The sequence below is a fragment of the Hyaena hyaena genome, unplaced genomic scaffold (genome assembly GCF_003009895.1).
Source record: "Hyaena hyaena isolate Hyena2069 unplaced genomic scaffold, ASM300989v1 scaffold_1155, whole genome shotgun sequence".
Taxonomy (NCBI): domain Eukaryota; kingdom Metazoa; phylum Chordata; class Mammalia; order Carnivora; family Hyaenidae; genus Hyaena; species Hyaena hyaena.
The window spans coordinates 224,614-296,702 of record NW_024081784.1 but is presented as its reverse complement, the minus strand read 5'-3'; the positions used below and the strand labels follow the sequence as shown (position 1 = coordinate 296,702).

The window sequence follows — 72,089 nt, the reverse complement described above, 5'->3', positions numbered from 1 at the left end:
ATACTATGGGAAATCAAAAGAAAGCCAGAGTAGCTATACTCACATCAGACAAACTAGACTTGAAATTAAAGACAATACCAAGAGACGAAGAAGGGCACTACTTAATAATTACAGGGTCCATTCATCATAAAGAACTAACATAAATGTCTATGCAGCAAATATGGATGCACCTAAATATCTAAAGCAATTAATCACAAACAAAACCAAGCTAATAGATAAGAATGTGCTAATAGCAGGGACGTCAGCTCCGCTTACAGTAATGGATAGGTCAACTAGACAGAAAATCACTAAGGAAATAATGGACTTGAAAGACACATTGGATCAGATGTATCTGACGGATATATTTAGAAGTCTACATCCTGAGGCCAGGGAATTTACTTTCTTGTCAAGTGCGCATGACACATTCTCCAAGATAGCTCACATACTGGGACATAAAGCAGCCCTCAATAAACATAAAAGAATTGAGATCATACCATGCATACTGCCAGATCATAATGCTTTGAAATTTGAAATCAATCACAGGAAGAAGAATGGAAAACGTCCAAATACATAGAAGTTAAAGGACACGACACTAAAGAATGAATGGGCCAATCAGATATCAGAGATGAAATTAAGAAATATATGGAACCAAATGAAAATGAAAACACAACAATCCAAAATCTATGGGATGCGGCAAAGGCAGTCCTAAGAGGAAGGTACATTGCTCTCCAGGTCTATTTCAAGAGATTAGAAAAAGCGCAGGTTCAAACTCTAACAGCTCGCCTAAAGGAACTAGAGGCAGAGCAACATGAACGCCCTAAATCCAGTAGAAGAAGAGAAATAGTATAAATTAGATCAGAAATAAACAACATAGAGACCAAAGAAACAATTGAACAGATCAGTGAAACCAAGAGTTGGTTTTTTGAAAAAAATAAAATTGATAAACCTCCAGCCAGGCTTCTCAAAAAGAAAAGAGACAGCACCCAAATAGAAAAAATCATGAATGTAAATGGACTTATTACAACCAACTCCTCAGAAATACAAGCAATTATAAGGGAACACTATGAAAAATTATATACCAACATATTGGATAACTTAGAAGAAATGGACAAATTCCTAAACACACACTCACTACCCATATTCACACGGGAAGAGATAGAAAATCTGAACAGACTCATAACTAGTGAAGAAATACAAGCAGTTATCAAAAATTTCCAAACAAATAAGAGCCTAGGACCTGATGGCTTCCCTGGGGGAATTCTACCAGACATTTAAAACAGAATTATTCCCAATTCTTCTCAAGCTATTCCAAAAAATAGAAATCGAAGGAAAACTCCCAGATTCATTTTATGAAGCCAGCTTCACTCTGATTCCCAAGCCAGACAGAGATCCAGCAAAAAAGGAGAACTACAGGCCAATATCCTTGATGAATACGGATGCAAAAATCTTCAACAAGATCCTTGAAAATCTAATCCAGCAGCACATAAAAAGAATCATCCACCAAGATCAAGTGGGATTCACTCCTGGGATAAAGGGCTGGTTCAACATTCGTAAATCAATCAATGTGATACATCACATCAACACAAGAAAAGATAAAAACCATATGATCCTGTCGATAGATGCAGAAAAAGCATTTGACAAAATAAAGCATCCCATCTTAATAAAGACCCTCGAGAAAGTTGGGATAGAAGGAACTTACTTAAACATCATAGAAGCCATCTATGTGGAAGCCTCCGATAACATCATGCTCAGCGGGGAAAAACTGAGAGCTTTCCCCTTGAGATCAAGAACACGGCAGGGATGTCCACTCTCACCACTATTGTTTAACATAGTGCGGGAAGTCCTAGCATCAGCCATCAGACAACAAAAGGAAATCAAAGGCATCAGAATTGGCACACAAGAAGTCAAACTCTCAGTTTTCGTAGATGACATGATACTCTAAATAGAAAACCTGACAGATTCCACCAGAAGCCTACTAGAACTGATCCAAGAATTCAGCAAAGTTGAAGGATACAAAATCAACGTACAGAAATTGGTTGCATTTTTATACACCAATAACGAAGCAACAGAAAAAGAAATCAAGAAACTGATCCCATTCACAATTGCACAAAAAAAAAAACAAACCAAAAATACATAGGAATAAACGTTACCAAGGGTACAAGAGATCTGTATGATGAAAACTATAGAAAACTTATGAAAGAAATTGAAGAAGACACAAAGAAATGGAAAAACATTCCATGCTCATGGATTGGAAGAATAAATGCAGTTAAAATGGCATTACTACCCCAAACAATCTACACATTCAATGCAATTCCAATCAAAATTGCACCAGCATAATTCTCAAAAGTAGAACAAACTATCCTCAATTTGTATGGAACCACAAAAGACCCCGAATAGCCAAAGTAATACTGAAAAATAAAACCAAAATGGGAGATATCACCATCCCAGACTTTAGCCTCTACTACAAAGCTGTCATCATCAAGACAGTATTGTATTGGCACTAAAATAGACACATAGAACAAAGGAACAGAACTGAGAACTCAGAGCTGGACCCAAAGTTATACAGCCAACTAATCTTTGACAAAGCAGGGAAGAACATCCAATGAAAAAAAGAGAGCCTTTTTAACAGGTGGTGTTGGGAGAACTGGACAGCAACATGCAGAAGAATGAAACTAGATCATTTCCTCACACCATACACAAAAATAAACTCAAAATGGATAAAGGACCTGAACGTGAGACAGGAAACTATCAACACCCTAGAGGACAAAGCAGGAAACAACCTCCTTGATCTCCACCGCAGCAACTTCTTACTTGACACATCCCCAAAAGCAAGGGAATCAAGAGGAAAAATAAACGAATGGGACGTCATCAAGATTAAAAGCTTCTGCACAACAAAGGAAACCACCAACAAAACTAATAGGCAACCAATGGAATGGGAAAAGATAGTTGCCAATGACATATCAGATAAAAGGTTAATATCCAAAATCTATAAGGAACTCACCAAACTCCACACCTGAAAAACAAACAACCCAGTTAAGAAATGGGCAGAATATATGAACAGACACTTCTCCAAAGAGGACATCCAGGTGGCCAATAGACACATGAAACGATGCTTAGCATTCCTCCTCATCAGGGAAATACAAATCAAAACCACACAGGGACGACCTCACACCAGTCAGAGTGGCTAAAATGAGCAAATAAGAGAACTATAGATGCTGACGAGGATGTGGAGAAATGGGCACCCTCAAACACTGTTGGTGGGAATGTAAAGTGGTGCAGCCCCTCTGGAATACAGTGTAGAGATTCCTCAGGAAACTAACAATAGAACTTCCCTAGGATCCAGCAATAGCACTGCTAGGAATTTACCCACGGGATACAGGAGTGCTGATGCATAGGAGCACATGGACCCCAGTGTTCATGGCAGCACTCTCCACAATAGCTAAAACATGGAAAGAGCATAAGTGTCCATCAACGGAAGAATGGATCAAGAAGATGTGGTTTATCTATACCATGGAATACTCCATGGCAATGAGAAAGAATGAAATCTGGCCATGTGTAGCAACATGGATGGACCTTGAGGGTATTATGCTGAGCGAAATAAGTCAGGCAGAGAAGGACAAATATCATATGTGTGCACATATTGGAGGATTGGGAGGAACTTACCAGAGGACCATGAGGGTGAAGAAGGGGAGAAATCGTGGGGGGAAATGAGAGAGGCAAACCATGAGAGACTCTTGAATGCTGAGAACAAACTGAGGACTCATGGGTGTGGGAGGGGAGGGGGAAGATAGGCATGGAGGAGGACACTTGTGGGGATGAGCACTGGGTGTTATATGGAAACCATCTTGACAGTAAACTATTTGTAAAAACAAAACAAAACAAAACAAAACAAAAATAAACAACAAGCTGGTATCTCCTTCTGCTACTACTGGCTAATGTTGGAAATGAGCCTGTGGGTATTGACCAGGCCTCACAATATTTCAAATCAGACCAAACAAACTCCTGATAAGGAAAAGCATATTCCTGTCTTTTCAAAAGAGATTTTAGATGAAAGATTGTGGACATTGTCAAAAGGCTCTTCCTATGGACCTTGAAGATCCAAGACTTAGATAATAAAGGCAGCTACGAACACAAGATTGAGCCTGGAGTACCGACCCACAAGACATTTGTTATCAGTATTCGGAATGACTTATTCTGGCCTTGAATATGCTGGTTGCAACCTGTGAAGGACCCTATTGAGGAACTTCTTTTGTAATTATGGGAGCAAACTTTGTGTTTCTTGAAAGACCTGTTTTTTCTTATTACTTCTCCTTAAACAAACAAGCTATTGACCCCTGCTCACAAAGAACTAAACTTCACCCCTTTTATGCTACAGACATTGTCTTGTATGCTAAAGATACCTTCCTTCCCTATAGGATAAACATATAAATCAACTACCTCAATCACTATTGATAAAAGTTATGCATGAGTCTTCTACAAATAAATCTATATTCCTAGAAATTCTTACAGGTCAAAGAAGTTTGTCATCAGAAATCATTGTCTAAAGCAAATGTCACTTCTGTGCTGTCCCCCAAACACTTATTTATAAAATAAAGTTGAGCCCCAGTCAGATCAGAGATGCCTGCCTGGTGATCAGGAAGAATTTCTCGTGGCTCTCTCACCCCTCCCTCGTCGACACCGTCCACCCTTCAGGGACCCCTGGACCCGGCCAGAGCTGGCCTCCGGCACACACTTCTCTGCTTCTTCATTTTCCTGTAAATCTGCATTGATTTTTATGAATTTAATTAAACAACGACTCCTGCAGTCTTTTTTTTTTAATTTTTAATGGTTTATTTGTTTCTGAGAGAAAGAGAGAGAGAGACAGAGTGAACAGGGAAGGGTCAGAGAGAGAGGGAGACACAGAATCCAAAACAGGCTCTAGGCTCTGAGCTAGCTGTCAGCACAGAGCCCGATGCGGGGCTCGAACCCACAAACTGTGAGATCATGGTCTGAGCCAAAGTCAGACGCTTAACCGACTGAGCCACCCAAACGCCCCAACCTCCTTCAGCCTTGAAGTAACCATGCCCAGGAGTGAAATTTAGTCATTTAAGCTCATCCTAGAGTTTTAAAAAATGTTTTATTTATTTATTTTGAGAGCACGAATGGGAGAGGGGGAGAGAGAGACAGAGACAGACAGAGAGAGAGAGAGAGAGAGTGAGAGAGAATGAGAATCCCAAGCAGGCTCCACGCTGCCAGGACAGAGCCTGATATGGTGCTCAAACCCATGAAGCCACGGGATCATAACATCAGCTGAAGCCAAGAGTCAGACACTTAACCAACTGAGCCACCCAGGTACCCCAAACTTCACCCTAGATCTTGACCTTCTCTCAATCCTTTATGATTTTCGAAGCATCCTATTTTGTTTTAGGTAGCTTTAGTGATTGAAGGTGTACCAAGAATTGTCAGGACCTGGGTTCAGACTGATTAGAAGCCAGATTCTCAGGCAGCAACTTTGAGGTATTAAAATATGTCTCCCTTAAGATGAAGACTGGAACATTGAAGATTCTGTCTGAACCCTGGAGTGATAGCTAGTAAAGATTTGTTTTGTTTTGGTTTTCTTTGCTATTTTTTTCTGTTAAAATCATGAACACGGACACACATACCTTCAGCAGGCCCTTTAGGAACTATTTCTCAACTTTCTTCAGCCTCATTGGCTTTCAAAGATGCATGTCTTGTAGGCTTGTATCTTAGATACAGGTGTAAATTATTGGGATGCCAGATGTGAGTTTCAAATCCTTTCTTCTAAGGGAGAATCTCAGGTTTTGTGTTCTCTCCTACATGGGGGTTTCTATACAAGGCTTGTGATAATTTTAAGATTGTGTAACCTCTCTTACCTACTTTGGCATGAGTTATCTTATTGACCTAACGTATAGGAGTTATTCAGTTTATTTTGTTTTTATTTTGTTTTTATTTTTTTATTTTTACAAATAGTTTATTGTCAAATTAGTTTCCACATAACACCCAGTGCTCATCCCCACAAGTGTCCTCCTCCATGCCCATCCCCCCTCCCCCCCACATCCATCAGTCCTCAGTTTTTGTCAGCATTCAAGAGTCTCTCATGGTTTGCCTCTCTCCCTTTCCCCCACCATTTCCGCCCTTCTTCTCCCCCTTGTTCCTCCGTCAAGTTCCTCCTAATCCTCCTATACGTGCAAACATATGATATTTGTCCTTCTCTGCCTGACTTATTTCGCTCAGCATAACACCCTCAAGGTCCATCCATGTTGCTACACATGGCCAGATTTCATTGTTTCTCATTGCCATGTAGTATTCCATGGTATAGATAAACCACATCTTCTTGATCCATTCATCTGTTGATGGACACTTAGGCTCTTTCCATGTTTTAGCTATTGTGGAGAGTGCTGCTATGAACATTGGGGTACATGTGCTCCTATGCCTCAGCATTTCTGTATCCCTTGGGTAAATTCCTAGCAGTGCTATTGCTGGGTCATAAGGGAGTTCTATTGTTAGTTTCCTGAGGAACCTCCACACTGTTTTCCAGAGGGGCTGTACCAGTTTACATTCCCACCAACAGTGTAGGAGGGTGCCCGTTTCTCCACATCCTCGCCAGCATCTAGAGTTCTCTGATTTGCTCATTTTAGCCACTCTGACTGGCGTGAGGTGGTATCTCAGTGTGGTTTTGATTTGTATTTCCCTGATGAGGAGGGATGCTGAGCATCGTTTCATGTGTCTGTTGGCCATCTGGATGTCCTCTTTGGAGAAGTGTCTGTTCATGTCTTCTGCCCATTTCTTCACTGGGTTGTTTGTTTTTCGGGCGTGTAGTTTGGTGAGTTCCTTATAGATTCTGGATATTAACCCTTTATCTGATATGTCATTTGCAACTATCTTTTCCCATTCCGTTGGTTGCCTATTAATTTTCTGGGTTGTTTCCTTGGCTGTGCAGAAGCTTTTAATCTTGATGAGGTCCCAACAGTTTATTTTTGCTCTTGATTCCCTTGCTTTTGGGGATGTGTCAAGTAAGAAGTTGCTGCGGTGGAGGTCAAGGAGGTTGTTTCCTGCTTTCTCCTCTAGGGTGTTGATAGTTTCCTGTCTCACGTTCAGGTCCTTTATCCATTTTGAGTTGATTTTTGTGCATGGTGTGAGAAAATGATCTAGTTTCATTCTTCTGCATGTTGCTGTCCAGTTCTCCCAACACCATCTGTTAAAAAGGCTGTCTTTTTTCCATTGGATATTCTTTCCTGCTTTGTCAAAGATCAGTTGGCTGTATACTTTTGGGTCCACTTCTGAGTTCTCAATTCTGTTCCATTGGTCTATGTGTCTGTTTTTGTGCCAATACCATACTGTCTTGATGATGACAGCTTTGTAGTAGAGGCTAAAGTCTGGGATGGTGATATCTCCCATTTTGGTTTTATTTTTCAGTATGACTTTGGCTATTCGGGGTCTTTTGCGGTTCCATACAAATTTTTGGATAGTTTGTTCTAGTTTTGAGACGTGTGCTGGTGCAATTTTGATTGGAATTGCATTGAATGTGTATTGTGCTTTAGGTAGTAATGACATCTTAACTATTATTTTGTTTTTATTTTTTAAGAGGAAGTGTTTTTATGTTTTTGTGTTTTTTAAGAGGAATATTTTATGTAGTTATAAAGTCATAGTGTCTGTGGGAAGAAGTGAGTTCAGGATCCTCCCATGTCACTGTCTTAAAACAGAACCCAGATACTTGTGTGTTTTTTGTTTGTTTTGCTTTGCTTTTTGTGTTTTCAATAAATATTTTGGCAAATATATTGTATCCCACAAAAGTCCGATTGGAATAGCTTTTATATTATTTTACCCCAATTGAAATATTTTTAAAGTACAGACACAGGCAATATATAGATAGAAAGAATAGATAATATCAATGGGGAAATATAAACCCTGGTAGAAACAAGAAATAAAAATATATAAAGAGATAACAAAAATAAAATAATGGAATATTTAAATAAAATTTGTGCATTGAATAAATCAAATGATTTCATGTAAATCAAATATGTCAAATTATTGCTAGTGTTTACTATCACGTTTTATTTATTTTTTATTTATATGCTAGTTTATTGTCAAGTTGGTTTCCATATGACACCTATTGCTCATCCCCACAAGTGCACTCCTTCATGCCCATCAACCCCCTTCCCCTCCCCTCACCCTCATCAGTCCTCAGTTTGTCCTCAACATTCAAGAGTCTCTCATGGTTTGCCTCACTCCCTATCACCCACTGTTTTTCTCATTCTCCACCCCCATGGTTCTCTGTTAAATTTCTCCTAATCCTCCTATACTTACAAACATATGGTATCTGTCTTTCTCTGCCTCTTCGCTCAGCATTACACCCTCAAGGTCCATCCATGTTGCTACACATGGACAGATTTCATTCTTTCTCATTGCCATGTGGTATTCCACTGTATAGATAAACCACATCTTCTTAATCCATTCATCGGTTTATGGACACTTAGGCTCTTTCCTGTGTTGGCTATTGTTGAGAGTGCTGCTATGAACATTGGGGTCCATGTGCCCTTATGCATCAGCACTCCAGTATCCCCTGGGTGAATTCCTAGCAGTGCTATTGCTGGGTCATAGGGGAGTTCTATTGTTAATTTTTTGAGGAAACTCCACACTGTTTTCCAGAAGGTCTGTACCAGTTTACAATCCCACCAAAAGTGTAGGAGGTTGCCCGTTTCTCCACATTCTCGCCAGCATCTAGAGTTCTCTGATTGCTCATTTTAGCCACTCTGACTAGCGTGAGTTGTTATCTCAGTGTGGTTTTGATTTGTATGTCCCTGATGAGGAGGGATGCTGAGCATCTTTTCATGTGTCTGTGGGCCATCTGGATGTCCTTTTTGGAGAAGTGTCGGTTCATGTCTTCTGCCCATCTTTTCACGGGAGTTTTTGGTTTTCGAGTGTGGAGTTTGGTGAGTTCCTTATAGATTATGGAAATTAACCCTTTATCTGATACGTCATTGGCAACTAGCTTTTCCCCTTCTGTCAGATGCCTAATAGTTTTATGGATTGTTTCCTTTGCCGTGCAGAAGCTTTTAATCTTGATGAGGTCCCAATAGTTCATTTTTGCTCTTGATTCCCTTGCTTTTGGGGATGTGTCAAAGAAGAAATTGAGGCGGTTGAGGTCAAGGAGGTTGTTTTCTCCTTTCTCCTCTAGGGTTTTGATGGTTTCCTGTCTCACATTAAGGTCCTTTATCCATTTTGAGTTGATTTTTGTGTATGGTGTGAGAAAATCATCTAGTTACAATCTTCTGCATATTGCTCTTCAGTTCTCTGAGCACATCTGTTAAAGAGGCTGTCTTTTTTCCATTGGATACTCTTTCTTGCTTTGTCAAAAATTAGTTGGCTGTACACTTTTGGGCCCAACTCTGTGTTCTCAATTCTATTCCATTGGTTTATGTGTCTGTTTTTGTGCCAATACCATACTGTCTTTATGATTAAAGCTTTGTAGTAGAGGCTAAAGTGTGGGATGGTGATGCCTCCCGTTTTGGTTTTCTTATTCAATATTTGGCTATTCGGGGTCTTTTGTGGTTTCATACAAATTTGAGGATAGTTTGTTCTAGTTTTGAGAAGTCTGCTGGTGCAATTTTGATTGGAATTGCATTGAATGTGCAGATTGCTTTGGATAGTAATGACATTTTAACTATATTTATTCTTCCAATCTATGAGTATGGAATGCTTTTCCATTTTTTTGTGTCTTCTTCAATTTCCTTCATAAGTTCTCTAAAGTTTTCAACATACAGAGCTCTTATCTCTTTGGTTAAGTTTGTTCCTAGGTATTTTACGGTTTTTTGTGCAAGTGTGAATGGGATCAGCTTCTGATTTCTGTTTCCGTTGCTTCATTGTTGGCATATAAAAATGCAACCGATTTCTGTACATTGATTTTGTACCCTTCAACTTTGCTGAATTCTTGGATCAGTTTTAGTAGGCTTCTGTTGGAATTTGCCAGGTTTTTTATGTCGAGTATCATGTTGTCTGCAAAAAGTAACAGTTGACTTTTTTTTTTGCCAATTCTGATGCCTTTGATTTCCTTTTGTTGTCTGATGGCTGAGGCTAGGACTTCCAGCACTATGTTTAACAACAGTGGTGAGAGTGGATACCCCTTTCGCGTTCCTGATCTCAGGGGGAAAGCTCTCAGTTTTTCGCCATTGAGGGTGATGTTAGCTGAGGGCTTCTCATATGTGGCTTTTTTCATGTTTAAGTAAGTTCCTTCTATCCCGACTTTCTTTAGTGTCTTTATTAAGAAGGGATGCTGTATTGTTTCAAACGTTTTTTCTGCATCTATTGACAGGATCATATGTTTTTTTTTCTTTTCTTTTTTTGATGTGATGTATCACATTGATTGATTTGTGAATACTGAACCAGTCCTGTAGCCCAGGAATGAATCCCACTTGATCTTGGTGGATAATTCTTTTTATGAGCTGTTGAATTCAATTTGCAAGAATCCTATTGAGGATTTTTGCATCCATATTCATCAAAGATATTGGTCTGTAGTTCGTTTTTTTTTTCCTCGGTCTCTTTCTGGCTTGGGAATCAAAGTGATACTGGCTTCATAAAATGAGTCCGGAATTTTTCCTTTGATTTCTATTTTTTGGAATAGTTAGAGAAGAATGGGTATTAATTCTGTTTTAAATGTCTGTTAGAATTTCCCAGAGAAACTATCTGGCCCAAGGATCTTTTTAGTTGGGAGATTTTTGATAACTGATTCAATTTCCTCACTTGTTATGGGTCTGTTCAGATTGTCTGTTTCTTCTCATGTGAATTTTGATTGTTTGTGTGTGTGTTTAGGATATTGTCCATTTCTTCTATGTTGTCCAGTTTGTTGGCATATAGTTTTTCATAGTATTCCCTGAAATTGGTTGTATTTCTGAGGGATTGGTTGTAATCAGTCCATTTTCATTCATGATGTTGTCTATTTGAGTGTTCTCTATTTTCTTTTTGAGAAGACTGGCTAGAGGTTTGCAATTTTGTTTATATTTTCAAAAGAAAACAATATTAGTTTCATTGATCTGTTCACCTGTTTCTTTGGTTACTATATCATTTATTTTTGTTCAGATTTTTATTATTTCTCTCTCCTACTGGGTTTGGTGTGCTCTTGTTACACTCCGTCTAGTTCTTTCGGTGAGCTGTTAGATTTTGCACGTGTACTTTTTCTAATTTCTTGAAATAGGCCTGAAGTGCAATGTACTTTCCTCTTAGGACTCCCTTTGTCACATCCCATAGAGTTAGGATTGTTGTATTTTCATTTTAATTTGTTTCCATATTTTTTAAAATTTCTTCTCCAATTGCCTGATTGGCCCATTTGTTCTTTAGTACAGTGTTCTTTAACATCCATGTTTTTGGAAGTTTTCCAGACTTCTTCATGTTATTGATTTCGAGTTTCATTGCATTATGATCTGAAAGTGTGCATGGTATGATCTCAATTCTTTTATATTTATTGAAGGCTGCTTTATGTCCTAGTATGTGATCTATCTTGGAGAATGTGCCATGCGCCCTTGAGAAGAAAGTGAATTCCATGTCCTCAAGATGTAGAGTTCTAAATATATCTGTCAGATCCATCTGGTCCAATATGTCATTTAAATCCCTTGTGGTTTTTTTTTTTAATTTTTTAATGTTTTATTTATTTCTACGAGAGAGAGAGACAGCGTGAGCAGGGGAGGGTCAGAGAGAGAGGGAGTCACAGACTGAAATAGGCTCCAGGCTCTGAGCTGGCAGTTAGCACAGAGCCCGACGCGGGGCCCGAACCCATGAACCGCAAGATCATGACCTAAGCGAAAGTTGTATGCTCAACCGACTAAGCCACCCAGGCGCCCCATATCCCTTGTGTTTTTATTAATTTTCTGTCTTGTTGATCTATCCATTGCTGCAAATGGAGTATTAAAGTCCCCTGCTATTAACACATTCTTATCGATAAGACTGTTTATGTTTGTGATTAATTTTTTATGTATTTAGGTGCTCCCATATTTGGTGCGTAGACATTTATAATTGTTAGCTCTTCCTGATCAATAAACGCTGTAATTATTATATAATGCCCTTCTTCATCCCTTATTATTGTCTTTCCTTTAAAGCCTAGTTTGTCTGATATAAATATAGCTACTCCAGGTTTCTTATGACTTCCAGTAGCATGATAGATATTTCTCCATCCCCTTACTTTTAATCTGAAGGTATCTTCCCGTATAAAATGAGTTTCTTGTAGACAATAAATAGATGGATTTTGTTTTTTTATCCATTCTGCTACCCTATGTCTTTTGATTGGAGCATTCAGCCCATTTACATTCAGTGTTATTATTGAAAAATATGGGTTTAGAGTCATCGTGTCCTTTGTGGGATTTATGCTTGTGGTGCTGTCTCTGGTGTCTTGTTTTCTTTGCAACATTTCCCTCAGAGATTCCCCCTCAGGATTACTTGTAGGGCTGGTTTAGTCGTGGCGAATTCTTTCAATTTTTGTTTATTTGGAAAGACTTTTATCTCTCCTTCTATTTTGAATGACAGGCTTGCTGAATAGAGTATCTTGGCTGCATATTTTTTTCTGTTCATCACATTGAAGATCTCCTGCCATTCCTTTCTGGTCTGACAAGTTTCATTAGATAAGTCTGTCACCACTCTGATAGGTTTCCTTTTGTATGTTAGGGCCCTTTTCTCCCTATCTGCTTTCAGAATTCTGTCTTTGTCCTTATATTTTGCCAGTTTCACTATGTTATGTCGTTTAGATGATCGATTCCAGTTATGTCTGAGGGGAGTTTTCTGTACTTCTTGAATTTCTATGTCTGATTCCTTCCCCTGATTGGGGAAGTTCTCTGCTATAATTTGTTCCAGGACTCCTTCAGCACCTTTCCCTCTCTCTTCCTCTTCTGTAATTCCTATGATATAGATATTATTCTCTTTCATTGTATCACTGAACTCTCATATTCTCCTTTGGTGTTCCTGAATCAGTTTATCTCTCTTTTTCTCAGCTCCTTCTTTTTCTATAATTGTGTCTTCTAAATCACTTATTTTACTTTCTGCGTCTTCAATCTGTACATTGGATCCCTTCATTTTATTTTGCATATCATTTATAACATTTTTAATTCACCACAACTATTTTTAATCTCCATAGTCTTTGTAGCAATAGTTTCTCTGATGTTTTCCATGTCTTTTTCAGGCCCAGCGATTAATTTTATGACTAGTATTTTAAAGTCTTGTTCAGTTATGTTGCTTATATCTGTTTTGAGCGGTTCTTTAGTTGTCAGTTATTCCTGGAATACCTTTGGAGATTTCTTTCTTTTTGTCATTTTGGTTAGCTTTCTGATTCTTGTTAGTTTTAAAATATTGTTATGCACTCTGCACCTGTGAGTGCTTCTGTACCAAAGAAGTCTCCTTGACTGTCCACGGCCTGTCCGTTCAGAAAGTGCTCTTTGAATGTAATCTCTTGGTCTCTCTTGTTGATACCTTGGTTATTTTACTTTCCTACTCTTAGTGGTATTTGGGACTCTCTATCATGTGTACTTTGGCTTGTTTCTTGAGGTAGCCCTGGAAAAGAAAACAGATAGACAAAGACACAGGGAACAAAGACACACAAACACACAGACAAATCCAACCAACATGCAAACGGAAAGGGAAAACAAAAAAGAAAAAAGAAAAGAGGAAGGAGGAAAGGCAAAAAATAAGAAAAAAAATACATAAAAAAGAAGTAAAGAAGAAAAGGAAAGGAAAAAAGAAGATACCCAATAGACAAAGGACAGTCTAAATCATATAACTGGATTTCCTAGCTACAAATAAATAGAGGGTGTATGCAGTGCTCGTGGAAGAGTATAGAGAAAGAGAGAAATGACAGGGTGGGGATGAAGCAAAATTGGAAATGAAATGAGCAGACAAAAGGTATAAGAAGCTTTTTTCAAGAGGAGAAAGAGTGGAATATGGTTGGAGAGGAGGCAAAAGAAATGATGATGATGCTACTCAGTGAAACTATATAGTCTGTTTACTCTAGAGAGAAAGAGATGAATAGGCAGTGGTGGAGATGTAGAATTTACATCTAGAGAATGAATTAAATGTGGCTGTTTAAGAAGCCAGTGGCCAGAATTAATCAAGACAGTGCTTCCATGTCGGTCTTGCCCTGGGTCCAGTAAAAAAATAAATAAATAAATAAATAAAATTTAAAAAATAAAATAAAAGAAGAGGGCAGCTTTCTAGCAGGGATGGGCATGGTTTTGTCTAGTGAGTCCCTCAGGAGTCCTACCTTGGTTGTTGTGGGGAGAAAAGTGGCGGTGCCCCAGTGTCTTCTTGAACCAAGCATTGCAACTCACTCTTTTGCGTGCCATCTCCCTGTGGTGGGGGCATAGCCAAGGGGGGCTGTGCTCTATATCCCAAGCCAGGCCTCATTTCCAGATCTCAGTCTGCATGCCCCATTGAAATTGCCCGAAGGATAAACTCGCAGTTGAGCCCCTCAGAGCAGTTTCAAGCCTCTCGCCTTCCCCCTGGGAATTGAGCCAGAAACCACTGCTCCCGTCTCTGCTCCTGACTCTTCCAGGTCGAGCTGGCGAGCGAGGAGCATTTTCACTCGGGGTCGCCTGGGACGTGTCTGTCCCACCTAGTGTCAGCTGGACAGCAGGGAACCAGGTCCCTCTGTGCCTCATCTCCCGAAATATAAACTCACGGGCGAGTCCCTCAGAGCAGTTTTAAGCCTCTCATCTCCCCCCTGGGGATCCAGCCGAGCCAGAAGCACAAAGGTGCAGTCACTGCGCATCCCCTCCAGGTGGGGCTGGCAAGCCAGGAGCAGCTTTCCCCGGGATCCCCTAGGAAGAGTGGGTCCCGCCTAGGGTCAGCTGGAGAGCAGGAAACTGGGTCCCTCTGTGTCCCAAGTGGAGGTTTTTCTCTTCTCCAGCGACAGGGACAGCGTCTTGAGCAGTTTTGGCCACTCTTTTTTCCTCTTAGATTCACTGCGGCTCCCCCCAGAGGTGGATCCTCCCCATCCCTCTGTGTCTCTGGTCCTGGCCTGATTTTATCTCCCCCAATTCGCACTCACGCTGTAAAGTTTTCTCAGTGGACTCTGTCTCCTTTTCCTTCCAAACTCCTGGATTCTGTAAGGGTTCCTATGGCTTCAGGCCTTCTCCGTTTGAGAGATGGGGGTGAGTGAAATATACGGAGATCCCTACTTCTCCGCCACTTTGTCTCCCCACATCCTACTCACGTTTTAAAAGACAGTGGTCAGTTGAATTCTGTATTTTAGACTGAATTTGCTCACAGTTTTTTTTAAACAACTGTACTTGATTTATTTCATCAATTGAATTAATTAATAGATAAAGATTGTTGATCACTGACACAGAAACATGGCAGATGTTGACAGATAAGGATCTCAACTATAATATTAAGACATTTTATTACCAAAAGCACGTTGGGGTAAGATGCAGATTGATATATAGAAAAACAATTATTTATCTGTGCCTAAAGCATATTCACCAAAGCTTTAACTAAATATTGGCATATCTGTTTCTATAGCCATATATATTTTATGCCATCCTTTCCAAAAGCAAGTATTAAATAAAGCAAAGTAGCACATGTTTTATTTAATATAGAATTATACTTAGACAATAATTTAATAAGGAGCCAGAATATTTAAGGGAAATATATAAAAAAGAATGTATAAAATGCACTATAAATGTGAAAAACTAGAGATATGAAAAGACAGGAGAGCATCATGGGAGAATTATAGAACCACAGAAGACTAAAGAAGAAACCCTACAATGTAACATTTAATCAAATAGAATCTAAAAATCTAAAAATACAGTCAGAATAGTTGAAAGTAGACAAGGAATAAAATTATGGTAAAATAGTAGAATGCCTAGTTTCTTAAAGATTGATTTTAAGATATGTATAAAAATATGTAATTATATTGGTTTAAATTGTTTAAAATGACAATCAAGATGGAAATATGGCATGGGATGAATGAATAGTGCATGTTTTTCCTTTATTTCCTCTTACATGTAAAACTATTATCATTTTCTAAAGGACACAGGTTCATTGTGCTCTGAATATGGTAAAAGTAAAAATATATAAATGCCAACATAGCATTATAACAAATAGGTGCAAAAAAGAGATACAAAAATACTTAGCGAAAGTGAGTACATATAAAACATATAAATAATACAATTTTTTAATTAATGGAGAGAAATTACTGTGAAAGGTATTTTTCAACTATTTCTCCCTCTCTCTTTCTCCTTCCCCGTCTTTCACACACACACACACACACACACACACGCACGCAGAAACACATACACACACTGATCAATGTATGCTGAATAATTGTATCCTTGATTCCTATGATCACACTTTTGAAAAAAAATGGCAAGTGTTTTATAAAGAATATAAATATGTCAGTTATGACAAAATTTCACTTTTTAGTCTTTCTGGCACATAGAAGCTTCAGTTCTTACAAGGTGTGTTTTTCATAGTGATTTATGATTCAGCCCTGATGGAGAATGGCTTCATTAGTATCATAATGTTCTTGGAGTAATGTCTCTACACACCCATGTATGGTTTATTTTTATTTAAATTCCAGTTTTAAAATAAAACTGTATTATTAGTTTCAGGTATAACATATAATAATAGTGATTCAATATTTCCATACAACATCTGGTGCTTACCACAAGCTGACTCCTTAATCCCCATCACCTATTTAAACAATCACCCCACTACCCTCCAGTAACTGTTCTCTACACTTAAGAGTCTGTTTCTTGTTTGTCTTTTTCTATATTTTATCCTTTTGATCATTTGTCTTATTTTTTAAATTCCACATATAACTAAAATCATATGATATTTGCATTTCTATGACTGATTTTGCTTAGCATAATACTGTCTAGTTCCATCCATACCATTGGAAATGGCAAGATTTCATTTTTTTTTATGGCTGAGTAACAGTCTATTGTATGTATATGTGTGCATGTGTTGTTTGTGTACATATACGCCTACCCCATCTTCTTTATCAGTGCATCAGTTGATGGACCCTTGGGTTGCTTCCATAATTTAGCTACAGGAAGTAATGCAGCTATTAACATTGGAGTGCATATGTCCTTTTGAATTAGTATTTCTGTATTCTTTGAGAAAATATCTAATAGTGAAATTGCTGGATAATAGAGTAGTTCCTTTTATTTTTTTGAGCAGGATGGACTTCTATATTGTTTTTCATAGTTACTGCACCAGATTACTGTCCGACCTGTGGGGAATAAACTTAGGATTCCCCCAGGCTTACATCAATGGGTTAACAAGGCATAAAGAAATACAAAGTCGTAGAATGCTCATACCAGAGTTTGGGTAAACAAAATTAGCACACAAGAATAGAGAGGTGCAAAAGCACCTCAAGAATAGGAAGGTGCAAAGGCATGCCAGGAATAGGAAGGAGGTGCAGAGCTCCCAAGATAGAGAGAAAGTGGCAAAGGCCTGCAGATAGGAACGGGTGCCAAGATTCACAATACATAGGTGTATGAGGTAAATAAGATTAGACATTCAGGGCAAAGCACCCTCCAATTTAATATTATAGCAGAAATCTGCCTTCACAGAAAGAAAGGACCAAATTAGATAAACAGGTAATTAGGGCTATAGACCACTGTACTGCACTGCTTCTGGTGATACTTCTCAGTATGGAGCTTATTTACAAAAGAAAATGTGCCTTGTGAACCTTGAAGTGTTTTACCTTACCTGTCATCCCCTAGGCTAGCTAAGATAAACGGACACAGTGTCTCCTTTCTGCCATTAACGACCATCTGCCCATCTGCCTGGTACCAGGATTTTGTTTTATTTATTTTTAAAATTAATTAATTAAAATTTTCTAATTAATTAAATTTTAATTAATAAATTAAATTAAATAAATTTTAATTAATTATTTTTTTAATTTTTAATGGTTTATTTATTTCTAGGAGAGAGAGAGACAGCTTGAGCAGGGGAGGGTCAGAGAGAGAGGGAGTCACAGACTGAAACAGGCTCCAGGCTCTGAGCTGGCAGTCAGCACAGAGCCCGACGCGGGGCTGGAACCCACGAACCGCGAGATCATGACCTAAGCGAAAGTCGGACGCTTAACCGGCTAAGCCACCCAGGCGCCCCTTTAATTAATTAATTTTTAAAAAATTGTTTATTATCGGAATTTACCCAAGGATACAGGAGTGCTGATGCATAGGGGCACATGTACCCCAATGTTCATAGCAGAACTCTCAACAATACCCAGGATTTTGTTTTAAATTGACCCAAACCCCAAACACTGTATATCTTCAACCCCACCTTCCTTCATGTTCATGAGTTTGATGTTCACAGCTTCTTTGTCTCATTGTGCACGCCCATCAAATTTGTAAGCCTTTTATCTTAATAAATAAGGGGGGAAAACCCTTATTCAGGGCTCTTGTCTTTTCCTGCCGTTAACCATCTCTCTCCTATTTTCATCCTGTGTCCACTCTCTTGCTGGCCGAGAGAACTTTAGACTCTGAGTCTACAACACTCACCAACAATGCAAGAGAGTTCCACTTTCTTCACACCCTTTCAACATCTGTTGTTTCTTGTGTTGTTAATTTTAGCCACTGTGACAGGTGTGAAGTGATATCTCACTGTAGTTTTGATTTACATTTCCTCAATGATCTATAATGTTGAGCATCTTTTCATTTTTCTGTTGGCTATCTGAATAACTACTTTGGAAAAATATCTATCAATAACTTCTGCCCAATATTTAATTAGATGATTAGTTTTCAATATTGAGTTACATGAGTTCTTTATATATTGTGGATATTAACTCTATATCAGATATGTTATTTGCAAATATCTTCTCCCATTTTGTAGTTTGCCTTTTAGTTTTGTTGATTGTTTCCTTGTGTGTGTGTGTCTGTGTGTGAAGTCCCAATGGTTTATTTTTGCTTTTGTTTCCCTTGTCTCATAAAACCTATCTAGTAAGAAGGAACTATGGTTGATGTCAAAGAGGCTACTGCCTGTATTCCTTTCTACAGTTTTTATGGTTTCACATCTCACACTTAAGTCTTTCATCAAGACTTGATGTTTCTTAGGTTTTTTTATTTTGTATGGTATAAGAAAGTGGCACAGTTTAATTCTTTTGCATGTTGATGTCCAATTTTACAAGCATAATTTGTTGAAGAGGCATTTTTTTACCTGTTGGATATTCTTTATTGCTTTGTCAAAGTTTAATTAACCATACAGTTGTGGGTCCATTTTTGGGTTTTTTATTCTGTTATTGATGTATCCGTCTATTTTTCAGCCAGTACCATACTGTTTTGATAACTACAGCTTTGTAATATAAGTTGAAGTTCAGAATTGTGATGTCTCCAGCTTTACTTTGCTTATTCAAAGATGCTTTGGGTATTAAGGATCTTTTCTTGTTCCATACATATTTTAGGATAGTTGCTCTGGCTCTGTGAAAAATGCATTTGGCATTTTTTTAGGGTATGCATTAAATGTGTAAATTATCTTGGATAATATAGACATTTCAACAATGTTTGTTCTTCCAGTATATTAGTATGGAATATCTTTCCATTCCTTTGTATGGTCTTCCATTTCTTTCCTCAGTGTTTTATAGTTTTCAGAGCACAGATCTTTTACCTCTTAGGTAAAAGTATCTTATTCCTAGTATCTTATGGTGCTTGGAACAATTGTAAAGGGATTGATTTCTTAATTTTGTCTTTCTCTTGCTTCATTATTGATATATATAATTACAACAGATATATGTTCTTTTTGTATTCTGGGACTTTACTAATTTGTGTGTCAGTTCTAGCCAATTTTGGTTAAGTTTCTCAGGTGTTCTATACAGTGTGTCGTGTCATCTGCAAATAGTGGAAGTTTGACATATTGCTTGCTGATTTGGATGCTTTTTATTTCTTTGTGCTCTCTTTGCTGTGGCTGGGACTTCCAGTACTATGTTAAACAACAGTGGTGAAAATGGACATCGCTCTTTTATTCCTGACTATAGAGGAATGGCTTTAAGTTTTCTCCACTGATGATGATGTTAGCTGTGGGGTGTTCATATATGGTCTTTATAATGTTAAAGGTGTGTTTCTTCTAAACTTACTTTGTTGAAAGTTTTTATCATGAATAGCAGTGTATTTTGTCAAATGCTTTTTCTGCATTTATTGAAATGATCATTTTGTTCTTTTTTAAAAATTTTTGTCTATTTATTTCTGAGAGAGAGAGAAAGAGAGAGACAAAGTGAGCAGGGGAGGGTAAGATAGAGAGAGAGATACAGAATCTGAAACAGCCTCCAGGCTCTGAGCTAGCTGTCAGCACAGAGCCTGATGTGGGGCTTGAAACCACACCCGTGAGATCATGACCTGAGCCAAAGTCGGATACCCAACCGACTGAGCCACCCAGGCACCACAGAAAATCTCTATTTAAAAATGTCATGCTAAGCTTTTGTGTTTTCCCTTTTAAGTTATTGTCTTCTTTTGTCTTGCTGTTTTTAAGATTTTTTTTATCACTATATTTTACCATGTTATTTAAATCTTGGTATGAGTCTGCTGCTATTGTTTTTGATGGGAGTTCTCTCTGCTTCCTGGATGTAGATTCTTGTTGTTCTTCCAGATTAAATATTTTTTTGTCTATTATTTCTTTAAGTAAATTATCAGCCCCATTTTCTCTTGCTCTTTTAGGACTGCAATAGTAAGAATCCTATTACATTTAATGGAGTCATTGAGTTCCCTGATTATATTCTCATTTTGTATAATTCATTTTTGTCTTTTTTTCAGCTTCATTACTTTACATTATTCTGTCTTACATGTCATTAATTCATTCCTCTGTTTTATCCAGCCTGCTGTTCATTCCATGAAGTGTGTACCAACTAATATACCACTACATATATTATTGACGTACATAATAAATGAATATATAAATACATGAAAACAAATGAAAATGAAAATACAATGATCCAAAACCGTTTGGATGCAGCAAAATAGGTCATAAGAGGTTCGTATATAGCAATACCAGCTTAACTGAAGAAACAAGAAATATTTCAAATAAACAACCTAACTCTAAAAAAAGAGAAAAAAGTCTAGCAGAATAAGAACAAAAACAAAGGCTAAAGTAGAAATAAATGATACAGAAACCAAGAAAATAATAGAATATAAAATTAAACTAGGAGCTGGTTCCTTAAAAAAATGTAAAATTTATAAACCTCTATCTAGACACATCAAAAAGCAAACAGAAAGTGTTAGACCTCCCTTTCCAAAGGAGAATCACTGAGAACAAAGCCCACAAAACACAAAAGGAGTTGGTTATTCAGGTTTATTTTAATCTCGCAGAGGACCCCTCCTGAGCACCCAAAAAGTCTTCAGAAGAGAGCCCCGTGGAGCCATAGCTCAGGGTTTATATAGGGAAAGGGGCAAAGCGGGTGTAAAGAAGGAAGAATTTTGAGGATAGAGGTGGGAGTTGCTTAACAGTTGCTTTGAAGAACGTTTGACAGTTCTAATCACAATGTTCATTAAAGATTTACATCTCAGGGGCTTACTGGAGCCAGGAGGAGCTAGGTTGCTTAACCCATGACCTTTTACCCTAATAGAGTTTGAGATCAAACAATGGTTGACATTTCCCCATTTCAAGTCCCTCACCTTTTGGCCCAAGGGAGTTTTTACAAAGAAAACTTCCAAATTGATTTTATGATGCCAGTATTACTCTGATACCAAAACCAGATGAAGTCTCGACTAAAAAAGAGAACACAAGGCAACCTTCCTGATAAATATGGAAGCAAAGATTCTCAATAAAAAGTGAGGGAGTCAACTCCAATAGCACCTTAAAAAATCATTCACCATAATCACACGTGGGATTTATTCCTGGGCTGCAAGGGTGATTCAATATTTGCAAACCAATCAAGATGATACACCACATTTAATACAAGAAAGGATAAGAAACATGTGATTCTTTCAATAGATGTAGAAAAAGCATTTGGAAAAATACAGCATCCATTAATGATGAAAAGCATCAACAAAGTAGGGTAGGAGGAAACATACCTCAACACAATAAAGGCCATATTTGAAAACCCATAGTTAATGTCCTCAGTGAAGAAAAGTAGAGATTTTCCTCTTTCATGAGGAAAAAAAAAAAAAGAATATCCCCACTCACCACTGTTATTTAACATAATAATGGATGTCCTAGTCACAGCGATTGAAAACACAAAGAAATAAAAGACATTCAAATCACCAAGAAAGAATTATAATTTTCACTATTTGTACATGACATGATACTCTATATAGAAAACCCCGAGACTTCACCATAAAATTGCTAGAACTAATAAACATATTCAGTAAAGTCTCCAGGTCAAAATAAATCTCCAGAAATCTGTGGCATTTCTGTAGACCAATAATGAAGCTCCAGAAATGGGAATCATGGAATCAATCCCATTTACAATTGCACCAAATACCATAAGATACCTAGTGATATTCCTAACCAAAGGTAAAAAATCTGTATTCCGAAATTTTTAAAACACTGATTAACGTGATTGAAGATGACACAAAGAAGTGGAAAACCATTCCATTTTCATGGATTGGAAAAATAAATATTTTAAAATGTCTATACTACCCAAAGCAGTCTACAGTTTTAATGCCATCCCTACCAAAATACCAACAGAATTTGTCACAGCGCTAGAAGAAACAATCATAATTATTCTCATGGAACCACAAAAGACCCCAAACCCCCAAAGTAATCTTGAAAAAGAAGAACTAAGCTGGAGGTATCACACTTTTGGACTTCAAGTAATATTACAAATCTGTAATGATAAAAACAGTATGCTACCGGCAGAAAAATAGACACACAGATCAAGGGACCCAAATAGAAATCCAGAAATGGACACCCAACTATATGGACAATTAAGTTTTGACAAAGTAAGAAAGAATATCCAATGGAAAAAAATCAATCTCCTCAGCAAATGACATTGGGAAAATTGGACAGCCATATGCAAAAAAATGAAAATAGACCACTTTTTACACAAGATGAAAAAATAAATTTAAAGTGGATGAAAGACCTAAATGTGAGATAAGAAACTATCAAAATAATAGGCAGTAAACTCTTTGCTATCAGCCGTAACAACTTCTTACTAGATGTGTCATCTGAGGCAATAGAAACAAAAGCAAAAATTAAACTGTTGGGACTGAATCAAAATAAAAAGCTTCTCAACAGAAAGAGAAATCAAGAAACTGATTTTATTTACAATTGCACAAAAAACCCATAAAATACCTAGGAATAAACCTAACCAAAGATATAGGAAGTCTTTATGATGAAAACCATAGAAAGCTTATGAAGGAAATTGAAGAAGACAAAAGAAAATGAAAAACATTCCATGCTCATGGATCAGAAGAATAAATCTTGTTAAAATGTCAATACTACCCAAACCAATCTACACATTCAATGCAGTCCCAATAAAACTTGCACCAGCATTCTTGGGGCACCTGGGTGGCTTAGTCGGTTAAGCGTCCGACTTTCGCTTAGGTCATGATCTCACGGTTCGTGGGTTCCAGCCCCGCGTCGGGCTCTGTGCTGACTGCCAGCTCAGAGCCTGGAGCCTGTTTCAGTCTGTGACTCCCTCTCTCTCTGACCCTCCCCTGCTCACGCTGTCTCTCTCTCTCTCTCCTAGAAATAAATAAAATAAAACATTAAAAAAAATTGCACCAGCATTCTTCTCAAAGCTAGAACAAACAATCCTAAAATTTGTATGGAACCACAAAAGACTCCGAATTGCCAAAGTAATATTGAAGACGAAAACCAAAACGGGAGGCATCACCATCCCAGACTTTAGTCTTTACTACAAAGCTGTCATCATCAAGACAGTATAGTATTGGCACAAAAACAGACACATTGACCAATGAAACAGAATAGAGAACTCAGAATTGGACCCAAAAGTATACAGCCAACTAATCTTTGACAAAGCAGGAAAGAGTATCCAATGGAAAGAAGGCAGCCTCCTTAACAGATGGTGCTGGGAGAACTGGACACCAACATGCAGAAAATGAAAAGAGATCAATTTCTCACACCATACACAAAAATAAACTCAAAATGGATAAAGGACCTGAATGTGAGACAGGAGACCATCAAAACCCTAGAGAAGAAAGCAGGAAACAACCTCCTTGACCTCAACCGCAGCAATTTCTTACTCGACACATCTTCAAAGGCAAAGCAATCAAAAGCAAAAATTAAAGTATTGGGACCTCATCAAGATAAAAAGCTTCTGCATGGCAAAAAAAAAAAAAAATCAGTAAAACTAATAGGCAACCGCTGGAATGGGAAAAGATAGTTGCAAAGAACATATCAGAAGAAGGGCTAGTATCCAGAATCTATAAGGAACTCAGAAAACTCCACACCTGGAAAACAAATAATCCAGTGAAAAAATGGGCAGAAGACACGAACAGACACTTTCCAAAAGAGGACATCCAGATGGCCAAGAGACACATGAAATGATGCTCAGCCTTGCTCATCATCAGGGAAATACAAATCAAAAATACACTGAGATGCCACCTCACACCGGTCAGAGTGGCTAAAATGAGCAAATCAGGAGGCTTTAGATACTGGCGAGGATGTGGAGAAACGGGCACCCTCCTACACTGTTGGTGGGAATGTAAACTGGTACAGCCCCTCTGGAAAACAGTGTGGAGTTTCCTCAAAAATTTAATAGTAGAACTCCTTTATGACCCAGCAATAGCACTGATAGGAATTTACCAAAAAGGCAACATTTGGATTGGGAGAAGGATTTGTAAGTGACATATCTGATAAAGAGTAGTATCCAAAACATTTAAAGAGCTTATAAAACTCAACACCCAAATTAATAATCTAATTAAAATGGACTGAAGACATTAATAGACATTTTTTCCAAACAAATCATACAGATGGCCAAGACACACATGAAAACATTCTCAAATCACTTATTATCAGGGAAATACAGATCAGAATGGAATACAGATCACACCAGTCAGAATGGTTAAAATTAACAGCAGGGGAAACAGCTGAGGTTGGCAAGGACATGCATAAAGGGGAGCCCTCTTACACAGTTGGAGGGAATGCAAATGGTCAGTAATTGTGGAGAAAATATGAGGTTTCTCAAAAGTTTAAAAATTGAACTATGATCCAACAATTGCACTTCTAGTTATTTACACAAAGAACACAAAAATACTGGTTGGAAGGCATACATGCACCTCATATTTATAGCAGTATTATCAACAAAGCCAAATCACAGAACAGAGGCCAAATACCCATTCTATTATGTATATATAATTAAATATTAATCAACCATTAAAAAGAATGAAATCCTTCTATTTGCAATAACATGGATGAAGGGTAGAAAGTGTTACACGAAGCAAAGTAAGTCAGTCAGAGAAAGAATATTATCATATGACTTTACTAATATATGGAATTTAAGAAACAAAACAAAGGAACATTGGGGGAGTGCAGAAAGAGAGTCAAACCAAGAAACAGACTCTTATATTTAGAGAACAAAGCGATGTTGGCTGGAGGAGAGGCAGGTAGAGAATGGGTTAAAAAGGTAATGGGTATTAAGAAGGGCACTTGTGATGAGCACCAAGTGATGAATCAATCACTAAGTTCTACACCTAAAACTAATATTGCAATGTATGTTAGCCAGCTGGCATTTAAATAAAAACATGTGGAAAAAAGGAAAATACGCTAAAGAATCTTTTGGATGACATTTAGTGAGGAAAGATCTGGATCATAGGGATATGAAAAGGAGAGAGGGGGGCAGAAATATTGCTTAAATAAATAACAGCCAAATCTCTCCCTACACTGGGAAAGAAAACACAAATCAAGTTTGAGAAAGCACAAGAGCATCCAAATAAGATGAATCCAAAGAGGTTCACACCACAATATATAATAACTAAAATGCCAGAAATTATAGGGGCACCTGACTGGCTCAGTTGGTTAGCCATCCACTTCTTGGTTTCAGCTCAGATCATGATCTCACAGTTCATGAGTACAAGCCCTGTATTGGGGCCTGTGCTGACAGCATGGGGACTGCTTGTGATTTTCTGTCTGCCCCTTCCTCCTCCTTCCTCCTCCTCCTCTCTCTCTCTCTCTCTCTCTCTCTGTCTCAAAAATAAGTAAATAGAGGCACAGGTGTTGTTCATTCAGTTAAGCTTCCAACTTCAGCTCACGTCATAGTTCATGAGTTCAAGCCCCACTTTGGGCTTTCTGCTCTCAGCACAGAGCCTGATATTGATCCTCTGTACCTCCCCCCGCCCCTCTCCTGCTTGTTCACTCTGTCTTTCTCTCTCAAAATAAATGAACTTTAAAGAAGCAAACTGAAAAAATAAAATGGAAACGATTACAGATAAAGAATGAATATTTAATTTAGTTTTTTGTGGTATCATTCTTTTCAATGGATGTATAGTAGACACAATGTTTTATTAATATTAGGTGCACAACATAGTTATTTGATAATTCTATACAATGCACAACATTCACCACAATAGGGTAGTTAGGTCACTATAAAACATTATTACAATAATATTGAGTATATTCCTTATGCTGTACTTTTAATCTGTGATGTATATATACACATATACATATAAATTCATATACATATATATGCATATATACATACACACATTTTAATTGGATTGTTTCTTTACCTGACATCATGCACAAATATCTTCTCCCATTCCTTATGTTCTTTTAGTTTTGTCATTTTTTCCCTTTGCTATGGAGAAGCTTTTCATTTTGATGAAATCCCAATAGTTTATTTTTGCTTTTGTTTCCTTTGCCTCAGGAGATATATCAGTTTATGTGTCTCTTCACCATCTATAAATTTTCTTTGGAAAAGTGTCTGTTCATGGTCTCTGCCAATTTTTTAAAGCTGATACTTTTGCTGTTTTTTTTTATATATGTTATCTATATATTTTTGTTAGAAACCTGTTATTGGATATATCATTTGATAATATCTTCTCTCATTTATACCTATGCCTTTCATGAGTTGATAGTTCTCTTCTTTGTGCTTTTTATTTTGATGTATTCCCAATAGTTTATTTTTGCTTTTGTTTCCTTTGCTTTAGATAACATACCTACAAAAATATCCCAATGGCTGATAACAAAGAAGTCATTCCTATGTTTTCTTCTATGAGTTTTATGGTTTCACTTCTCACACTTGGACATTTAATACTTTTTGAATTTATCTGTGTGTATGGTTTAACAAAGTGGACCAGTTTTATTATTTTTAATGTAGGTGTCCAGTTATCCTAATAACATTTTTTAAAGTGACTCTCTTTCCCCCATTGTATATTCTTTCCTCTCTTGTTGTAGATTAATTGACCAGATAAATTTTGGGTTTATTTCTGTGACTTGTATTCTGTTTCACTGATCTATCTCTGTTGTTATGCCAGTATTATACTGTTTTGATTACTGCTGTATGCTACATCTTGAATTCTTGAGTTGTGATGCCTCCAACTTTCTTCTTCAATTCCAAAATTGCTCTGGGGTTACATTGGGGTTCCATGCCAATTTTTTATATCATTTATTCTAGCCTATTGAAATAATGTTCCTGATATTTGGATAGGGATAACATCGAATCCGTAAATTGCTTTGGGTTGCTTGGAAATGTTAACAATATTTGTTCTTCCAATACATGAAATTGGTTTACATTTCCGATTTCTTTGCAATTTATTTAATTAATGTCTTATATATATTTTTTAACATTTATTCATTTTCAAGAGACAGAGAGAACAGAGTGTGAGCCGGGGAGGGGCAGAGAGAGATGGAGACAGAATCCAAAGCAGTTTCCAGGCTCTGAGCTGTCAGCACAGAGCCTAACATGGGGCTTGAACTCTCTGACCATGAGATCATGACCTGAGCTGAAAGTCAGACACTCAACCGACTGAGCCACCCAGGAACCCCTCTCTTATAGTTTTTAAAGTTTGTTGTGGTGGTGGTGGTTGTTTTATTTCCTTGGTTAAATTTATTCCTAGGTATTTTTGGTAGGTACTATTGTAAATTAGACTATTTTCTTAATTTATCTTTGTTCTACTTTGTTACTAGTATAGAAATGCAACAGATTTTTTATATTAATTTTGTATCTTGCAAATTTAGTGAAATAATTTATCAGTTCTAACAGTGTTTTTGGGTGAAGCTTAGGATTTTATATATAAATATAAGATTTATATTATTTATATCTTATTTATTTTTATGTCATGTAAAAATATAAAAATTGTTCACATATAAATATAAATTTTGTAGATAAATTTATATTAAAATAAATTATAATAACAATAAATTATATACATATATAATGTCATCTGCAAATATTCAAGAATTTTACTTCTTCTCTGTTAATGTGGATGCATTTATTTTCCTTGTCTGGTTGTTAGAACTAGGACTACCAGTATTACATTCAATAAAAGTGGCAAGAGTGGAGATCTTGTCTTTTTTCTGATCTTAGAAGAAAAGCTTTCATTTTTTTCACCACTGAGTATGATATTAGCTGTGTGTTTTACATGTATAGCCTTTATTATATAGAGTTATATTTCCAGCAAACACAATTTGTTGAAAGTTTTCACCATGAATAGATGTTGAATTTTGTCATATGATTTTGTTTTAACTATTGGGATAATATTTTATTATTATCTTTCCTTTTATTAATATAGCTTATGACATTGATTGATTTGCACATCTTAAATCATACCAAGACTCCCAAAATAAATGCCACTTCATCATAGTAAATGATCATTTTAATGTATTGTTGAATGTGGTTTGTTAATATTTTGTTGAGAATTTTTGCATCTATGTTTATTAGACATATTGTCCTGTAGTTTTCTTCTTTTGTGACTTCTTTTTCTGGTTTTAGTATCAGCATAATGAAGCCCTTGTAGAATGTGTTTGATACCTCTTCTTCTATTTTTGTTTTTGGAATATTTTGAAGGGAAAGAAATTAATATTTTTCCCTTTTGTAAGTTTTTATTTAAAATGCAGTTAGTTCAAAAAATTCCAGTTAGTTAACATACAGGGTAATATTAGTTTCACATGTACAATATGTTGATTCAACATTTTTATACAACACCCAGTGGTCATCATAGGAAGTGCACTCCTGAATCCCCATCACCTATTTGAAAAATTCCCCCACCCACATCCCCATTGGTATTCATCAGTTTATTCTCTCTAGTTAATAGTCTGTTTCTTGTTATGCTCCTATCTCTTATTTTTCCCCTCTTGGCTCCTTTGTTTTGTTTCTTAATTTCAACACATGAGTGAGATCATATGGCATTTAACTTTCTCAGACTGACTTATTTCGCTTAGCATAATACTGTCAACTTCCATCTATGTGATTGAAAATAGCAAGATTTCAATGTTTTATTGTTGAATAATATTTCATTATATAACTATATATATATATATATACAATGAAATATATATATTATCCATTCATTAGTCAATGGACACTTGTGTTTGTTTTTTTCTATAATTTGGCTATTGTAGATAATGCTGCTGTAAACATTAGGGTGCATTTATCCATTTCTATTAGCATTTTTGTATTCCTTGGGTAAATACCTAGTTGTGTAATTACTGGAGCATAGGATAGTTATATTTTCAACGTTTTGAGAAACTTCCATAGTGTTTTCCACAGTGACTGCACCAGGTTCCATTCCTAGCAACAGTGAAAGAGGATTTCACTTTCTCCATAGCTTTGTCAACAGCTGCTGTTTCTTGTGTCTTGTAGATTTTAGTCATTCAATCTATTGTGAGGTGATATCTTATTGTAGTTTTCATTTATATTTTCCTAATGATGAGTGATTTGAACATCTTTTCATATATCTGTTGGCCATATCTGCAAGTCTTCTTTTGAAAAAATATGTCTGTTTATGTCTTCTGCTGATTTTTTCATTGGATTAATAGTTTCCTAGATGTTGAGTTGCATGATTTCTTTATACATTGTGGATACTAACCCTTTATCAGATGTGTTGTTTGCAAATATCTTCTCCCATTCCATAGGTTCCCCTTAGTTCTCTTTATTACTTTCCTTCTCTACAAAGAAACTTTTTTATTTTGATTGAATCCCAATAGTTTACTTTTGCTTTGTTTTCTCTTGCCTCTAGAAAGAATTTGCTAGGGTGAAGTCAAAGAGGTTACTGCCTGTGTTCTACTCTATCATTTTTTTCTGGTTTCAGGTGTCACATTTAGGTCTTTAACCCATTTTGAGTTTAGTTTGTGTATGGTATAAGAAAGTGTTGTAGTTTAATTTTTTTGAAAGTTACTGTCCACTTTTCCCAACACTATTTGTTGAAAAGACATTCTTTTTCTCATTGGATATTCTTTCCTGTTTTGTTGAAGATTAATTGGTCATAAAGTTGTTGGGTTTTTTGGTGTATTTTCTATTATATTCTATTTATCTACATGTCCATTTTTGTGCAAGTACCATACAACTTCATAACTATATCTTTGCTATATAACTTGAAGTCTGGAATTGTGATGCTTCCAAATTTTCTTTGCTTTTTCAAGATTGGTCTTGCTATTAAGAATCTTTTCTGTAACTACACAAATTTGGGGAATTTTTAGTTCTAGTTCTGTGAAAAATGCTGGTGAAATTGTGATTGAAATTGTAGTAAATGTGTATATTGCTTTGGGTAGTATAGACGTTTTAACAATATTTATACTTCCAATCCTTGGGAATGGAATGCCTTTCCATTACTCTGTGTCATCTTCAATTTCCTTTATTAGTATTTTATAGTTTTCAGAGTGCAGGTCCTTCACCTCTTTGGTTAAGTTTATTCCTAGGTATTTTAATATTTTCAGTGCAATATTATGTGGTGTTGCTTTCTTAATTTCTCTTTCTATTGCTTTATTATTGGTATTTGGAAATGCAACAGATTTCTATACATTTATTTTGTATCCTGTCACTTTACTGAATTTATCAGTACTAGCAGTTTTATCAGTTTTAGAGTCTTTTGGGTTTTCTATAAAGAGTATCAAGTATCATGTCATCTGCCTATATGGAAAGCTTTACTTCTTCCTTGCTATTTGTATGCATTTTATTTGTTTTTGTTGTGTTATTGCTGTGACTATGGACTTCCAGTACTATGTTAAGTGGTGACAGTGGACATCATGCTCTTGTACCTGATCATAGAGGAGCAACTCAATTTTCCCCACTGAGGATGATATTAACTGTGGAATTTTCATTGATGTCCGTTATTATGTTGAGGTAGTCCCTCTATCCCTACCTTGTTGAAGGTTTTTATCATGATTGATATTGTACTTTGTCAAATGTGTTTACTGCATCTATTGAAATGATCATTTGGTTCTTACCCTTTCTTTTATTAATGTGGTGCATCACAATCGTTGATTTACAAATAGTAACCAATATTGCAAACCAGGAATAAGTCTCAATTTTTTTGTGAAGAATGATTCTTTAAATATATTGCTAGATTCTATTTCCTAGAATTTTACTGAAAAATTTTGCTTCAGTGTTCATTAGGGATATTGTCCTATAGTTCATTATTTGTTCTATCTGTATTTGGTTATGGTATCAGGGTAATGCTGGCATCATAGGATGAATGTGAAAGTTTTCGTCCTCTTCTATCTGTTGTAATAGTTTAGAAGAATGGGTTAACTGTTCTTTAAATTTTTGGTACAATTTTCCTGTGTAGCCTTCTGGCCCTGGACTTTCATTTGTTGGGTGTTTTTTGGATTACCGATTCAGTTTCTTTTCTGGTTTTTGGTCTTTTAAAAATTTTCTATTTCTTCTTGCTTCCATTTTGGTAATTTGTAAGAATTTATCCATTTCTTCCAGATTGTCCAGTTTGTTGGCATATAAGTTTTCATAATATTCATATATATATTTGTATTTATGTTGTGTTGGTTATTATTTCTCCCCTTATTTGTGATTTTATTTCTTTGTGTTCTTTCTCTCTTCTTTGTGATGTATCTCACTAGGGGTTATCAAATTTATTAATTTCTTTGCAAAGATCCAGCTCCTTGTTTCATTGGTATTTATGTTTGTTTGTTTGTTTTTGTTTGTTTGTTTTGTTTTTGGTTTGTTTTACTGTTGCTTTTTTAGTTTCTATATCACTTATTTCTGCTCTAATCTTAATTATTTCCTTTCTTCTCCTAGGCTGCTGCTGCTTCTTCTTCTTCATTTTTTTTTTTTTTTTGGTTCTGTTTTTAACTCCTTCAGGTGTAAGACTAGGTTGTTTATTTGACATTTTCTTGCTCTTTGAGTTAGACCTCTATTGTTATATATTTCCTTCCTAACTGCTTTTGCTGCATCCCAAAGGTTCTGGAATGCTGTGTTTTCATTTTCATTTGTTTCTATGTATGTTTTTTCATTTCTTTGATTTTCTGGTTGATATATTCTGTGTTTAGTAGCATGTCTGTTGAGAGAGGGACCTGAAACACTGGAACTGAGGCAAGCATGACTGAGAAGGAAAGTCTTGTCATAACACAGGGATGTTAGTCTTGGTGTAGCAAGTTAAGCAGCTAATGTAGGCAGTGTGTTGCTTCCTTCAGGTGGCTCTGTGTTTGTGCTGAGGGGTAGGGAAGGGAAATGGTTATGGAGAGGTATCTCCATGAATGCTGCCTCTCTGGAAGCATTCTGATAAGAGCTAATATTTTACCCTTGTGTGCCCCAGACCTTCTTTGGATCACTGATTCCATACCATTAGCTCCTGGGTTGTTTTACTGCCTTCTTTCCAGGAGCAGGACAGTGTCCTCCAGGGTCTATCCCTGCTTCCCTTCAATCTCTAGATTTGAAACCCTGCTGATTGCAAGAACTCCTAAAATTTAGCTACTCTTGTTTTCCAAGGCAATGGCCTTGGGGAAAATTCTTTTTGTGTGTTCCCCTGTGTTTCTTTCTTTCTTGCCTTTCTCCACAACCATGGCTCATTCTTCTCTTCAGCATCTATGATCCATTTCTTCCCTAAGCCACATCTCCATATTTTCTACCTTCTGCAGTGTGGCCTCTTCTCTCCCATGAGTTGTAGAGTTTCTTCTATCAGTCTTCAGAATGATTTCTAGGGTATTTAGGGTGAATTGATATTTATCTAGTTGTGTCCTTGGAAGGATACAAATCCAGGGTCTTCCTACTCCACTGCATTCTTCCCTTTCTCAATATTAGCACTTTTCGAAGGATTTTCTAGAATTTGCCTGTGAATCCATCTGATGCTGGATTATTCTTCCCCCTCCTTTCCTCCTCCCTCTCTTCCTCCTCCTCCCCCTCTACTCCTCCTTCTCCTTCTTCTTGTCTTTTTAAAATTATTACTACTGGGGAACATAGGTGGCTCACTGAGTTAAGCTTTCAACTAACAGTTTCAGTTCAGGTCATATTCTCACTGTTCATGAGTTCAAGTCACTCATAAGGACTCTGTGTTGACAGCATGGAGCCTGCTTGTGGTCTCGCTGTCTGCACTTCTCTCTCTGTCCTTCCCCTGCTTGCACTCTCTCTCTCTCAAAATAATAAATTTCAAAAAATATAAATAAATAAATAAATAAATATTATTACTAATACAATTTCTATCCAAGTGATTGGTCAATTTAGATTTTTTTAAATGTTTCATTTATTTTTGAGAGAGAGATAGAGACAGCATGAACAGGGGAGGGTCAGAGAAAGAGGAAGACACAGAATCCGAAGACAGGCTCCAGGCTCTGAGCTGGCTGTCAGCACACAGCCCAATGCGGGGCTCGAACCCATGAACTGTGAGATCATGACCTGAGCTGAAGTTGGATACTTAGCCGACTGAGCCACCCAGGAGCCCCTAGATTTTCTATTTCTTACTGATTCAGTTTCAGAAAAGTGTATCATTCTATGATTTTACCTATTCTAAACTGTCCAACTTTTTTTGGAATATACTTCAATATAGTCTCTTAAAATTTTTGTCATTCCATAGTGCCATCTGTAACTTTTCCTCTTTTATGATTATTCTTTCGGATGTCTCTCTCTCTCTCTCTCTCTGTTTTCTTAATGAGTGTTGCTAAAGGTTTATCAATTTCAGTTATCTAGCTCCTCTAGCCATTGAATTTTTCTATTTTTCTTTTAACTTTGGTCTCTAAATCATTTGTTTCTGCTTTTGGGCTTTATTTGTTATTTTTCTACTTTTAGTAAGTATTTTTGCTAGAGTTTTTTCCTGTTTTTGTTTGTTTGTTACTTTTGTTTTGTTTTTCAGTTGAGTATTACTAAAAATTCCCTCTTAGAATTGCTTTCAGTGTGTCCCAAAGATTTTGGACTGTTGTTTCATTGTCCTTTGCCTCCCAATATATTTAATTTTTCTTTTTGGAGGTCTTTGTTAACCCATTGGTTCTATAGTATCTTTTGCTTAGCCTTCATGTGTGGTGCTTTATTCATTTTTCCCCCTTGAGATTCATTGATAATTTTACACAGTCAAGGTCAGAAAAGATTCATGATATGATTTCAATCTTCTTAAATTTATTAAAAGACTTGTTCTATGGCCTACAATGGGATTTATTTTGGACAGAGTTCCATGTACACTTTAAAAGTATGTGCATTCTGGGGCCCCTGGCTGGCTCATTTGGTTAAGTTCCTAACTCTTGATTCTCTGTTCAGGTCATGATCTCATGGTTTGTGGCTTAGAGCCCCATATCAGGCTCTAAGCTAATGGTGCACAGCCTGCTTGGGATTCTGTCTTCCTCTCTCTCTGCCCCTCCCCTGCTTCCTCACTATCTCTTTCTCTCTCAAAATAAATAAATAAATAGACAAAACAATTTTTTAAATTATTTTTCTAATGTTTTATTTATTTCTGAGAGAGAGAGAGTGAGCAGGGGGAGGTCAGAGAGAGAGGGAGACACAGAATCCGAAACAGGCTCCAGGCTCTGAGCTGCCAGCATAGAACCCGGTATGGGGCTCAAACCCATGAACCATGAGATCATGACCTGAACAGAAGTCGGTCGCTTCACCGACTGAGTCACCCAGGCACCCCAATTTTTTTTAAAAGTACGTGTATTCTGATGCCAGTGGGTGGCTCAGTCGTTTAAGCATCTAATTGTTGATTTAGCTCAGGTTCTCAGATCAGGATCTTACATTCCTGAGATTGCATTAAGCTCTGTGCCAATAGCATGGAGACTGCTTGGTATTCTCTCTTTCTGCCCCTCTCTCTTTCATGCTCTCTCTTTTCTCTATCAAAAGTAAATAAGCATATGTATAAAGAAATTATATATATATATATAAAAATTATAATATATACATACAATGTCTATCAGGTGTAATGTGTTGTTCAAAACCAATTTTTTCCTTATTGATTTTCTGCCTGGATTATCTATGCATTGATGTAGATGGAAAGTTAATGTTCCCTACTATTATATTACCACCCAAATTCCTCTTTCTTATGTTAATATTTACTTTGTTTGTTCTTGCTCTTGTGTGAGGTACATAGGTATTTACCATCTTTTTTATGTTCTTGCTAAATTGACATTTTTTATCATTCTATAATACACTTCTTTTTCTATTGTTACAGTCTTTCCTTTAAAGGGTATTTTTTTTTCTGACATAAGTATTGCTACCCCAGCTGTATTTTTGCTTACATTTACATGATATGTTTTTCCATTTTTAAAATTTCAGTCTGTATGTTGGTTTATGTCCCAGATAAATATCATATAGGCAGTATATAGATAGGCCTAGTTTTTAATCCATTTAGTCACCTTATATCTTTTTATTGAATCATTTAGTTCACTTACATTTAAGGTAATTATTGGCAGTTATGTACTTATTGCCATTTTGTTATTTTTGTTTCTTCTGAGTTTCTTTCTTCTTTTTTCTTCCCTTGTGGTTTGATTATTTTCTTTAGTGTTATACTTGGATCCTTTTATCTTTATTATTTTTTTGTATCTATTATAAGTTTCTCATCTGTGGTTACCATCAGTTTCATATATATCTTATGTGTATGGTCATTTATGTAATGTTGATGGTCACTTAAATTTGAAAAGATTTTATAAGCACTAAATTTTTACTACCACCTCTACATTATATATATATATATTATATATATATATTATATATATATTATATATAGTAGATCATATTTCACATTTTAAAAATGATGAGTTTTTTGCCTTTTTAAAGTAAAATTGACTTTACTACTTATGTTTTAACCTTTATATTGACTTCATAAGTGATTAATCTACTACTTTTACTATGTGTTTGCTTCCACCTCTAAATTTTAATTTTATACTTTATTACATCTACTTAATGGCCTTTTCTCTCCATTTAAACACTTTTTTTTTTAATTTTTTTATTTATTTCTAGGAGAGAGAGAGAGAGACAGCGTGAGCAGGGGAGGGTCAGAGAGAGGGACTCACAGACTGAAACAGGCTTCAGGCTCTGAGCTGGCAGTCAGCACGGAGCCCGACGCGGGGCTCGAACCCACGAACCGCGAGATCATGACCTAAGCGAAAGTCGGACGCTTAACCGACTAAGCCACCCAGGCGCCCCTTTAAACACTTTTTAAAAAACATTTTATGTGTACCTGGTTTAGTGGTGATGGACTATTAACTTTTGCTTGTCTAGGAAACTATTCCCTCAATTCTGAATGATAACCTTGAGTGGTAGAGTATTTTGGTGGTAGGTTTTTGTTTGTTTGTTTTGTTTTGTTAACATTTTAAATATATCATGACTTTCCCTTCTGGCCTGCAAAGTATCTACTAAAAATAAACTAAACAAAACAAAGAAAATAAACAAAACAAAATAAAACAACAATAATAAAAGATGATAAGCTTATGTGGTTCCCCTTGTATGTAACTATTTTCTCCTACTGCTTTTAAATTTTTCTTTTCATTATTACTTTTTGTCATATTAATTATTATGTATATGACTTGGACTTCCTTTGGTTCATCTTATTAGAGGCTCACTATGCTTTCTGGACCTTGATGTCTGTTTCCTTCCTATGATTAGGGAAAGTTTCAGCTATTTCTTCAAATAAGTTTTCTGCCCCATTTTTTCTTTTCTTCTTTGATCCCTATAGTGCAAGTGGTATTATGCTAAATGATAGCACTGAATTCTCTTAACGTATTGTCTATTATTATTATTTACTTTGCTGTTAGGCTTGGGTTCTTTCCATTATTCTGTTTTTCACATCACTGACCTCTTCTGCATTCTCTAATCTGCTATTGATTTCCTGTAGTGTACTTTTTATTTCAATTGTTGCATTATCCAGTTTAGATTTATATATACATAATTTTCTATATATGGGTTGTTCTCAGTGAGTTCATATACTTTCTTCTCAAGTCCATTGAGTATCTTTATGTCCATTACTTTAAGTTGTTTATCAGACATATTGCTGGGGTGCCAGGTGGCTCAGTTAGTTAAGCATATGACTCTTGGTTTTGGCTCAGGTCATGATCACATGGTTTTGTGACTTCAAGCCCCATATCAGGCTCCATGCTGACAGTTCAGAGCCTGCTTGGGATTCTCTGTCTCCAGCTCTCTCTGTTCCTCCCCCACTTCAACTGTCTCTGTCTCTCTGAAAAGAAAGTTAAAAAAAAATATATATCGCTATCTCCACTTCATTTATCTTTCTTACTGTATTTTTGTTGTTGTTGTTCCTTCATTGGGGACATATGTCTCTTTTTCTTCATTTTGATTCTTTGTGTTTGTTTCTATATATTACTTAGGTCGTCTACATTTCCTGCTTTTGAATGTAGTGGTCATGTGTAGAAGATGTCCTGGGCTGTCTTATAAAGCATTCCTTAGTCATTAGAACCATGCACTCCAGGTGTGTCCCCTCTGAGGACAGCATTCAGTCTTCTATTACAGCTGCGCTGCAATTGCCTTCAGCTCAGCTCTCTGCAATGACTAACTTTGCTTCCCTGGGTGAAACAGGGATTTCTTGGTCCCTGACTCTATGACAGACATGAGTGAGGCTGTGTAGGTTTGCTGTGAAGAGGGATGGCAGTCAGCCTAGCTGTCAACAGATAGCCTCTCTGTCACAGTTGAGAGTGCACCAAATGATAGGTCTTTCTCCCTGCACAGCCTGCTAAGGCACATGGATGTTTGAACTGCAGGCACGGTGGGGTGTGGGGATATCTCTGCCCACTCCCCAGGCAAGAGTCATTTTAGACAACTATAAGCCACGGTGAGAGGTTTGGATGGTACTGGTTTCAGGGGAATGCTAAGGCAGGCTGCACAGTCACAGCGAGTTCGGTGCAGAGTGCTATTGCTGGCTCAGCTATGTGAGGGGAAAAGATACGGAATCTGCTAACACTTTTGTTCCTGGAGAAAGCTAAAAGACCTTGCCTCTCCACCACATGTTCTAAGATTAGTTAGTAAATATCACCATACCTCAGGCAATTTTCAAACTGCTGTCTATGCCATGTCTGGGGCTGTGTTATTTAGTATTCTGGCTCATTAAAGGTGTAGAATTTACTGACTATTACCCACCAGCTCCCCTAGAGTTTAGCCAGCTAATTTTCAAGCTCCTAAATTTAAACTGCACTCGTTTTCAAAGTGAAATATTATGGGGACACTTCTTACCAATGCAGGTCTCCAGGACCAGGGGTGCCTGGTGTGGAGTCTGATCTTCTTACTTCTTTATGCTTGTGATCTTCCTTCCTTCCTTCCTTCCTTCCTTCCTTCCTTCCTTCCATCCCCTTCCTTCCTTCCCCTTCCTTCCTTCCCCTTTCTTCCTTCCCCTTCCTTCCTTCCCCTTCCTTCCTTTCCCTTCCTTCCTTCCTTCCTTCCTTCCTTCCTTCCTTCCTTCTGTCCTTCCTTTTTTTTTCTCTCTTTGTAAATTTCACTGAAGCCCCCTACCATGTCTTTTCCTATCCTTCCTTTTTTCATGTGGTCTTCTCTCTATGATTATCTCTGGAATGTTTTTCTGCCAGTCGCATCCGGGTTGTTTTCTGAGATAACTGCATAGATGTAGCTATTGCCTCACTGTGTTCATGATAGAAGGCAAGCTCAGGATCCTGCTATTCCATTCTATTCTTGCCATTCTCTAAACTTGCTACTTTTAATACCAAATAGACCCAAGAAATCTGTGTTCAGTTTAAGAACCAGACATTGATTCTTATTTTATTTACAAGAAATTTTTATAATGTCAGATATTTCAGAGAAAAGTTAATTTTAAAAACAAAACAATTTTATTAACATTTTTCTAACTTAATAATATCCCAATGACATTTATAAGTAAAGAAAGTTGCATCGGAATACTAGAAAATGACATATGAAAAGTTCTGTTTACATAAAGCCACAACCACTTTTGTTTCCAGAAACCACACAACACAACACCATGTTGGTATTTCAAATAGGTTTTCAACTGTGTCTTTGCCCATGTTATTCATATGTCCTTTTCACAGCTGGAGAGTAGTGTTCACGTACTAAAATATCATACATTTCCCTGTAAGTTTCCTGAGAGCTGTCACCACCTCCTTGTTCCTCAGGCTATAGATGAGAGGGTTCAACATGGGAGTTAGGATATTGCTGAATACAGAAAGAGCTTGGTCTTGTTCTGCACTATGAGAGGAAGTGAAAGTCATATAGATAAATATGTTTGGGCCAAAGAAGAGACTCACCACAGTTAGATGGGAAGAACAAGTAGCCAGGGTTTTTTTCCTGCCTTTGACAGAGCTCATACGGAAGACAGTGAGGAAGATGAGAGTATAGGAAACTGTGATGAGACTAAAAGGTACAACAAGCAACACAATGCTTGTCACCACCACCACTAGCTGATACACTGAAGTGTCTTCACAGGAGAGCTTAATGAGCACTGGAACCTCACAGAAGAAGTGGTGGATCTCCCGTGACCCACAGATGGGAAAATGCATAGGGTAGACTGTATGGATAAATGAACTTATAGAGCCTCCAATCCAACAACTTAAAATCATGTGCATACAGAACCTAGGGCTCATAATAATGGGATAACGCAATGGGTGGCAGACAGCCACGTAACGATCATAAGCCATGAGAGTCAAGATGAGACATTCTGACATTCCCAACAATAGGAAGAAGAAACTCTGTGTTCCACAGCCAATCCATGATATGGTTCTTTTCCCAGTAAAAAAATTAGAAGCCATCTTTGGGACAATGGTGGAAGTTAATGTCAAGTCAATGAGGGAGAGTTGACTGAGGAGAATGTACATGGGTGTATGTAATCGAGAGTCTCCCCAAATTAAGACAATCAGAAGTATGTTTCCCAGGAAGGCAAGGATGTAGATAAAGATGATCATAAAGTTGAGGATAATAGCATGCTGAAATTCAGGAAAGAGTCCCACAAGGATGAAATCGGTTATTGAGGATTTGTTTCCACTCACCATGCCTCTAAAAGAAATGTAACAGGGCTGGGGGACAAATCAAATGGATTAGAATAGCTGACATTCAGTACAGGTCTGATATCAATATATGGATATAAGGTTGTATATCTTTCTCTCCACCTTTAGGATCTCATAATATTTGCCATCAGAGATATTTTACTATTTACTGCTGAGTAATTGCCTAAATATTTCTTAAATAGATGAATTAGAAAAAATAATCAACTTCAGTGCCTTTTAGCTTCTACTGAGTGTATTTTTTCTTTCTTTTTTCTTTTCTTTTCTTTCTTTCTCTTTCTCTTTTCTTCTTTTGATTAAAGAATCTTCTAAAAACTATGGATATATTTTCTAAAAATATGAACCTAAAATTTTATAGTTACATCTGATAGTTACGGACCTTTGTTACTAGCTCTTGTATATTTAAAAGGAAAAAGAGAGAAAAATCAACTTTATTCACTCAGTTTCACTTTAAAATTCCAAATAAATTATTTAACAAAATATTAATCAGATATCATTTTAATTTATTTTTGGCTAATTCTCATGATGACATAAGTATAGATGTGAAAATTGCCTCTTTCAAGAGGCTTCTTGGAAGCCATAAATTATAGTCTATCATAATACATAATATTTTATTATGAATTAATGTAAATTTAATTTACTTATACAATTGTGATATAAATTAAATTAATGTATTATAAATTATATAATTATTATTGATTATATAACTTAAATATATTTTTAAATATAATAGATTATAATTATTATTGATAAAGTCACTTAAAAAGAGTATGTGTCCAATAAATGCTTATTAACCACAAGGTTGAACAAAGTCCATGGAAATAAGCAGGACCCATTTCCAAGTAGAATGTATGACAAATACTCTCAGTACAAATCCTGGTGAGAGCTAAAACTGTTTTCCTCCAGTACACCTTAGTGAAAGTAGAGTAAGACACTCTAACCTAAGTAGGACAAAGTTGTACATGTGGAAGTTCCATGTACAACAGTGTTTCCTAGCAGATGGTATTGATGATGCACTGCCATCAAAACACCTGGAAATTCTGTCCTCTATTATTAGAGAAGGAAGTTTATAATATAAAACATTGATCTCCCCTGGTTTAGATTGATGGTTCTTTTCTGGATGTGTATAGTTGTATTATTTTTCTGACAAAAATATGTTAGAAAGATATTTCTTGTTTGCTTAGTTGTAAGCCTGCTGAAATATAAAATAAGAATCTAATCATTAATCTTTTTCTGTCTTTAATGAGCTTAATTACTAATCTTGCTAGAATTACGTTTATGTTATATCAGGAAAATGACAAAGTATTTCTTGAAATATCTTCACCATTTAATCATCTGTCATTCTAAATTTATTGACTGGGTGTCTGTGTGTGTGTGTGTGTGTGTGTATAATTGAATATAAATATATATAAATGTTGAAAAAGAGGCAACAATGATGTAGGGTATGGTCTATTTCTTCAATAAACTGTGAGTTTTAATATAGAATAATTTGTATCAACAAATCACAAAAAAAGTCAAACATACGGCTCTTATAGGGTGGTATAGCAACACAGAGTGAGATCTGAGTTAGATGAGGGTGGAGAATGATGTGAATTGTAATTTAAGCTGTATCACCAAATTGAGCCTTAGGATCCAGCAATTCATGTAAGTTTAAAAACTAAGGAAATGATTTGTTTATTCTGACAAAACTTATGTTGTATAAGTCAAGGAGAAAAAAATATAATTCTAACACAGATTATTATTCAAACAATTTTGAACTATAAGTTTTCAATTTTTTCATTCCTGAATGACCTCTTGGAATTCTTGGGTGTATGTTTATGATGCATGGCTTAGTCTATCATATTCTTCACTGAGCTGAGAAATTCATCTGTCTCTAGCCATTTTGTGTTGAATTCATCTGTCTGATAAAAATATCTTACTTTTTTTCTATAGTAAACATAATAAAACGCCCTCTGTGATTAGGTATGTGTGAGACATGACGCATTCCAAGTGCCCAAAATTTATCTACTGTTATCATAATGATCAGGAGCATTAAAGAAGCCTTGTTTTGCGATTTGTTTTAGAACTGTAATCTAACCTTCAGTTACACAAGACAGATAACTCTTCAAGGTTATGAGTAAATAGCTTCATAACTTTTAGGATGCTTGTGGCAAATATTTCAAAAATACAGAGAATAGGGTAAAAGATGTAATATTCAGTGATTTTGGAATCAAATGCTAGAGTAAAGAAAAATAATCCACGTGTATTTCATTTTTATTTAGTATTTATTTAACATTGTAAATTCTTTTCAATGAATAACTAGGTGCCTTGGAGTGGGGGGGGGTTGTGTGTTCAGAATTCAAACATATGAATCATAGTACAACCAGACTATAGACAATAATTATTTGAATAGAAAAATCTACTTTCATTTAAAGATTTTTTGAATTACATATTAAATTGTTCCCACAATAATAAAATGATTTTATCAATTAATTTAATTTAATGAAATAAATTTGTTGATAGGAAACTTAATATATTTCCATCATTTCCTTAATATAGTTAATGAGGAGTGCAATGTTACATTAATTATAGAAGTTTACTGACCTTTTAAAAAGTCTTGAGAATTATGAATATTTATGTAATTTTAGGAACATAGCATCTCCTTATTGTTAGCATGATTTGAAGTTATGTCTATGAGGTATGTATAAGGAAAATTCAAATGAAATCATAACTGAGTCAATAAAGAGTTTTTTCTAAAAGCAATAGGATAAATTCAAGAGATTATCAATATATTAACTTGGTTACTGAGTTTAGACACATCTTTGGATATCAGTTTTGCATCTAAAATTGTAGTAATTCTCATTCTCAAATGTTTTACTTAATGTCATGAGTGATTCCTGATACATATTTGGCATGTTTCATCATACAAGAGTATTTATAAAACAATAATTTAATGAATAATAGTCAAACATAAATATTATAATTCCATACAGCTTTCTCCTAGACCTGAATCCTGAGTACTACAAAGCACTCATTTAAGACTGTCACAGATATTTTTCCTTTTACAAACACAATCACCAAAGTCTGGCATCTGTGAACCTTAACAGCTAGTATTAAAATTCCCTATAGAATTTCCATTACCAGTTATGATTCAAAATGTGGGTTTATTTTTTGCCAGTTTAATATCTACTTTAAATTCTACTTATCTCCAGACACCTCTGCCTCTTGGAATTGCTGACCACTTTTAGATATTCCGTGCTCAATTATAATCTTCTCATTATGGAGCAGTAGGCTATTGTTTTGTGTAGAAAAGTAAATGCAATTGGCTTGATGTTGATAGAGAGGTATACATTTTGGGAATAGGTCCAGTGACTATGATTCTACAATACTATGTATATTAAATACTAGTTGGTATATAAGCTAAGTTCCAACTTGTTAGATTGCTTAGTAATATGTCATCACATTTTCCAGACCTTTGTAGTGAATGACCTAAGGGAACACAGTCCCCAGACTTTAATTAACTTTGATTGCAGAAAATAATAATGAACCCAACCCGGTGCTCTTCTACTGCTTCACGAAAGCCAGAAGGCATCCCCATGACCTGAACGCTCATACTTCTTTCTTCTAATATCAAGAACAAGGCACATATCTGAAGTCCTAGAAAAACCATTAGGCAAGAAAATATATAATATTCATCTTAATTGAAAAAAGAAGAAATTGAAACTGACCCTATATACTCATCGACACATTTATTAAAGTTGCAGGGTACAAAGTCAACATACAAAAATCTATTGTGTTATATAGACTAACAACAAACATATTGAATGAGAAATTATAAAACTGATCACATCACAATTGCATCAAAAAGAATAAAATACCTAGGTACAAATTTAACCAAGGAGATTAAAGATCTATGTGTGGAAAACTATGAAACATTAATGAAAATAATGAAAAAGATGCAGATAAGTGGAAAGATATTATTATTTATGGATTAAAAAATTAAAATTGTTAAAATATCCATACCCCCAAAGCAATCTACATAGGGAATATAATCCTTATCAAGACCTGCAGATAGCCAACAGATATTTAAAAAAGTGCTCAACAGACTAATCATCAGAAAACTGTAAACTAAAAACCACAAAGAGATATTACCTCATATCTGTTAAAATGGCTGTCACCAAAAAAATAAGTATAGCCATTTTTTGTTAGATTTTGAAGTAAAGGGTTCTTTTATGCACTGTCGATGGGAATGTTTGGAAAACAATATGGAGATTTCTAAAAAAAATTGAAATACCATATGATCCAGCAATTCTACTTTTGGATATTAAACAAACATAACAAAAAAAAATCCACTATTGTTTTCAAAAAATATATGCACCTACACATTCATTGTAGGATAGTTACATGAAGAAAAATTTGTCCATTGATGGATGAAAGGATGAAGCAATGTGTATATATGTATGCTACCCAGCCATAAAAGGAAGAAAAAATTCTCCCACTTGTGACAACATGGATGGGTCTTTTTATTCTTGAGTTATTTATTTTACAGCTGAGAGTTGGCACTGCCTAATGACATTTCAATATTTTATCATCCCTGTACTGTCTTCCTCTCTCTCAGTTTGTTTTCTCTATTTCTGAGTCTGTTTCTGTTTTTGTTCTTTGTTTGCTCATTTGTTTGGATTTTTAGATTCTATATATAGTTGAAATTATATGGTATTTGTCTTATTCTGTCTGGTTTATTTGACTTAGCAAAATAAACTGTAGGTCCATTCATTTTCTTAAAAATGGCAAGGTCTCATTCTTACTTATGGCTGAATAATTTATCACCTATCTATCTACTATCTATCTATCTATCTATCTATCTATCTAGTTAGTTCTAGTTAGTTAACATTATAATATAATATTGGGTTCAGGAGTGGAATTTAGTGATTCATCACTTACATATAATACCCAGTGCTCAAAATAAAAAGTGACTTCCTTAACACCCACTACCCACCCATTTAGCCCATCTTCAACTCACCACCCCTCCATAAACCCTGTTTGTTTCTTATAGTTAGGAGTCACTTATGTTTTGCATTTGCTCTCTTTTCCCCACTTCTCCTATGTTCATATGCTTTGTGTCTTAAATTCTACATACGAGTGATGTCATAAGACAATTGTCTTTGTCTGACTTACTTATTTCATTTAACAATATACACACTAACTCCATCTACATCTTTGTAAGTGACAAGATTACATTCTGTTTGATAGCTGAGAAATATTCCATTGTGTGTGTGATATATATACTATAATATATATACGATATTGTAATATATACACTGTATTATTTTTGTTATGTGTATGTATATGTGTATGTGTATATATGTGAATGGATAAAGAAAATGTGGTATATATATATACATACCACATTTTCATATATATATACACATACATGCATATATATACCATATATATATACATATATATATACATATATATATACATATATATATACATATATATACATACCACATTTTCTTTATCCATTCATTGGTCGATAGACATTTGTGCAATTTCTATAATTTAACTATTGTTGATAATGCTGCTTTAAACATCAGGCGCATTTGCCCCCTTCAAATCAGTATTTTGCATACTTTGGGTAAATACCTAGTAGTGAAATTACTGGGTTTAGTTCTATTTTTAACTTTCGGAGGAAACTACATACTGTTTTCCACAGTGGTTTCAAGAGTTAGCATTCCCAACAATGGTGCAAGAGGGTTCCCCTTTCTCCACATAGTCGCCAACATCTGTTGTTTCTTGTGTTGTTAATTTAACCATTCTGATGGATAAGAGGTAGTATGTCATTGAGGTTTTGAATTGTATTTCCTGATGATGAGTGATGTTGAGCATCTTTTCTTGTGTCTGTTAGCCATCTGGATGTCTTCTCTGGATCTTTGGAATATATTCAACTTGATCATGCTGAATGATCCTTGTAATTTATTGGTGAATTATTGCTGATATTTTGTTGAAGATTTTTCATCTATGTTCATTAGATGTATGTTTTTCTTGTAGTATTATTGTCTGGTTTTTAAAATCAGATTAAAACTGACTTAGTAGAATATATTTAGAATTTTTTGTTTTTTCATCTATTTTTTGGAATAGTTTGAGGAGACCAGGTGTTAGCTATTTAAAATATTTTGTGCTTTGTCAATTCTTCTGGTCTTGGACTAGTGTTTTTTGGGAGTTTTAAATTATTGATTTAATGTTATTACCAGTACTGAGTGTATTCAAATTGTCTATTTATTCCTGATTTACTTTTGAGTTATTGTATGTTTCTAGAAATTTATCCTTGGTCTAGCTTGTCCAATTTATTGGCATATAATTTTGTCATAACAATGGCTGTTGTGTGTGTGTGTGTGTGTGTGTGTACGCGCACGCGCGCATGTGTGTGTGTATGTTCTTTCTGTAACTTTCATTTTCTTTCACTGTTTTTCCCTGGGATTGATTATTGACTTTATTGTAATGCTTGGATTCTTTTCTCTTTATTAATTTTATTTATTTAATGTTTATTTATTTATTTTGAGATAAAGAAAAGAGGGAAGGGACAGAGAGTGGGGTGGTGAGAGAGAGACAATCTCCAGCTGACTTCATGCTGTCAGCACAAAGCCTAATGTGTGGCTCAAACCTGTGAATTGTGATCATGGTCTGAGCCAAAAAACAGTTGGACACTTAACTGACTGAGCCATTCGGGCACTTTGTTCTCTTTATTTTTTTGTGTATCTATTATTGGATTTTATCTTTGGTTGGCATGAAGTTAATAGATAATATCCTCAATATATAGATGACTATACTAAGTTGATAGTCATTTAAATTGTCTCACATTCTATAATAATTTCATTTCTACTACCCCTCTTATTGAATTGTATATGTTTTCATACTTTACTTCTTTTTGTTTTGTGAAGCTTCTAATGTTTTTAAATATAATTGATTTTACAAATTTTATCTTTTAAAATTGTTTAAATTGTTCATTTATTTATTTTGAGAGAGAGAGAAGTGGATGGGCAGAGAGGGAGAGAGAGAATCCCAACCAGGTTCTATGCTATCAGCACAGAGCTCAATGCAGGGTTGAACTCACAAACTGTGAAATCAGACTTGAGCCAAGATCAAGAGTCAGAGGCTTGGGGCACCTGAGTGGCTCAGTTGGTTGTATGTCTGACTTCACCTCAGGTCATGATCTCATAGTTCATGCGTTTGAACCCCACATGAAGCTCTGGGTTAACAGCTCAGAGCTTGGAGCATGCTTTGGATTCTGTGTCTCTCTCTCTTTCTATGCCCCTCCTCCACTTGTGGTCTGTCTCTTTCTCACAAAGAATAATTAATATTAAAAAAAAAGGGACAGATGTTTAACAGACTCAGGCCCTCCTCATTTTATAATCTTCTTATTTCAAATTATGGCCTTTTCTTTTCTGCTTAAGGAAAGTTTATCACCAGTGTAATTTTTTTGTTTTCCTGGAAAACTATCTCTCTTTCAATTTGAATGATAACCTTTTGGGTAGCCTATTAATGGTTGTAGACATTTTTCTTCTAAATGCTTTGAATACATCATGTCTGTCTTTCCTTGGTTACAAAATTTCTCCTGAAAAATCAGATGATAGCTTGATGAGATTTGCTTTGTATGTAAGTACTTTGTTCCTTTTCAGTGCTTTTAATTTTCTCTTTATCTTTAATCTTTTACCTTTCACTTTCTTTGTGTCTCAGTGTTGACTTGTTTGGTTTGTCTTGTTTGAGATGCTGAATTTTCTGGACCTGGATATCTGTTTCCTTGCTCAGGTTAAGATGTTTCTTTAGATATTATTTATTCATATAAGACTTCTGTCCCTTTCTCTCTTGTATTTTTTTGAACCCATATAATGTAAATGAGAAATATGCTTGATGTCCCAGAGTTTCCTAAAACTATCCTCATTTCATTATATATATATATTTTTTGGTTGTTCAGCTTTGGTGCTTTCCATTATCTTTCTAGTTCACTGATTTTTTCTATTTTTTATTCTGCTCTTGATTTCCTCTACTGTATTTTTCACTTCAGTTATTGTATTCTTTATCTAAGCAAATACGTGTGTGTGTGTGTGTGTGTGTGTGTTTGTGTATACTGTGCTTTGTTGATATTCTCACTGAGTTCCAGTCTAGTAAGCATCTTTATGACCATTATATTCACCTCTTTATCAAGTAGTTTGTTTCTTTCCATTTAATTTAGTTATTACTCTAAATTTTTGTTTTGCCATTTGATTTTGAGCATATTCCTCTGTCTTCTTATTTTGTGTGACTATGTTTGTGTCTATAAATTAGATGGACCAGTTAACTTTCCTAAGTTTGAAAGTATGGCCTTGTGTAGGGACATCCTTTTGTAGGCTGCATGTACTGGAGGCTTTTTCCAGCTGCGGCTGTCACAGATGTGGCTCCAAGTTCCTGGGCACTCTAAGCTGGGACTAACTTAGTGGGACTCCTAGAAGGGAAATGGTCCTGAGCTGGGGGTCTCTCAGGGCTTTCCACACAAAGGGAATCCTAGCAAAATGGTTAAAACTGAACTAAGCATAGGCTAATGGTGTACCTGGTTGAACACCTTGGCAGGCCAATTGGAGCTGATGTAGTGTGTCAAGAGGTCTCAGGGCACCCTTCAGAGAGGAGAAAGCTGGAACTGAAGCAGATTTGGGCTTACAAGTCCTAGAGTGTTCCATGTGGGTGTTCTCTGGAAAGTCATCTGAACTAAAACAGGTGTAAGCCTAAAGTGCCCAAGATATTTTGTCCCTGTGAGAAAACTGGAGCTATAGTGAATGCTGTGTAATGGTTTCAGATTGAGTGCCATTCTGTGGCCATGGTGCATACTGGGGGCTCAGGTTTCACTAAGGCAGCTAGCTGGCTTGGGTGTCCAGACTCTGATCCCATCTCTGCTATAAAAGAGGAGGAAGAATATAAGTAAACACATACACCTGCTCCTCTAATTCCAGAGAGCTTTCTAGCAGCTCCCTTACTGTTTGGTGGAATTCTTAACATGATTACTTTACATTTCATTATTTCTATTTTAAACCATGACATTTTTCTGTGTCCCAGAGCATCCTGAATTTGTGTGGGCTAAGCACCTGTGGATCACTTGGGTGGCAGGCTTGCTAGGGTGCTTAGACCATGTTCTTTGCCTCAATACCAATAGAAGTTTAGTTCATTTACAATCTAGTTGTACACTTTTTTGTTTTGTTTTTAAGTTGTTTGGGTATAGTTGACATATAATGTTACATTAGTTTCAGGTGTACAAAGTAGTCATTCAATAAGTTTATACATTATGCTATGTTAAATCACAAGTGTAAGCATCCTGGAAAGATGGATAGAGCTCTCACAGGCATACAGTGGGATGCCCTACATGCTTCATGCACATAACCCTGTATATCACTATTACAAAATGATTGACTTATGTTTTAAATTCCTTTGATGTTTTTATTTCATAACGAGAAGCCTGTATCTCCCATTCCCTTTCACCTATTTTGCTCAGCCCCCCAAGTCCCCTCCCCTATGGCAAAGATCAGTTTGTTTTTGTATTTATAAAACTGTTTATGGATTTGTTTGTTTGTTTTTCCTTTTTGTTTAGATTCCACATATGAGAGAAATCATATGTTATTTGTCATTCTCAGTCTGACTTATTTCACTTAGAATTTTACCCTCTAGGTTCATCGATGTTGTCTAAAATAGCATAATCTCATATGTATGTTTTATCTATTAATCTCTTGATGTCATTTATGTTGCTTCCATATATTGGTTCTTGTAAATAATGTTGTGATAAATATAGGGATATATGTATCCTTTTGAGTCATTGTTTTTGCTTTTGAGTCGTTTTTTTTTTCTTTTGGTAAATATTCAATAGTGGAGTTATTAGCAAAACTACAATGAGCTATCACCTTACACCTGTTGGAATGGCTAAATTTTAAAAAAAAGATAAGAAATAACAAGTTTTTGCAAGGAAATGGAGAAAGGAGAATTCTTGTGCATCATTGGTGGGAATTTAAATTGGTGTCGTCACTGTGAAGGTACCTCCAAATAATTTCTCCTTTAAACCCTGTTTGTTTGTTTTTTCCTATGCCCAAGGGCAGAAGAATATAAACTCAGTCTTTCAGTTCATCTTTTCCTATGTAGTTTGCAGAATCAGTGATTTTTTGATATCTCCATTTCTCTTCTCTTATATTCTGTAGCTTTCGTTGTGAAGGACCTGTTCAATCAGTCCTCATTTACTCTGTAGGAGAATTTGCCTTTTATGTAGGTGTTTATTTGGTGTGTCATAGAAGAATTGAGCTCAAGGTCTTACCATCAAGGTCATCATCTTGGACCAAAAAATTGGAAAACCTATTTTTGGAAAGTGTTATCTAAGATACTAGCTGAAGAGCAACAGGGTAGTATATATACTGAATCAAGAGATGCTGCATGGCACTATTACAAACTGGATGGAAAAAAAAAAGCTGATTTCCCACTCCTCCAATCACTTCAGGACTTGTGGAATGTGTATTTATCTGGAGGAGGTGGCGGCACAGCAGCGGCTAGGGCATGCCTGAAGCTGCTACATTCCCCACACTCACGCGGGGCTCGGAGGCCTCGGATCCCAGGTTGTATCGCTGCTTGATCCCGCGGATCAGAGGTTACGACACTTTTCCCATCCCCCACTCAACCCCTGGCAGCAGGGAAGCAACGACCTGTGGGAATGCTTCTGGTGGTATAAACAAAGCCCGCAGACTAAAACCTGGAAACAAAGCAGGGTGTGGGTCATAGAACGCAGCCCACCTTGGCTAGGTCATCAGCACAGGGAGATGGGACCCAAAGAGTGATTTGCAACACTTGGTTGGGAAGGGACTGGGGCGATGCCATTTTTCTCCCCACAACCACCAAGGCAGGGTCTCAGGGAGCAGCCAGCAGGACACAGTGGAGGCAAGACCTGAGTACACCAAACCACACCCATCCCTGCCAGAGAGCTGTTTTGTTGTTGTTCTTACCTGAACCTGGGTTTGTGTGTTTATTGGTTTTGTCTGTGCGTTTGTGTACCTTTGTTCCCTCTGTTGTTGTCTGTTTTCTTTTTCCAGGGATACCTCAAGAAACAAGTCAAAGTACACTTGGTGGAGAGTCCCAATAACCGCTACAAGTAGGGAAAAAAAAAATAACCAAACTCTGAACAAGAGAAACCAAGAGACACCAATCAAAGAACAATTCCTGAATGGAGAGGCCCTGAACAGTCAAAGAGCCCTCTTTAATACAGCAGAACTCGCATGGGCAGAGTCTAAAACAAGTTTTTAAAATTAACAAGAGATAAAAAATTAAGCAAAATGATGAAATGGAAGAACTCTCCTCCAAAGAAATTCCAAGAAAAAACTTACAGCTAAAGAACTGCTCAAAAGAGATATAAGCAATATAAGTGAAAAAGAATTTAGAACAATAGTCATAAAATTAATCACCGGGCTTGGAAAAAAGCATGGAATACATCAGAGAAACTGTTGCTACAAACACTATGGAGCTCAAAAATAGTTATGATGAATTAATAAATGCTATAAATGATATACATAATAAAATGGAGGAGTCTAATGTATGGATTGAAGAGGCAGAAAGGAGAATAAGTGATTTAGAAGACACAATTATAGAAAAAGAGGAAGCTGAGAAAAAGAGAGATAAACTGGTCCAGGAACACGAAAGAAGAGATCAGCAATACAATCAAACAGAACAATATTCGCATCATAGGAATCCCAGAAGAGGAAGAGAGAGGGAAAGGTGCTGAAGGAATCCTTGAACAAATTATAGCAGAAAACTTCCCCAACCTGGGGAGGAAACTAGATATTGAAATTCAAGAGACACAGAGAACTCCCCTCACACGTAACTTGATTCAATCTTCTGCACAGCATATCATAGTGAAACTGGCAAAATAAAAGGACAAAGAGAGAATTTAGAAAGCAGCTAGGGAGAAAAGGGCCGTAACATACAAAGGGAAACCTATCAGAGTGGTGACAGACCTATCTGCTGAAACTTGGCAGGCCAGAAAGGAATGTCAGCAAATCTTCAATGTGATGAACAGAAAAAAAAAAAAAAATGCAGCCAAGATTCCTCTATCCCGCAAGCCTGTCATTCAGAATAGAAAGAGAGATAAAAGTCTTTCCAAATAAATAAAACTTGAAAGAATTGGTCACCACTAAACCAGCCCTACAAGAAATCTTGAGGGGGACTCTATGAGGGAAATGTTGCAAGGAACATAAGATACTAGAGACACTACCACAAACATGAATCCCACAAAAGACACAATGATTCTAAACCCATATATTTCAATAATAACACTGAATGTTAATGGGCTGAATACTCCAATAAAAAGACATAGGGTAGCAGAAAGGATAAAAAAAAATCCATCTATTTACTGTCTACAAGAAACTCATTTTAGACTAGAGAACACCTTTGTATTGAAAGTAAGGATGGAGAAATATACATCATGCTACTGGAAGTCAAAAGAAAGCTGGAGTAGCTATACTTATAGCAGACAAACTGGACTTTAAAGTAAAGACAGTAACAAGGGATGAAGAGGGACACTATATAATAATTACAGGGTTTATCCATCAGTAAGAGCTAACAATTATAAATGTCCACACACCGAATATGGAAGCATATAAATATATAAAACAATTAATTACAAACAGAAACACTCTTATAGATAAGAATGTGCTAATAGCAGGGGACTTTAATACTCCACTTACAACAATGGATAGAACAACTAGACAGAAAATCACTAAAGAAACAATGGACTTGAATGACACATTGGACCAGATGGATGTCGGGTATACATAGAACTCTACATCCTGAGGCCATGAAATTCACTTTTTTCTCAAGTGCGCATGGCACATTCTCAAAGATAGATCACATACTGGGACATAAAGCAGCCCTTATTACTTATAAAATAACTGAAATCATACCATGAACGCTTTCAGATCACAATGCTATGAAACTTGAAATCAATCACAGGAAGAAGTCTGGAACACCTCCACAGACATGAAGGCTAAAGAACCCACTACTAAAGAACGAACGAGCCAACCAGGCAATTAGAGAAGAAAATAAAATAAGCAAAGGAATGAAAAAGAAAATACAAAAGTCCAAACGCTATGGGATGTGGCAAAGGGAGTTCTAAGAAGAAAGTACATTGCAATTTAGGCCTATTTCAAGAAACTAGAAAAAGCGCACATGTAAAGTCTAACAACTCACCTAAAGGAACTAGAGGCAGAGCAGCAAGAGCACCCCAAACCCAGTAGAAGAAAAGAAATAGTAAAAATCAGAGAAGGAATACACAATATAGAAACCAAAGAACCATTGTACAGATCAATGAAACCAAGATTTGGGTTTTTGAAAAAAATAAACAAAATTGACAAACCTCTAGACAGGCTTCTCAAAAAGAAAAGAGAGAACACTCAAATAGACAAAATCATGAATGAAAATGGACTGATTACAACCAATCCCTCAGAAATACAAGCAATTATCATGGAATACTATGAAAAATTATATGCCAACAAACTGGACAACTTAGAAGAAATGGACAAAATCCTAAACACACACACACACTACCAAAATTCACACGAGAAGAGACAGACAATCTGAACAGACCCATAACTAGTGAAGAAATTGAATCATTTATCGAAAATCTCCCAACAAATAAGAGCCCTGGGCAAGATGGCTTCCCTGGGGAATTCTACCAGATGTTTGAAACAGAATTAATACCCATTCTTCTCAAGCTATTCCAAAAAATAGAAATCGAATGAAAACTTCCAGACTTATTTTATGAAACCAGCATCACTCTGATTCCCAAGCCAGACAGAGACCCAGCAAAAAAAGGAGAACTACAGACCAATATCCTTGATGAATATAGATGCAAAAAGCCTCAACAAGATACTTGCAAATCGAATTCAACAGCACATAAAAAGAATTATTCACCAAGATCAAGTGGGATTCATTCCTGGGTTCCAGGGCTGGTTCAATATTTGCAAATCAATCAATGTGATACATCACATCAACAAAAGAAAAGATAAAAACCATATGATCCTATTGATAGATGCAGAAAAACATTTGACAAAATACAACACCCCTTCTTAATAAAGACCCTTGAAAAAGTTGGGATAGAAGGAACTTACTTAAACATCATAAAAGCCATCTATGAGAAGACCTCAGCTAACATCATCCTCAATGGGGCAAAACTGAGAGCTTTCCCACTGAGATCAGGAACATGACAGGGATGTCCAATCTCACCACTGTTGTTTAACATAGTGCTGGAAGTTCTAGCATCAACCATCAGACAACAAAGGGAAATCAAGGCATCAGAATAGGCAATGAAGAAGTCAAATTCTCACTTTCACAGACGACATGACTCTTTACATAGAAAACCCGACAGGGGCGCCTGGGTGGCTTAGTCGGTTGAGCATCCGACTTTCGCTTAGGTCATGGTCTCGCGGTTCGTGGGTTCGAGCCTTGCATCGGGCTCTGTGCTGACTGCCAGCTCAGAGCCTGGAGCCTGTTTCAGTCTGTAACTCCCTCTCTCTCTGACCCTCCCCTGCTCACGCTGTCTCTCTCTCTCTCTCTCCTAGAAATAAATAAACATTAAAAAAAAAAAACAAAAAACGACAGACTCCCCCAGAAGCCTACTAGAACTGATACAAGAATTCAGCCAAGTTGCAGGGTACAAAACCAACATACAGAAATCGGTTGCATTTTTATACACCAACAATGAAGCAACGGAAAGAGAAATCAAGAAACTGATCCCATTCACAATTGCCAAAAAAAAATAAAAAAATAAAAAACATAAAATACCTAGGAATAAACCTAACCAAAGATATAAGAGATCTGTATGATGAAAACTATAGAAAACTTATGAAGCCAATTGAAGAAGACACAAAGAAATGGAAAAACATTCCATGCTCATGGCTAGGAAGAATAAATATAGTTAAAATGTCATTGCTACCCAAAGCTATCTACACATTCAATGCAACCCCAATCAAAATTGCACCAGCATACTTCTCAAAACTAGAACAAACTATCCTAAAATTTGTATGGAACCACAAAAGACTCCAAATAGCCACAGTAATATTGAAGGAGAAAACCAAAATGGGAGGCATCATCATCCTAGACTTTAGCCTCTACTACAAAGCTGTCATCATCAAGACAGTATGGTATTGGCACAAAAACAGACACACAGACCAATGGAATACAATTGAGAACTCAGATTTGGACCCAAAAGTATACAGCCAAATAATATTTGACAAAGCAGGAAAGAGTATCCAATGGAAAAAAGACAGCCTCTTTAACAGATGGTTCTGGGAGAACTGGACAGCAACATGCAGAAGAATGAAACTAGATCATTTTCTCACACCATACACAAAAATAAACTCAAAATGAATAAAGGACCTGAACGTGAGACAGAAAGCCATCAAAACCCTAGAGGAGAAAGCAGGAAACAACCTCCTTGACCTCCACTGCAGCAATTTCTTTTTTTTTTTTTAATTTTTTTTTTGCAGCAATTTTTTATATGACACATCCCCAAAGGCAAGGGAATCAAGAACAAAAATGAACTATTGGGACCTCATCAAGATAAAAAGCGTCTGCACGGCAAAGGAAACAATCCACAAAACTAATAGGCAACCAACGGAATGGGAAAAGATAGTTGCAAATGACATATCAGATAAAGGGTTAATATCCAAAACCACACTGAGATAACATCTCACGCTAGTCAGAGTGGCTAAAATGAGCAAATCAGAGAACTCTAGATGCTGACGAGGATGTGGAGAAATGGGCATCCTCCTACACTGTTGGTGGGAATGTAAGCTGGTACAGCCCCTCTGGAAAACAGTGTGGAGGTTCCTCATAAAATTCACAGTAGAACTCCCCTATGACCCAGCAATAGCACTGCTAGGAATTTACCCAAGGGATACAGGAGTGCTGATGCATAGAGGCACATGTACCCCAATGTACATAGCACCACTCTCAACAATAGGTAAAACATGGAAAGAGCCTTAGTGTCCATCAACAGACGAATGGAACAAAAAGATGTGGTTTATGTATATGATGGAATACTACATGGCAATGAGAAAGAATGAAATCTGGCCATGTGTATCAACATCGATGGAACTTGAGGGGTTTATGCTAACTGAAATAAGTCAGGCAGAGAAAGACAGATACCATATATTTTCATTCATATGTGGAACAGGAGAAACTTAACCGTACACTACAAACATCTAGCACAGTTCCCAGAACATTATATGCACAAAATATGTAACACTAGATTTGATAAATATGAGTGTTAAATCTTTAACAATTATAGCTGCCCAGGAAATAAACATTTCTTAGTCCTCATTGTTTGTTTATTTTATAAATGGCACTTAATATTCTTAGGATGTGCTAGAAAGTAACTATTCTAGATAACCACATTATAGGCATTATTTGATTTCTAATTAGCATAGATTTGCAACTTTCTCAACTGATAAATACATTACAGATGTTACAAAGTATTACTGACTCTGTATAGGCAAATCTTTTAAAAATTATTTTTATTAACATGATAGCAGAGTTGAGGAGTAGCAAACAGTGAGAAACAGATCTAAATGTATATTTTGATGGTAAATAAATAAATTAGTTGAGATCAAATCTAGTTGCTGACATTTACTAAAAAGTCATTTAGTAATTGTAATTACCCTCTCATTGTACCTTGTTCCTTTTGACATGGTCCCTTTAGGAGTTTCTTCCAATGAAGAGTTTATGTGGTAAACCGTTGCTTTACTGTTCTTCTAGGGCTTGTGACTATGTTTTGGCTCCATGTGCCAAGACAAACTACACGACCATTTAGTTGAGTGTTCACCAAACCCACTTTCTTTATGCCCTGAGATCATAGCTAGGCAATATTTCCCATATTCTTTTTTAGTAAGGCATGGTGTAAAACTTGGTTCTGACAAATGGGGTATTGATGGATGTGAACTTTGCCACCTCCATGCCTGGCCCGTAAGAACATCTCACATAGTCCTTCACTGTCTTTTGTTAGATATTCATCAATGGCCAGTTAATCTTGAGGGTCACATGAACATGGCAGTGCATCTGTCAGATTGGATCATTGAGTAACCACAAGAAGCATAACTATGTACTCAACTGCATCCTTATATGCTGGAATTTTATGAAAAGATTATAAACTTTTATTGTATTAAAATACTGGGACCCAAGAGGGGCATCTCTTACATCAGCTAGAATTACTGCTATTAATACTCATTCTCTTCGGGGGCAGGAAAAGATAACGGAATTTTTTTCCTTGCAAAGCAAGAAACAGGTTTTGTTTGTTTGTTTGTTTGTTTGTTTGTTTTGGTCTATAAAACATTGCCATCACCACAGGATTCTGACAAGATAATGAGGTACACTATATTAACAAAACAATGCACTCTCCCCCTCTCTACTCTGTGTTTTCCTTACATTTCCCCCATACTTTTCTCACAAGAAGTGGGATGGGATGGGCAATTCCCCTGTCTCCTAGTAATTGCTTTCTTAAAATATATTTGCTAAGTTGAGCTTTGCGTAAGGATTGGTGTCATGTTGTGGCCAATTTATGTCTCCATAATGCTTTCCATTATGAACATGGGGAGAAGAGTGGTATCAGTCTACCGAGAAAGAAGGAGAATTCTCTTCATGCTTAGTTTGAAAATGGTCATATAATTCCCTACTGCCTGGGAAGTAGTACATTTAAACTGAAGAAAATAAAAACTTCTCATTTTGAACAAAGTTCTATCATATCTGGAAACTTGGATTCATAATAGGTAATTTTTATTAGTTCTATAGATATTTATACAGCCATATTATGTCTCAAATAGCCTTTTAGGTACTGAATATATAGCAGTGAACAAAACAGGAGAAATATCTGCCATAATGGGGCTTACTTTGTGGCAGGTATACAGACACTTAAAAAACACAAACATAAGAAATACAAGCAAATAAACACAATCAATGTACTATTAGATGGAAATAATTACTAAGAAGAAAACTATGTCAAGGAAAACAGATGTAAAGTATTGGGAAAAGATTAGAATTTTATATAGCTTAGCCTGGAACTTTGTATAAAGACCCAAAGGAAGTGAGAAGAAAAGAATTCTAGGCTAAGGATACCTTAATTCTCTTAATTCACCATGGCTGGATTTCAGTAAAGAAGAGAAGATAATAAGAAGTGAGGTCAGGGGACTAACAGACGGACCAAGCTGTAGTTTGGATGCTAACAAATTTGTGAAACAAACAAAATGAGGCAACAAAGGAATATGTCTCAAATGAAATAACAAGGCAAAATCACAGTTAAAGCATAAATGAAAGAAATAAGCAATATATTGATAAATAATTAAAATTAATGATCATAGAGATAATCATTTGATTTGAGGATAAAATCAGTGAGACCTTTAACAAAGAGATAGAAAAGATAAAAAAGAACCAGTAAGAGATAAAAAAAAATATAACTGAGATGAAAAAATGTCCTACTGGGAATCAACAGCAGATTAGAAGATGTAGAAGAATGAATTAGCTCCCTGTAAGAGAGGATAATGAAAAGCAACCAATACGAACAGCAAAAAGAATAAAATAGTAAATTAGAATAGGTTAAGAGAAATCTGTAACATCATTAAGTATAATAAAATTCAAATTATAGAGATCCCAGTAAAAGAGAAAAGAGGGGAGAAATCTATTTGAAGAAATAATAGCTGAAAATTTCCTTGATTTGTAGAAGGAAACAGCCATTCAGACTCGGGAAGCACAAAGAGTCCTTACAAGATGAACCCAAGATGGTCCACATCAAAACACACAATGATTAAAATGATAAATGACAATAATAAAGCCAGATAATGTAAAAGTAATGATAGAGCCAGAATATTAAAACTACCGAGAGGAAAAAAGAAGTTATATAGAAAGAAAACTCCACAAGGAGTCAGCTATATTTCAGCAGTAATTTTACAACTAGAAGAAGTGGCATGGTATATTCAAAGTGATAGGAACTATATATGTACATTAATATACATTATATATATATATATATTATATATATATATAATATATATATATACCTACAACATAATAATCTATGTAGCAAGGTCATAATTTATAATTGAATGAGGGGCACCTGAGTGGCTTATGATGCAGAGCCTTCTTGGGGATTCCCTTTCTCTCTCTCCCCTTTTCTCTGCCTTTCTCCTGCTCACATACTCTCTTTCTCAAAAAAAAAAAATAGACAAGCTTTAAAAAATAAAATTTAAAAAGGAATGAGAGAGAAAGAGTTTCTTAAACAAAAGTTAAGGGTTCATCACTACCTAACCAGTATTCCAGGAAATGTTAAGCAGAATTATTTAATCAGAAAGAAAAGGCAATAAATACAAGAAAATTATAAAAGGAAAAATGTAACTAAGAGCAGACATGCAGTAAGGTGATAGAATAATCTTTTATAAAGCCAGTATAACGTTTAAAACACAAAAGTAGTAAAATTTATTATATCTATAAATTAATACAGAGACAAACAAAAAGAGATGTAAAATATAACATCGATTACATAATACATGGAGGAGGGGGTAAAATTTTGCTTTTATAATGTGCTCAAAATTAAGCAATATTAAATTAATATAGACTTAATTAATATAGACTGTTATACACATAAGATGTTATATATGAACCCAGTGATAGTTGCAGATCAAAACTTTAACATAGAAACAAAAAATAAATAAATAAAATAAAGAGAAACTTAGCCAAGAACAAACGAAGTGAAAGCTACCAAATCACAAAGGATGAGAATAGAAGAATAAAACTCAGAAAAACTACACAGATAACCAGAAAACAATTTATAAAATATCAGTTACTACATGCCCATGAATAATTACTCTAAATGTAAATAAACTAAATGCTCAAATGAAAAAAACCTAGGGTAAATGAATGGATTATGAAAACAGGAATCCTCAGTTATGCCCTGCCTACAAGAGATTCGCTTTCAGTACACAAATACCAACGGCCTGAAAGTGAGAAGGTGGAGAAAGATAATGTATGCAAATGAAAGTTTAAAAAAAACTGTTGTAGGAATATTTATATATAACAAAATATATACTGAGTAAAAAATTTTGCAAAAGGCAAAGAAGAGTATTACATAGTAATAAAGAGATTAAGCTAACAAAAACGTAACAATTATAAATATCTATGAACCTAATACGGCAGCACCTAAATATATAAAACAAATATTAACAGACTAAAAGTAGAATGTAACAGAATACAATAGTTGGAAACTTTAATGCCCTACTCACATCAATTATTAGATCATCTAAACAGAAAGTCTGCAGTGAAAGCAAAATTTTGAATGGCACATTAGGTTAAATGGATGTAGCAGATATATATTGGATATTCTATCCAAAAACAGGAGACTTTGAATTCTTCTCAGGTAGACATGGACCAATTTATTGGCTATATCACATGCAATGCCACAAAACAAGCTTCAAATATAAGGGAATTACAATCATATCAAGCATTTATTTTCCTGATTACAACAGTATGAAACTTTAATAATTTACAAGGAAAACTGAAAAAAAAAAAAACCAACATGGAGACTAAACAACATGCTATCAAACAAGCAATAAGTGAATACAAAATAGAAAATAGAAACAGAAAATAGAAACAGAAAGGTCCAAAGACTTTCGATGAGGGAAGGTTATAGTGATACAGGCCTACTTCAAGAAATAAACAAACAAGGGTACCTGGGTGGCTCAGTTGGTTAAGCATCTGACTTTGGCTCAAGTCATGATCTCATGATCCATGAGTTCCAGCCCCACATCTGGCTTTCTGCTGTCAGCGCAGAGCCTGATTTTCATCCTCTGTCCCCTTCTGGTCTCTATAATTAAGAAATATTTTTTGGTTAGTTTTTTTTGTTTTGTTTTGTTTCGTTTTTTGAAGGGGTCTCTTTTTCTCTCTTTTGTGCATTTGTCTCAATATTTAAATTCCATATATAAGTGACATCATGGTATTTATCTTTCTCTGAATGATTTATTTCAGTTAGCACTATATATATCCATCCATGTTGCAAATGGCAAGGATTTATTCTGTTAATGAGTATTCTGTTAATGAGTAATATTGCATTGTGTATATATATGTATATGTATGTTGCAAATGGCAAGGATTTATTCTGTTAATGAGTAATATTGCATTGTGTATATATATATGTATGTATATATATGTATATATATATACACATTGCATATATATATACACATTGCACATATGTGTATTATTGCATTGTGTATATATATGTATATATATATATATATATACACATTGCATATATATATATATACACATTGCACATATGCCTTTATTCACCATTCATCTAACCATGGACAATTGGGCTGCTTTCATATTTTGACTATTGTTGCAATAAGCATAGGGACGCATATATCTTTTTGAATAATTGCTTTCTTATTTTGGAGCAAAAACCCAGTAGTGGATAATATGGCAGTTTTATTTTTATTATTTTGAGAAACCTCCATGCTATTTTCCGGAGTAACTTCACCAGTTAGCATTCCCACCACAGTGCATAAAGTTTGCTTTTCTTCTATAACCTCTAGAACATTTGTTATTTCTTTGTTTTTTATTTTAGACATTCAGAAGGATGTGAGGTGATATCTCCTTCTGATTTTGATTTGCATTTTACTGATGATGGTGAATTTACAAGTGTCTGTTAGCCATCTATATGTCTTCTTTGGAGAATTGTGTGTTCCTGTTTTCTACCATTATAATTGGATTGTTTGTTTTTTGAATATTAAGTGGATAAGATCTTTATATATTTTGGATACTAATCCATCACGAGCTATGTCATTTGTGAATATCGTCTTTCATTCAGTAGGTTGCCTTTTGTTTCATTTGTTGTTTCCTTTCCTGTGAAGAAGTTTTTTATTTTGATGTAGTCCCAATGGTTTGTTTTGCTTTTATTTCCCTTGGCTCAGGAAACATATCTAAAAAATTGTTGCTATGGCCAGTGTCAGAGAAATTACTGCCTGTGCTGTCAACTAGAATTTTTTGGTTTAGGTCTCAACTTAGTTCTGTAATATATTTTGAAGTCTATTTTTGTGTATGGTGTAAGAAAGTTGTTCGGTTTCACTCTTTTGTATGAGTCTGTACAGATTTCTCAACCAACACCACATGTTGAAGAGACTATTGTTCCTATTAGATATTCTTTCCTGTTTTGTTAAAGGTTAATTGACCATATTATTATGGATGTGCCACATTGACTAATTTGTGAATATTGAACACTTGCATCCCAAGCATAAACTCCACTTGATCATGGTGAATAATTTTTTAATATGTTGTTTGATTCACTTTCCTAATATTTTGTTGCGGATTTTTGCATCTATGTGTTTATCAGAGATATTGGTCTGTATTTCCCTCTCTCTCTCTTTCTCTCTCTCTCTCTCTCTCTCCCTCTCTCTCTCAGAGAGAGATAGTGTTTTTATCTGGTTCTGGTATCAGGGTAATGTTAGCTTCATAGAAAAAATTTGGAAGTTTTCCTTCTTCTATTTTTGGAACATACTAAGAAAAATAGATATTAACTCCTTTCAAAATGTTTGTTATATTCCACCTATGAAGCTACCTGGTCTTGGACTTTTGTTTGCTGGGAGTCTTATGATTATGGATTCAATTTCATTGTTAGTAATCAATCTGTTCAAATTTTCTGTTCTTTCCTGATTAAGCTTTGGGTGTTTAAATTTTTCTAGAAATTTATCAATCCTTCTAGGTTGTTCAAATAGTTGGTACGTAGTTTTTCATAATACTTTTTTACAATTGTTTGTATTCCTGGGGTGTTCATTGTTATTTGTGCTCTCTCACTTCTGATTTTGTTTGAGTTCTCCCCCTTTTGGTTTGCTGTTGTTTATTGATGAAATGTTTATCAATTTTGCTGATCTTCTCAGAGTACCACATCCTGGTTTCATTGATCTATTTTATTGACTTTTTAGTTTCCATTTCATCTATTTCTGCACTAATCTTTATTATTTCCTTCTTTCCACAGATTTGGGTTTCATTTGTTCTTTTTCTACCTCCTTTAGTTATAAGTTAGATTGTTTATTTTGTGATTTTTCTTGTTACTTGAGATAGGCCTGCATTGCTATAAACTTGTGTCTTAGAACATTTATTGATGCATCCCCAAGATTTTAGATCATTACATTTTCATTTTCATTTCTCTCTATATATGTGTTGATTTCCTCTTTGATTTCTTGCTTTAGCCTTTCATTGCTTAGTAACATGTTGTCTAACCTGTTCTCTATATTAGTGCTCCTTCAAGGTATTTTCATATTAATTTCTAGTTTTGTAGCATTGTGGTTGGAGAAGATGCAGTGTTTTTTAATTTGTTGATACTTGTTTTGCAGCCTAATGTATGATCTATTCTGGAGAGTGTTCCATGAATACTTGACAAATGTGTATTCTGCTCCATTAGGATAAAATTTTCTGAATATATCTGTTAAATCTATCTGATCTAATAAATCATTCAAAACCACTGTTTCCTTATTGATATTCTCTTTGGATGACCTATCTATTGTTATAAGTGGGGTGTTAAAGTCCTTCACTAACTGTATGACTATTGCTTACTTCTTTGCTTGTTATTAACTGCTTTATGTATTTGGTTGCATCTATGTCGAATGAATATATATTCACAATTATTATATTTAATTTTGGACCATTCCATTTATTATTACATAATACATTATTACATAATGTCCTTTCTTGTCTCCTCCTAAAGCCTGTGTTTTAAAGTCTATTTTGTCCTATATAAGTATTGCTATCTCGGCTTTCTTTTCACAGCCATTTGCACTGATAAATGCTTCTCCATCCGTTCATTTTCAATCTGCAGGTGTCTTTATGTCTGAAATATAGGGAACAAACAGATGGGTATTGTTTTTTTATCCATTCTGTTACCATGTGCCTTCTGATTGAAGCATTTAGTTCATTTATATTTCAAGTATTTTTTTTCAAAGTAACTATTTACAGGTGTGTATTTGTTGCACTATTTACTTATTTATGATTGTTTTATAGTTCTCTGTTTCTTTTTTCTCTTGTTCTCTTATCTCATGGTTACTTTGCTTTTTTTAGTGATATACTTGGATTCCTTTGTGTTTTCTTGCATATCTATTACTGGTTTTTGATTTGTTGTTACTATTAGGTTTGTAATAACATCTTGATATAGCCATTTATATTAACTCAATGGTCATTTACATTTGAGCCCATTCTTTTCTCCCTTTCATGTTTTAGATATATGGTGTCATACTTTATATCCTTTTATTTCGTGAGGTGCTTGACTAATTTTTATAGATATGCTTACGATACATGCTTTAGTGCTTTTTACTATTCTTCCTCCTGTGTAAGTTCTTTCCTTTCCACTCAAAGTGTCTCCTGTAACATTTCTTGCAGGACTTATTTAGTGGCCATGAATTCCTTTAACTTTTATTTGTCTTGGAAACTCCTTATCTCTCCTATTTTTAATGATAGCCTTGCTGGATCGAGTATTTTTGTTTACAAGATTTTTTTTCTTTCAACACTTTGACTATATCATGCCATTATCTTATGGCCAGCAAAGTTTCTGTTGGAAAAATAAGATGATAGTTTTATAGGATTTTCCTTATATGTACTTTTATTTTTCTTATTTTAATATTTTTTCTTTATCACCAAGTTTTTGCCATTTAAATTACTATATATCCTAGTGTGGACCTCCTTGTGTTTCTTTTTGGGGGTATCTCTATGCCTCCTGGAACTTGTTTCTGTTTTCTCATCCAGTTTGGGGAATTTTAGCTATTATTTAATCAAATAATTTTTCTGCTCCCTTTTGTTTCTCTTCTTTTTCTGGGATCCTATAATGAGAGTGTTATTACCCTTGATGGGGTTGCTGAATTCCCTAAGTCTATTTTCATTTTGTATTTTTTTCCTCTACCCTGTCACACATGATTTTTACTTGTTTTATTTATTTATTGTTTATTTATTTATTTTATTAGCGACCTCCAGGTCACTAATCCATTCCTCTACTTTAACTAGTCTATTATTTCTTCTACCTAGTATATATATTTTTTAGTTTCATTTATTGAATTATTACTCTCTAATTGGTTATGTTTTATTTTTATCTCTTTGTTTAGGGCCTTTGTTCTCCTCTATTATTTTCTCAAGTCCAGTAAATATCTTTGTAATCATTACTTTAAATTCTCTAACAGGCATATTACTTATCTCTAGTTTGCTTTGGTCTCTTGTTGTGATTTTGTCCTGTTCTTTCATATGAGACACATCCCTGACTCCTTATTTTACCTAACACTCTGTTTTTATGTGTAGGGAAAGTCAGCTATGTCTTCTGCTCTTGAAAATAGTGAACTTATGAATAAGAGATCCTTTAGTGTCCTAACGTGCAGTATCTCTTGTTCACCAGAATCTGACATTTCAGGGGTGTCTGTTATGCATATTATGTGTACCCTGCTGTTATGGCCAAGCTGCTTTTGCCTTTAGTCCAGCCATCTGCAATGGGTCTTTTTGCCTGTTGTGAGCAAGTTTTGCTCCCTGTGGTGTTAGTGGGCCAGTCTGGGGCCACCTTGTACTTAAGTTGGGTCATAACAAGCACTTTCCAGAGATGTAGTAGCACTCAAACTGCAAGGCACTTTCCCTGTTTTCTCTATGAGAAGCTTTCATTATCGGGCAGGGCCTACAGCTGACTGTTCCCTTGCTACTGCTGGAGCCATAGTCTGAAAGTTGTGTGTGGTTATACTTCCCTCTCCCTGGGAATGAGTCACTTTGGAGTGGTGTTGGCTGTTTGAGGGCTGCTTGTACACTGCCAGGCTCATTACATCACTTTGGATGGGCTCCAAGGTGTATTGTAGGGGAAGATCTGCAGAAATGTGTGTGTGATGTTAACAAGGTTTGCTTGGGTCTGCCTTGAGGAGGAGACTTGGAGCTGAGGTCTGGATAGATAGAGAGAATGTGTCCACAGGAGACTGTGGGTATGGAACAGTTGTGTTAGCAAGTTAGGTAGGGAATGTATGTGCTCTTCTGCTGTCTGCAAGTGACCCTGTATTTTGGCTGTGGGAGAAGGAAATGGTGCCCACCAGATCCTTTGTTCACAGACAAGTTTCCCAATGATCCCTGCTCCTCCAGCACACCCTGAGATTAGTGAAAAAATATCTCTCTTTCATATCCAAGGAGTTTTTCAAACTGTTGTTTTTATGCTGTATCTCTGCAGGACTATTTGTTATGCTGTCACTTTAAGAACAAGGAATCAATTGTATTATTATTATTATTATTATTATTATTATTATTATTACACCCCTGGCTCTCACAAAGCAAAGCCAAATAATTTTTGAAATTCCAAGTTAATTCCCAGTGATTATAGTAAATCACAAAATTTAAACCTCTGATGTTCAAAACCAGTGTTAGGGGGATTTATCTTTCCTGTGTGTGTTTCCTGGTGTAAGAGACCCTTTCTCTTCTCTTTCTGTGACCATTGTGCCCCTCTTTGTGGTAGACAGTCTTTGTATCTGTTTAGCTCCTGAGTTTATCTCTTCCTTCCTACCCTCTTCAAGGTGGCCTCTTCTCTATATTTAATCTTGAAGTGTTTTTTTGCCAGTATTTAGGTTATTTTTATGGATTATTTTCACTTGAGAATATTATCTTGCTGTATCCACCGTAAAAGGTTAATTTAGAGTTTTCCTACTCCACCATCTTCCCTGGAAGTTCAATAAACAGACTTAACAAAAAAAGTGTTTGGGAAACTGGATAGGCAAATGGAAAGTGATGTAACTGGAAACTTTCTTACACCATACATGAAAATAAACACAAAATGAGTTAAATACTTAAATGTGAGAGCTGGATCCATAAAATGTCTAAAATAAAACATAGGCATTTGCCTTAAAAATATATTTATGGACATGTCCCCTCAGGAAGAAGAAATAATATAAAAAATAAACTACTGGAACATCAAAATAAAGTTTTCTTTGGCACAGCAACAAAAACCATCAGCAAAAGAAAGAGTCAACACAGTGAATGGAAGAAGATATTTGTAAATTATATATCTGATAAGGGGTTAATATTCAAAATACATAAAGAACATAGACAATTCAACATCATAAAACAAAATATCCAACTTAAAATGGCAGATCTGGATAGATTTTGCCCAAAGAAAGAATACACACAGATGAGCAAGAAATATCTGAAAATATGCTCAACATCACTAGTCATTATGAAAATGAAAATAAAAACTACAATTTGATACCACCTCACACCAGTCAGAATGACCACTAAGCCAAAGAAAAGAAATAACAAGTGTTGGTGAGAGTATGGAGAAAATGAAACTTTTGATATATTGTTGGGAATGTATATAGGAGCAATCACTGTGGAAAACAATATGGAGGCTTCTAATAAATTAAAATTAGAAATCTCATATGATACAGTAATTCTACCTATTCTTACTCACCAAAGAAAATGAAAACACTTGTGTTTATTGCAGCATTGTTTTCTTTTTTTGTTGTTTCACAAATAGTTTATTGTCAAATTAGTTTCCACATAACACTCAGTGCTCATCCCCACAACTGTCCTCCTCCATGCCCATCCCTCCTCCCCCCCCACATCCATCAGTCCTCAGTTTTTGTCAGCATTCAAGAGTCTCTCATGGTTTGCCTCTCTCCCTTTCCCCCACCATTTCCCCCCTTCTTCTCTCCCTTGTTCCTCCGTCAAGTTCCTCCTAATCCTCCTATACGTGCAAACATACAGCATTGTTTTCAATAGTAAGTATATGGATGCAACTCTAGTGTCCATTGATAGAGTGGTAATATGGAGTGAGTGTGTGTGTGTGTGTGTGTGTTTGTGTGTGTGTGTGTGTGTGATGCAGTATTACCCAGCCAGAATAAAGAATGAGATCTTGTCATTTTCAGCAACATTAATGGACTTATAAGGTATTATGCTATGTGAAATTAGACAAATAGAAAGACGGTAAGATTTCATTTATATACGGAATGTAAAAAAAACCAAACAAGCAAACAGACTCTTAAATACAGAGAACAAACTGGTGGTTTCTAATGGGGTGGTGTTGAAAGAATGAGCAAAAGAGATCATGGTGATTAATAGACACAAATTTCCAGTTATAAAATTAGTAAGTCAGGGAGATAAAAAAGAAACGACTTAGGGAATACAGTCAATAATATTGTAATAACATGGTATGGTGACTATATTTACCCCAGTGACCAATGAAAACTGTACAGAATTGTCAATATGTTGTACACCTTAAGTAATATTACACTATCTATTTTATCACAATAATATGTTTTAATGTAAAAAATTTTTGAAAAGGAAACATTGACCTGGATAAAACAGTACTTCTTAGAGAAAATGAATGGCTGTGACTTTTCCTTTGTTCTACTCTCAGTTTAGGCTGATAGTCAAATATTAGAATAAGTATTCACTGCCTTCTTTGTGATGGCAAAATATAATGACAAGCATCCTTGTTCAACTTTGTGGGTGAATTAATAAACAGTTTATATATTTCCATCTAATTGTAAACAAGTCCCTTTTATTCAAATATTTCTATTAATGCATCGCTTTACTGAATTCAGTTGTTTTGTTTCAAACACAATAAGGTGATTAAAGATTTAACATCTGGTTTCTAAAATAATCTATATTTCTGAAAAGACATTTGTGTAGCTGAAGAAAGATTCAAACTGAGGACTTTGATTTCCGCACTGGAACTGGTTTTATATATAAAGTATAGCAGTGATATTTCTTAAACTATTTTGATATTAGATACTTTCCCAAGACCTTCTTTATAGCTCTTACAACCTCTTTGTTTCTAAGGCTATAAATTATGGGGTTCAGCAAGGGGGTGATAGTAGTGTAGAAGATGGAGAGACCTTGATCCAGTGCTGGGGTGTGGGAGGAGCCAGGTGTCATGTACACCACTATCCCTGGCCCCAGGAAGATACTCACTACAATCAGGTGAGAAGAGCATGTGGATAAGGATTTTTTTCTCCCCTCAAGAGAGTGTATTCTGAGAACAATGAGGAAAATTCGAGTATAGGAGGTCACTATTAGGCTAAACAGGATGAGTATAAATATGATACTTACCACAAACAACACCATCTCATAATGTGAAGTGTCCTCACAGGATAGCTTCAGAATGGCTGGTATCTCACAGAAGAAATGATTTCTCTTCTTCAGGCCACAGACAGGAAAACGCATGGTGTAGATAGTTTGAATGAGTGAACTTATAGCAGCCCCAGTCCATAATGACACTGTCATTATCAAGCATAGCTTAGAGTTTATGATAATTGTGTAGCGAAGGGGGTTACAAACAGCCACAAATCAGTCATAGGACATAAAGGTTAGGAGGAGACACTCAGCACCACCTAGAGTTAGGCAGAAGAACATTTGTATCCCACAGCCAATGTGAGAGATGCTGTGCTTCCCTAAGGAATGGTTGATAACCATCTTAGGAACCAACCTGGAAATATAGAACAAATCAATGATGGAAAGCTGACTGAGCAAGAAGTACATAGGGGTGTGGAGGTGAGAGTCCACCCAGATCAGAAAGATGAGAATGGAGTTCCCTGTTAGGGTAATGAAGTAGACCAGAAGGATGAGGTAGACCAGGAGGCTGACATACTGGAACTCAGGGAAGAGGCCCAATAGGATGAAATCTGTAGTGGATGTGTCATTTATTTTTGCCATATCTCATCCTTATCAGTAGCAGCTGTTGTGTGGTAAGAGGAAAGCATAGGCCATCTGTTAAATCTTATGTCTTGTTATGAACTTTTGATTTTATACTTTTTTCTTTTTTTTTCATTTAGGATGTTTTATTTATTTTTATTTTTAAAAAATAATTTATTGTCAAGTTATTTTACATATAACACCCAGTGTTTACTTTTTTCTATCAATTATTTCTTCTACCTCTCCACAGACCCAAATAGCATTTAAAACAACTTGAGAAACTTGTAGGTTGGAGAATATATGAAGAATTCAGGAGAGTGGCACACAGCATGAAGAGAGCATGGAACCTCTGTGTTCTTTCCTGTATGCCTTGCCCTACACATCTCTTCCATCTAATGTTAATATGCATCCTTTATTATACCTCTTTATAAAAATTGATAATGCCATACAAATCTTGAGGTTTTCACGTTTTAAACTTATTGTTTGATAAATATTATATGTAATTATTTTATCCACTATTTAAAATGTTTCATATCTACATTATTGTAGTACTCATGCAAGAATTTAAAACCCATTATTTGGAATTTTCTGAAACAATGATTCATCATAGTTTTTGGTCTTCTTTTAGTTTGGAATTTTCAAAGAAACCATATTCCCAAATATCTTATATGGAACTTATTCTGCTCTGTGTAATTTATCTCCTTTCTCAATATTTTATGGCCATTGCAAAATTAACTACATATTTCTGCATGTACAAAAATTTCAAGAATTCAAAACAGCAACATCAAAGCAATAAACCAAGCACAAGACCCTTCTGAGAACAGAATTCTGTATGACTGCATAGGTAAAATTCATCCTGGTCTTAAAGGATTCAAGATTTTGGAAAAACTTTTAATCTATCTATCTCTTCTTAGCTTATTTCTGTATCTCCAACAACTTTTTAAACACATTCACCAAATACTCTGACAACATTTTCCATTTATCATGCCAAAACTGATCTCAATTTCCATATCTTTCTATTGATTATTTCTATCATTCCCACTCCATTACCACTGACATTCAGCCTTAACCCTTGAGACCACTTTTGATTTCCTTCCTTTCTGTATTTAACCAGTTACTTGTCCCAGCCATATTAAACTAAGTATTTGTAAGACACACATCTCCTTTCCAAACCTTAATTCTAAGTTTTCAATGCCCCTTTTCCTGACTTTCTAGTCTTTTTTCCCTTCAAACCATAACCATCTTAAAAGCTATCTATCATCAAGTCACTTTTGGGGGCAACTGTGAACCTGACCTGTTTTCCCTTGTAGGTTAGAGACTTTTTTCCATTGCTACTTTCATGATTCTTTCCTTCACTATGTATTCTGTGAATTTGTCTCTGAAAAAACCTTGACGATGGTTGCTTTTTGTTGAATTTAATGGGAGTTCTCTGTGCTACCTGTCTTTTGATGTCTGTGTCCTTTCCCAAATTAAGGGAGTTTTCAGCAATAATTTGTTCAAATAAATCTTCTGCTCCCTTTTCTCTTTCTTCATCTTATGAACTCCTACAATCTGAGTGGATTCTTCTTTAAAGACTCTGAGTTCTTTAAGTCATATATAATGATCTTTTGCCTTTATTTTTTTCTTTTCTTCAGCTTCATTATTTTCCATGATTTTATCTTCTCTGTCACTGATTTGCTGCTCACCTTCATCATTCCTTGCTGTCCTGGAATCCATTAGAGGTTAATCTCGGGCATTGCATTTTAAATTATGGTAAGATTAGACTTTAGTTATTTTGTCTCTACAGAAAGGGATTTTCTGTGTCCCCTATGCTTTTTACAAACCCAACTAGTATTCTTATAATCTTGGTTTTCAATACTGGTTAGGACATCTTACTTATATATCTGTTGACTAAATCCCTGGTTGCCATTTCTTCCTTTTTTCTTTTTTTTTTCTTTTTTTGGATATATTCCGGTCTTGTCATCTTGGAGGAAGAAAAACATTAATGAAATAAAAACTTAAATTAAAAAATTAAAATCAAAACAAAAAATCAAATAAAGGAAGTGAGATCCTAGGAATGTTTCAGTTTACTGTTAAGAGGATCTTGATAGAAAGAGGGGGGGAAAAAGAAAAGAAAAAAGTTTCAAAAATTAAAAATTAACTTTCTTGGGGCGCCTGGGTGGCTTAGTCGGTTAAGCGTCTGACTT

General features: G+C 35.7%; 2 protein-coding genes across 2 annotated transcripts; both read right to left on the bottom strand.

Annotated features, from left to right (window-relative positions):
• Positions 1-39,252: 39,252 nt before the first annotated feature.
• LOC120224292 (olfactory receptor 2T27-like) lies at positions 39,253-40,188 on the bottom strand. The gene has a single exon (XM_039222541.1). It carries the CDS (start codon positions 40,186-40,188, stop codon positions 39,253-39,255), a length of 936 nt encoding a protein of 311 aa, XP_039078472.1.
• A 28,797-nt stretch (positions 40,189-68,985) lies between these two features.
• LOC120224291 (olfactory receptor 2T27-like) lies at positions 68,986-69,924 on the bottom strand. The gene is given in 1 exon segment (XM_039222539.1): positions 68,986-69,924. A coding segment is annotated over 1 exon segment (939 nt).
• Between the last annotated feature and the right edge of the window lie 2,165 nt (positions 69,925-72,089).

Bases quoted from the DNA above. Each gene is read 5' to 3' on its own strand.
- LOC120224292 (XM_039222541.1), bottom strand. From the start codon at position 40,188: ATGGTGAGTGGAAACAAATCCTCAATAACCGATTTCATCCTTGTGGGA.